This window comes from Gossypium hirsutum, chromosome A10, assembly GCF_007990345.1.
Source record: "Gossypium hirsutum isolate 1008001.06 chromosome A10, Gossypium_hirsutum_v2.1, whole genome shotgun sequence".
Lineage (NCBI taxonomy): Eukaryota > Viridiplantae > Streptophyta > Magnoliopsida > Malvales > Malvaceae > Gossypium > Gossypium hirsutum.
The window spans coordinates 13,499,768-13,571,856 of NC_053433.1; the positions used below are offsets into that span (position 1 = coordinate 13,499,768).

At 35.1% G+C, this 72,089-nt stretch overlaps 1 protein-coding gene across 6 annotated transcripts; it reads left to right on the top strand.

Annotated features, from left to right (window-relative positions):
• The first annotated feature begins 26,997 nt into the window (after positions 1-26,997).
• Positions 26,998-35,124, top strand: LOC107897178 (uncharacterized). Of its 6 annotated transcripts, XR_001684060.2 has the most exons (6): positions 27,006-27,298; positions 27,484-27,576; positions 27,672-27,736; positions 27,838-27,950; positions 28,442-28,553; positions 34,798-35,124. XR_001684060.2 is itself a non-coding variant. In XM_016822535.2 (4 exons), exons 1-4 carry the CDS (start codon positions 27,341-27,343, stop codon positions 27,943-27,945), a joined length of 306 nt encoding a protein of 101 aa, XP_016678024.1. In that variant the 5' UTR covers positions 26,998-27,340; the 3' UTR covers positions 27,946-28,216. The 6 variants fall into 6 exon arrangements, 1 of the variants encoding a protein (XP_016678024.1); XR_001684059.2 differs by lacking the exon at positions 34,798-35,124 and having other exon boundaries at positions 26,998-27,298; positions 28,442-28,746; XR_005903185.1 differs by lacking the exon at positions 34,798-35,124 and having other exon boundaries at positions 26,999-27,380; positions 28,442-28,746.
• Positions 35,125-72,089: the final 36,965 nt, after the last annotated feature.

Genomic DNA, 72,089 nt, shown 5'->3' on the forward strand with positions numbered 1-72,089 from the left:
TTTGACAGAATTTCAACGACATCTATGGTGATAAATGTATGACAATTATAAGGTACTTTATCTGAGCAATATGTTAGTTCAAAGATTAATTCATTATTTGACATAACTTATTGTCAATATTTTATTGCTACAACAATAGTATCGCTTACTGTTAATATTATTGTCCAAAGACTTGATACTTGTAACACTCCAAACCGGGCTTAGACGTTATGACCGAATCCGAGAGTGTTATATGGAAAGGTTTTGACAACAGTGATGTTTCGATAAATCATCCAAGTTTTATAACTATTACTGTAAACGTTATTTAATTAATTCCTTTGCCAAAACATAATTTATAGTGGAAGTCTTTAAAACCGTTATATTTTGGAAATCTAGTTCGTACTTTTGGAAAAACCTTTGATTTCGTAAATTGTAATTTTAGTCAAACGTCGCACTAAAAGTTAAAACATAACCAAAACCAAAATAAAATTTCAAATAGCCTAGATAATCCAATAATTACAAAACTCCCAGAAAGAATCCGTAATTAAATAAAAACCATTATTTAAAGTCAATTCACAAACTTGTGGTCACCGTGAGACTCCGTCGTACCGATCCGCCTAAGTATATGGATTACCTAACAAAACAGACAACAGATGCGAGTTTACGAAAACTCAGTGTATAACCTAGCAGAATTAAACATGCAAACATACAAAATTATATGCACAGTCAGAAACAAATACAGTTTCAGATTCAGAATTAGATCTAGAAGCAGATATGCATACCCCCATCCTCTACACACTATCTCCGACCATCCCATCACACCATGTGGGGTTAAAAACACCCACCCATCCCTACACACCACATTGTGCCATTAAGACACATATCAGAATATATGCAGCCAAGTTGCCAGAATATAGTCGATTAACGTCGAACAGAATACTTTCTCCTCATATACAAATCCCACCCCAAATCAGATACAGATTTATCAGATTAAACATGCTCGACATGTTTTTATATAGATAACAAATATACATATGTCAGTACAGTCAGACATACATATATCATCCTACTCATATCAGTCTATCAGAATATCATAGCATTCAAAATAGGATTTAAATAGCCCTTACCGATCCTACAGTAGGCCTACAGTCGATCGAACCTGGGGAAAATTTTAGAATTATGGGCCCGCATGCCCAGATTTGGCCTTACTCGTGTGGCCCACATGGCCTGGCCCAAAACTCACACACCTGTGTATCCCACACGCCCAACTTGGCCTAGCCCGTGTCGCCCACACGGCCACACTCACTTCACCACATGGCCGTGTGCTGCGCATAGCTATGCCTTCGTCGACCACACGGCTGTGTCTCGTACACGACCATCCACATTCCCGTGTTGTGTCGACAGAATAGTTTTTCAGCTTTTGCCGAAATTTATTTTTCTACATTTCGGGAACACACCTGGAATCAATTTGATGCAAAAACAATCCCGAGCCCTCCAGAAAATAAAAATAGAATACCCGCAATGAAATTAGCCAACAATTCGCAAACTCTTTGAAATTTAACCGAAAGGTGCGCACACACTTACCACCAACACACCCGTTCACTCACACATATTTGACCATTGAAAAGAAACTGATGTTTCCCCCACTTCTCCTATACAAAGATACGCAAAGTTTCAACCTACGAAAAAAATGCTAAAAAGAAACAATCCAAAGCCCACTTACCGATTACACGAAACTAAAGATTCGAAACGCCCAAAATAAGGATTAATGGCAGAACCAAAGATCAAAGAGAATAGTTTAACTCTGACAGTGAGTAGATAAAAACAAAAATAGGAATAATGGGGATTTTGTTTGAAGGAAGAAGAACGTCAAAACATAGAGAGAATTTTGGGGAAAAAGAAAAGAAAAGAAAATTAAAACTAATCAGATATCCCTTAACTTCCCACTAACACCTTAATCTCCACCACTTCAGAATCCCAACTCCACTGAAATACTTACCCACAACCGAGCCAAAAATAACACCCACACTCGCACGGAGATTCAAACTCAGGACCTCCAACATAATGACTTCTTTACCACTCGAAACAGCAGGCTCATTCTAATATGAATTTACAGATAATTTAATAAAAGCGCACTGAACAAAGATAATGCTTAGATCCAAAAAATAACCAAAATTGACAGAATTGAGACTTGAACCCAAGACCTCATACACACTCCTAGAACACTTAACCACTGAAGTAGATACTTATTTACGTCAGATATTCACAGAAATAGAATTAAATTAATTGGGATGTTATAATATTAATGTTGTGTTAGGTATCTTGAGATGAGATTAGCCATTATCCTAAATTTATTGTTTACTTATGAATATTGATATGAGCTTATTTTTATTTATTTTTTATTCTATATTCAACTAATTCATCTTCTACTGCCACAATATCTGCTAATATAAATTCTATACCCATGCTTAATGAGACTAATTTCAATGAATGGAAAAGACACTTACTTATAGTGTTTGGTTGTATGAACATAGATATTGCACTAAAGGGAGAACAATCCCCACCTCTCATGAAAAAAACCCTTATGTTAAAATGGATTTTGAGAGGTGGGATTGTTCAAATTGCATGAGTCTAATGATAATGAAGTACATCATTTCAGAAGCCTTTAGGGGCAAAGAATCTAAAAAGATTACTCAAGCCAAAGTTTCCTTCACGAAATTGAAAAACGTTTTGTTAAAAACGATAAGGTTGAAATGACATCACTTTTAACTTCTTTGATGTCTATAAAGTATAAGGGTCAAGGAAATTCTAAGTGATCTAAAGGCTATGAGTTTTATGATCCTACAATTAGGAATATTTTTCAGATGAAAATTGCAACATTCTTTTAGGATGTTAGAGGGAGAAATAAGGTTAGAGACATTGCTTTTAAGGATGAATTGAATTTTAACTCAGTTTCTACTATCACTTTTGGCGATGTTTAGGTTCTCATACCTATCATTGATTAAGAAGTGAATCCAGAGCCTCAATAACATAATGTTGAACAACTTCCTATTCAAGATGAAGTAATTGTTCCAGAAGAACAAACTCAACAACCTCAAGAATGAATGTCATTAAAAAGGTCCACTAGAGAAAATGTTATAATGGCTTTAGTGGAATATTTTGACCTTAAGCTACATCGGATGAATATTAAGTTAATGGTTTCTCAATGGTAACATTGATCATACATTTATATGGTGTAATTAGAAAACTTTGTGCCTGATGATGCAAAAGTAATGATTTGCAAATTAAATAACTTCATTTATTGGCTTAAGCAAACTTCTCATTAGTAATATTACAAATTTTACCAAATGATTATCTCATTCGGTTTAGAGATGAATTTTGTTGATAATCATATATACAATAAGTTTAGTGAGAGTAAGGTTCTATATTTGGTTTTATATATTAATGACATACTGTTTGTCAATATTAAGCATAGCCTCAATCAATTCCCTAAAAATGATTTTGATATTACAAAAATACATAAGATTTTTTTACATTTTAGTAGTGGAAAGTATAATGTACGTTTAAGTTTGTATACATTGGAATATTGTGTACACTATTGGGTTGTTAAGCAAATATTTTAAGCAACCCTGGTTTGGACCATTAGATAGTATCCAAGAGAGTTATAAGGTATTTTTAGAGAACAAAAGATTACATGTTCACATATCAGAGATCTAATTAGTTAGAGATCATCATGTATACAGATATCCGACTTTGATGGAATATTGAAACAATATTTTGTCACTAAGGTGCAAATTGTGAAAACAAATTACAGTTTTTTTATTCCAATAGCAACAGGAGTACATCAAAGTCAAAACACATAGACTTTAAGTTACTGGTTTTTAAAGTAAAATTTCAGAGTAGCTAGGTGCCTATAAAGTATATTAGGACAAACTCCATGATTGTGGATCCGCTTACTAGGGAACTACACCTAAGGTTTTATAATAGCACACTGCTCATATGGGTGTGTAATGTCATTTAAAGGATATTTGGTTTTAGTGGGAGTTTGTATTTTTAAATGTTTTTATATTATAAACATATTTTCAGTTATTTCAGTTTAAAGATATTAAGTTTATTTTCTACAGAAATAAAGTTTATTTTGGTTTATTCACACTTTAATTTTGGTAAGGTTTGATCTCACAAAGGTTTAAGAGGACAAGTTGGAAATAGACATGTTTAGATCATATTGCATTTAATTTCCATGCTACACATCCATACTTGATCCATGTCATCTTTTTTGTGTTAATATATGTGATCAGGGATGGACTTAGTTACGATATATGTAACGAAAGTTGCCTTGGTTCTATGTTAACATAATTAATGGACAAGATTGTTCAGAATACCTTTTGAATATGATAGTAAAATTTTTTAGCTCATAAGGTTATATAATGACATCTAATTATAGAATAATTAGTATATATATGGTCCAAGTGGGAGATTGTTAGAAAATACGAACATCACATATATAATAAGGGTAATTACATGTTATTATTTACTATAATGATAGGTTAACCCAAATTAAAAGTGATCTAATTTGGTTAAAATTTTATTGGGTTTTAATTATTAAATAAAGTATGGGTCAAATATGTGTAGGTACTCTAGTAATTGAGTTCTAATCAAATTCTAATTAATGATGGGCTAATTAGGAATTAGAACTAATATGTCAATGTTATAAATATTAGGGTTATGGTCCCCAAATTACACACAAGATATATTTTCTAATATCCTATCATTAGGAAAGAGAGAGTAAATATTATTTGAGTTTCTTGTGTACTAATTTGGAAGATCCAATTCCCAAAATCAGGAAAAACTTCAAGGAATTCATGGATTCAGATACACTTCCATTTTTTGTTTTATTCTTGATGATTTAACATGATAGATCTTGGTTTATTAAGTTTTATTTTTAGATTTATTTTACAAATCTAACAAAACACTCATCTAAAAACATTCTAAATATTATTGATTTCCTTAATTTTTTCTAATTTTATTATCCATTGTTCCAATGAATTGTCCAACAATAATATTGCATCATACTGTGTTTGACATAAAAAATTAAAAATTAATTAATTAATGTAATACTATTAAATTTAGACTCTCGCCAATTTTTTTAAAAAAAGACAATCAATGTTGTTATTAAAAGGAAAAAAAAATCAAAAGCGATAACTACATGCTATCTTAAATTTTTAATTGGTGTCTAGGTTCGAGTTGTGCTAATTATGTTTATATCGCATGTGAAATGATATGCGATTTTTGCAAGCAAACATGTCAGTTCAAGTAATAAAGTGATGAGTGAGTATCTTTCCCGCGAGGATCGGATTGAGACACAAAGTTGGTCAAGTTATTTTAGTAAAGTCGGGGCAATGCTATAGCAAAATGATTGAATGAAATGTTATGGAAAAACTAAGGTAAATATGCAATGATGAGTAATATATGGAATTAGTAAATAACTGAAAATGCTATGGCAAAGGTGATAGTAGGAATGTAATGGCAAATATGAGAGTGATTTACAAATATTTTATAAATAAACAATTACTAAATATGTTGTGGCAAAGATACTTAGGCAAAGAATAAAGATATAACGTCTACGAAATTTATGCAGTAGGTTGGGATTATTCAGAATCAACCTTCACTGTCGATAATGCCATGGAAAAATCTTGATTAACTTACTGTGCAGAAGAGTCCTAAAGTTGTAACGCCCCAATTTTCGCGAATTCTGTGAATGTTGGCATAGGTTTAATTATGTTAGTGGGCCTCTAGAAGGCCCAAGCTTAAGATAGAACCCGGTAATTTTAGTTAATTTTTGTTCCATAAGAAAAAAGGAGTGAAATTATGAAATAGGACCTATGTGAAAATGTTTGAAAATGCTATAGGCTAATTTGTAGTGGCCAAATAAATAGTAGTGCAAAATAGGAGGATTTGCATGTCAAATTCCGCACTTTTAATATAGTGGCCAGCCAAGGTGATGGATAGTTGATAATGTATGCATTTTAGCATTTTAATAGTTAATGGATGATGGGCATGGTAAGCATTATGGGCATATTTTTATTGGAATTATAGCATGAGTATGGCACAAATATTAGTATCTCATTTATGTGTCATAAAATGTTGAGTGATAAGAATAACAAAAGGAAGTAAATGAAGGTTTTTGTTCATTCTTTGTTCTTCATAGCCGAATTTGAGAGAGAGCAAATAGGGGAGGAAACCCTTGAATATTCGGTCACTAGGAGTGGGAAAAATTGAAGGTAAGTTCTTGATACTTTGCTTCTATCTTGATGTTCATGAGTTCTTCTTGATTCTACCCTAACTCATGAAGCATATTTTGGTTTTTGGTTGTTGTTTCATGTTCTTTTGATGAAAAATGGAAGATAGGTGAAGTTGAGCCAAACAAATGATCATGCATGTGCCTTAGATGCTAAAGGGAAAAATCGGGTAACATGTTGTGCTTTAAAATGATGAAATGGAGATTATGCTTAAGTAAAAATCATAGATATGTGATGATTGATTGGTGATATACATGTTTAAATAACATGCATGCAAGATAGGTGTATGAAAGAGTGATTTGGTAATAAATCTGCTTGGGACAGCAGCAGTAACGTGACTTTGGAAAATCACCATAAATTGTGGGAGATGAATTAGAAGCTGAATAAATTATGTAATTAAATATTAATGAGTCTAATTTCAAATGAAATAAACGAGAACATATTTTGAATTCTGTACAATGAGAAATTTGATTTGTAATGAAGAGTGGTCAGATTAGTCAAACAGTGAAACATGGGAAACTTTAAGAAAAATCTGGTATTGATTGGCCATACCAAAAATTCTGAAAATTTTATGGATAGAATATATATGAGTCTATTTTCAGGGAAAATTAAAGGCACTTGATTTGGAGTTTCATAGCTCCAGTTATAAATGATTTAGTGACTGTTGCTCAGGAAGACAACTTGCAGTGAAATTATGATTATGTGGTAAACATTGACAAAAATTTGTTAATGAGTTTTTTATTGATTTCTTATAAGCTTACTATGATCTGTAGTGTGGTTGGCCGAATATCCTAAGGGGTTAATACGTAGTTTGTATTTGAATAGTTAGATTAACGTGTTAGTAATCCAATTGTAGGCGGTTCATGTGTGGATCTCGTCAGCATATCGTCGCAAACAGGTGTGTAACTAACACCCTCTTTCTTAGTCTAGATCGGCAAAAGTCGAAAAGCCAAAATGCCGAAAACCGGTATTTTGTAGATTTGCGAGTGTGCGAATGCTCGTGAGGTAAATTGATTAATGTTTTTGGTAAGCTGTAATGTTTGGACTACAAAGTGCATGATTTCTGTGCCTCGATATTTTTGGGCTTAATGGGCCAAAATTGGAATGATGGGCCAACGGGCCCAATTCGATAAGAACCCTCGGTAGTGATTCTGGTAGTACGTGAAAGGTAGGAATATGCATGAAAAACCCTAAAATAGATAAATTACTGAAATACCTTTAAAAGTGGAAAATTTATAGTTTTACCTCTAGGAGATAAATTACCGAAATACCCCTAGGGTTAAATTGACCTAAATGCATGTTTGACTGTTGTTATTTACTGCATGCCATGTTGTTATTATCTGATGCATGGGACTGGGATATTGACGGAGGAAGTACTAAAAGTGGCTTGTACACGTACTGGAGGCTTTGCCTCAATTTACTGTTAACTGAGCAGCAAGGCTGCAACTGTGGAGTGTTGGGCTGGGTGGGTTGAGCTATTCCCCATATGGAGTGTATGGCTGGTACGGGTGGAGTGTAGTGGTTGGTGGGTTGAGTAGTCTCCTCAAATGGGCTTGCATATGTTTACTGATGTTGCATGTATTTTGAAATGGGCCTATGGGCCATACTGTTATCTGAATAAGGGGCTAAGGCCCAGTTTATTATAATCTGAAAAGGGCTCTGGCCCAGTACCACTGTTACCTGAATGGGCTTAGGCCCAATGGGCTTGAGCTGACTTGGGCTTTGAATGGGTTTTCCTTACACACTGAGTTTCCCCAAACTCACCCCTTCTTTAACCTTGCAGGTGAGCTTTGATGTGGGTGACTTGGAGCCGGAGGGGATTCAGAGTGGCCATGATGAATACTTTTGGGTTTGAAAAAAAAGAGACTGGTTTTCTTAAGTTATTTTTAATTACTATTTAATTTTTGAGTTGTAATAAGGCCATTTTAACTTTATTTTCTTATTTGATTTTTCTAGGATTATATTATTAAAAACAACTTTAAATTGATGGATACTAATTCAAATGGGCTAGACTTAGGGCGTGATTTCAAAACGATACTTGTTTTTTTTTAAATAACACGACGTCACGAATATTCGATTTACCAAAGAAATTTCAACTTGTTATAACCAAGTGTGGCAATGAATGTGGACATGTCTAGGATTGGGTCCAATCGGAGAGCTTGGTACTTAAGCAGCCTTCATGGCTCACCTCCTCTGTTATGGATACCTACCTGGTGCCCAGCTTCCATTCACTTTAACCTATAATGAAATTATCTTTTAAAACACTAAGTAGGTTTTTCTGGATCAACAATATAAAATGTTTTGAACGCTTCGATGTGGCATGTCGGATCCGGCCATAACGTCTGGGCCGGGTTTGGGGTACTACATTTAGTGGTATCAGAGCCCAGTTACAACAATTCGGTTGTAGATCAGGTTCAAAAAGGGTTTCCAAAACTTTATGCCAAAAAAAGAGAGGGTATTTTTGGAAAAATCTGACTTTTGTAATTTCCTGTTTAAAGGAGATAATCTACGAACTTGTTTTTTTTAACACAAATGTTTGGAAAATGGATTTCAAAAAGTCTAAATCTTTTGAGTTTATCTGAAAACTGATGAGGTGGCACACTGAATCCCCGGCACCAAGGCTGTAAGTACTATTCTATTTTATATACTGAACTGTACTGTAGTTAGTACTAAACCTTAGAGATAGTACTATAGATAATATAGCATAAAGGCTACGAAACTGAGACTGTAGGGTAAACTAAGCCCTAGGAAACTGAGACAGTAGCTAAACTGTGATTACGTGAGAACAACTCTGAAACCTTATCTGTTCATAAGATATTCTGTAATAAACAGTGGAAACTGTAAACTAACTGCATAAAATTCGTAATCAGATAAATCGATATGAATACGAGAGCTACTCGGGAAAGAGGCCGTGGTCGAGGCCGAGGTAGTACTCAAGCTGGATCTTCATCTTCTGAACACATACCCGCTGGAGTAGTACAACCACCACCGGTGGATGAGAATGGGCCGTATGATCGGGCCGCGGGGGATGACGCTCTGTCCCAGGCCATGCTAAGAGTTTTGGAAAGGGTGGTCGGAGCTAATATCAGGCCCATAAATAGGGGGTCCATTTCTGAGCGACTCTGGGCCAACGGAGCGGAAGTTTTTAGAGGTGTATCTGGAGTAGCCCAAAATGTGGCTGAGTACTGGCTGGAAGCCACGGAGCGGATTATGGATGACTTGGACTGCTCAGTAGAGCAAAAGTTAAAAGGAGCAGTATCCTTACTACGGGACGAGGCGTATCAGTGGTGGATCACTGTGAGAGAGGGTACCCAGATGAGAGGGTAACTTGGGAGTTGTTTAAGCAGTCCTTTAAGGCGAAGTATGTCGGAGCTAGCTATGTGGATGCGCGAAGGAAGGAATTCCTGAACCTGGCCCAGGGTGGTAAGACCGTTGCTGAATATGAGGCAGAGTTTCTGCGATTGAGCTGGTATGATAATGGTATTGTCTCTACCTAATACGAGCACAGTGTTCGCTTTGAGGATGGCCTCAGGGATGAGCTAAGGGTGCTCATAGCTCCGCAAAGAGAGCGCGATTTTGCTGCACTGGTAGAAAAGGCTAAGATAGCCGAAGAGGTGAAGCAAGATGGACGAAGGAACCGTGACAGGGATCAAAATCGGTTCAGTAGAGATGCTGGACCAACTGGTGCTGCAAACCGGAATGTTAAGAGAGCTAGGATGAAAGAACCAGTTCGAGCGGTTCCGGTGAATACTGTTAGACCACAAGCTTGTGGAGATTGTGGTAGAATGCACCTGGGGGAATGTTGGAAACGTTCTGGGGCTTGTCTTCGTTGTGGATCAAAGGAACATAAGATCAGGGATTATCCTAAGAGGCCAGCTCAGGCTCAAGTGGTTGAACAAGGGCTGTGCAACCCGTGCAAACAGCGCGAGGGGGAACGTCGCCGTCAAGAGGTCATGGCCGAGGTCGCGGTGGTAATGGCCATGGACGTGGGGCACCTGGCAAGGGTACTGTTAACACTGAGGCTCGTCAGCCAGCTTTGGTATATGCTGCTCGTCGTCGCGAGGAGGGTGACGCACCTGACGTCATAACTGGTACGTTTTTTATTTCTAGTATGCCGTATACTGCCTTGGTGGATATTGGATCTACTCATTCCTATGTTGCATGTGCCATATCTGGGTCGTTGGGTGTGCACTCTGAGGAGATTGTGAGTGGGGTATCTGTACTAAGTCCTTTGGGTCACTCGGTTAGGGTAGACAAACTGTATAGGGATGTACCCTTAGAAACTCAAGGTAAGATTTTTCCTGGAGATCTGATGGAGTTACCATTCAGAGAGTTTGATCTCATTTTGGGAATAGACTAGCTTGTCAACCATAAAGTGAATCTGGATTGTGCTACTAAACGAATGGTGTTAAAGACCACAAAGGATGAGGAGGTTATGGTGATAGGTGAGCGAAGGGATTATTTGTCCAATGTGGTGTCGGCATTAATAGCTGAAAAGTGGATTCGGAAAGGTTGTAAGGTCTATTTGGCATTTGTAAGTGAGTCAAAAGAGGAGGGACTGATAGTGGATAAGGTTAGGATCGTAAAGGAGTTCCAAGATGTTTTTCCGAAGGAGCTTCCAAGATTGCCTCCGAACTGAGAAGTTGAGTTTGGAATAGATTTGTTGCCTGGAACGGCGCCTGTGTCCATCGCACCATATAGGATGGCACCGAAGGAGTTAGTGGAGTTAAAGGCTCAAATTTAAGAGTTGTTGGATAGAGGCTTCATTAGGCCAAGCGTGTCTCCATGGGGAGCACCGGTGCTATTTGTGAAGAAAAAGGACGGGACAATGCACATGTGCATCGATTACCGTCAGTTGAACAAACTGACGATAAAGAACAAATACCCTCTACCAAGGATTGATGATTTATTTGACCAACTTAGAGGAGCTTCGATATTTTCCAAGATGACCTTAGATATGGATACCATCAGTTAAGGGTAAAGGAAGTGGATATTCATAAGACAGCATTCAGGACTCGATATGGTCATTACGAGTTCTTTGTTATGCCATTTGGGTTAACGAACGCACCTGTCGTTTTCATGGATCTGATGAATCGAGTGTTCCAACCTTACTTGGACCAATTCGTGGTAGTTTTCATTGATGATATTCTGGTATACTCGGAAATCGAGGAGAAACATGAGGAGCATCTACGTATTGTGCTGCAAGTGCTGAAAGAGAAGGAACTGTATGCAAAGTTTAGTAAGTGTGAATTTTGGTTGCGAGAAGTGGCTTTTCTAGGTCATGTGGTTTCTGCTAAAGGAATTAGAGTGGATCCTCGAAAAGTTGAGGCAGTTCTGGGATGGAAGCCACCAAAATCAGTATCGGAAATTCAGAGTTTTCTGGGTTTGGCAGGCTATTACCGAAGGTTCGTAGAAGGATTTTCTCTGATTGCTGCACCATTGACGAAACTGTTAAGGAAAGGGGTAGCATTTGTCTGGACTGAGAGTCAGCAAAAAGCTTTTGACCATTTGAAAAAGGTATTGACTGAAGCACCAGTGTTAATTCAACCGGAGTCTGGGAAGAACTTCACTGTGTACAACGATGCGTCACATGTGGGGTTAGGATGTGTACTGATGCAAGAGGGTAAGGTGGTCACTTATGTTTCGTGGCAGCTTAAGTCTCATGAAGCGAACTACCCTACGCACGACTTAGAGCTAGCAGCAGTGATCTTCGCGTTGAAAGTATGAAGACATTACTTATATGGAGAAAAGTGAATCATACACACGGACCATAAGAGCCTAAAGTATCTGTTAACTCAGAAGGAGTTAAACCTTAGGCAACGAAGATGGGTAGAGTTGCTTAAGGATTACGACTGTTCGATTGAGTACCACCCAAGTAAGGCTAACGTGGTGGCTGATGCGTTGAGTCGAAGGGTTGTTTCTGATTTGAGAGCCTTGTTTGCACATTTGAGTTTGTTTGATGATGGAAGTCTGTTAGTAGGATTGCAAGTGAGGCCTATTAGGACTGAACAGATTAAAGAAAAACAGTTGAAGGATAACTTGTTGGTTCTTCGGTTTCAGCAAGTTGAGAAGGGTGAGAATGAGGATTTTGGACTGAATACTGAATGAGTTTTATGCTTTCGAGGAAGAATTTGTGTTCCGAAGGACTCTGAGTTGAGACAATCAATATTGAAGGAAGCTCATGGGGGACTTTGTGCCATGCATCCTGGAGGGAATAAGTTGTATCATGACTTGCGAGAACTGTACTGGTGGCCCGGGCTTAAACGAGAAGTAACGGAGTTCGTGGGGAAATGTCTAACATGCTAGCAAGTGAAAGCTGAACATCAATTTCCTTCTGGATTACTGCAACCGGTGAAAATTCCATTGTGGAAGTGGGAGAAAGTCACTATGGACTTTGTGAGTGGGCTACCTTTGACACCCACCAAGAAAGATTCTGTGTGGGTAGTGGTGGATAGGTTAACAAAATCTGCTCATTTCATACCAATTCGTACTGATTACTCCCTGCAAAAGTTGGCTAGGTTGTATGTGGCACAGATAGTGCGACTACATGGAGTGCCAGTGTCGATTATTTCCGGCCGAGACCCTAGGTTTACATCTCGGTTCTGGAAGAAGTTGCAGGAGGCATTGGGTACACGTTTGTATTTCAGTACTGCCTTTCACCCACAGACAGATGGACAGTCGGAGAGGGTTATTTTGATTTTGGAGGATATGTTTAGGGGTTGTATCATCGATTTTCGTGGGAGTTTGGAGGACTACTTACCATTGGTAGAGTTTGCATACAATAACAGCTACCAAGCAAGTATTCAGATGGCTCCATATGAAGCACTTTATGGGCGAAGATTTCGTACGCCTACGTGTTAGACAGAGTTGGGTGAACGACAAGTGCTTGGACCGGAGTTGGTGGCAGATACTGAAAGTAAGGTTAAGTTGATAAGAGATTGATTAAAGGAGGCATCTGATAGACAGAAGTCGTATGCGGATCTAAAGCGCAAAGAGATAGAGTTCGCAGTTGGGGATATGGTTTTCTTAAAGGTTTCACCTTGGAAGAAGATCTTGAAATTCGGCAAAAAAGGCAAATTGAGTCCGCGATTTATAGGGCCTTATCGAGTTCTTAAGCGGGTAGGCCAGTAGCGTATCAGTTAGAATTACCACCAGAGTTAGACAGAATCCATGACGTTTTTCATGTGTCTATGTTAAGACGATATCAATCGGATCCCTCACATGTTGTGCAGTAAAGGAGATTGAAGTAAGGACTGATTTGACCTTTGAGGAAGAACCCATACAAATTTTGGATCGAGAGGTTAAAGTTCTAAGAAGGAAGTCGGTTCCGTTGGTAAAAGTACTGTGGCGTAATCATGGAAGGGAAGAAACTACTTGGGAATCAGAAAAGACTATGCGTCAACAATACCCCCAACTATTTGGATTAGGTAAATTTCGAGGCCGAAATTTCTTTAAGGAGGGTAGAGTTGTAACGCCCCAATTTTCACGAATTCTGTGAATGTTGGCATAGGTTTAATTATGTTAGTGGGCCTCTAGAAGGCCCAAGCTTAAGATAGAACCCGGTAATTTTAGTTAATTTTTGTTCCATAAGAAAAAGGGAGTGAAATTATGAAATAGGACCTATGTGAAAATGTTTGAAAATGCTATAGGCTAATTTGTAATGGCCAAATAAATAGTAGTGCAAAATAGGAGGATTTGCATGTCAAATTCCCCACTTTTAATGTAGTGGCCGGCCAAGGTGATGGATAGTTGATAATGTATGCATTTTAGCATTTTAATAGTTAATGGATGATGGGCATTAGCATTTTAATAGTTAATGGATGATGGGCATGGTAAGCATTATGGGCATATTTTTATTGGAATTATGGCATGAGTATGGCACAAATATTAGTATATCATTTATGTGTCATAAAATGTTGAGTGATAAGAATAACAAAAGGAAGTAAAGGAAGTTTTTTGTTCATTCTTTGTTCTTCATAGCCGAATTTGAGAGAGAGCAAATAGGGGAGGAAACTCTTGAATATTCGGTCACTAGGAGGGGGAAAAATTGAAGGTAAGTTCTTGGTACTTTGCTTTTATCTTGATGTTCATGAGTTCTTCTTGATTCTACCCTAACTCATGAAGCATATTTTGGTTTTTGGTTGTTGTTTCATGTTCTTTTGATGAAAAATGGAAGATAGGTGAAGTTGAGCCAAACAAATGATCATGCATGTGCCTTAGATGCTAAAAGGAAAAATCGGCTAACATGTTGTGCTTTAAAATGATGAAATGGAGATTATGCTTAAGTAAAAATCATAGATATATGATGATTGATTGGTGATATACATGTTTAAATAACATGCATGCAAGATAGGTGTATGAAAGAGTGATTTGGTAATAAATCTGCTTGGGACAGCAGCAGTAACGTGACTTTGGAAAATCACCATAAATTGTGGGAGATGAATTAGAAGCTGAATAAATTATGTAATTAAAGCTTAATGAGTCTAGTTTCAAATGAAATAAACGAGAACATATTTTGAATTCTGTACAATGAGAAATTTGATTTGTAATGAAGAGTGGTCAGATTAGTCAAACAGTGAAACATGGGAAACTTTAAGAAAAATCTGGTATTGATTGGTCATACCAAAAATTCTGAAAATTTTATGTATAGAATATATATGAGTCTATTTTCAGGGAAAATTAAAGGCACTTGATTTGGAGTTTCATAGCTCCAGTTATAAATGATTTAGTGACTGTTGCTCAGGAAGACAGCTTGCAGTGAAATTATGATTATGTGGTAAACATTGACAAAAATTTGTTAATAAGTTGTTTATTGATTTCTTATAAGCTTGCTATGATCTGTAGTGTGGTTGGCCGAATATCCTAAGGGGTTAATACGTAGTTTGTATTTGAATAGTTAGATTAACGTGTTAGTAATCCAATTGTAGGCGGTTCGTGTGTGGATCTCGTTAGCATATCGTCGCAAACAGGTGTGTAACTAACACCCTCTTTCTTAGTCTAGATCGGCAAAAGTCGAAAAGCCAAAATGCCGAAAATCGATATTTTGTAGATTTGCGAGTGTGCGAATGCTCGTGAGGTAAATTGATTAATATTTTTGGTAAGCTGCAATGTTTGGACTGCAAAGTGCATGATTTCTGTGCCTCGATATTTTTGGGCTTAATGGGCCAAAATTGGAATGATGGGCAACGGGCCCAATTCGATAAGAACCCTCGGTAGTGATTCTAGTAGTACGTGAAAGGTAGGAATATGCATGAAAAACCCTAAAATAGATAAATTACTGAAATACCTTTAAAAGTGGAAAATTTACAGTTTTACCTCTAGGAGATAAATTACCGAAATACCCCTAGGGTTAAATTGACCTAAATGCATGTTTGACTGTTGTTATTTACTGCATGCCATGTTGTTATTATCTGATGCATGGGACTGGGATATTGACGGAGGAAGTACTAAAAGTGGCTTGTACACGTACTGGAGGCTTTGCCTCAATTTACTGTTAACTGAGCAGCAAGGCTGCAACTGTGGAGTGTTGGGCTGGGTGGGTTGAGCTATTCCCCATATGGAGTGTATGGCTGGTACGGGTGGAGTGTAGTGGTTGGTGGGTTGAGTAGTCTCCTCAAATGGGCTTGCATATGTTTACTGATGTTGCATGTATTTTGAAATGGGCCTATGGGCCATACTGTTATCTGAATAAGGGGCTAAGGCCCAGTTTATTATAATCTGAAAAGGGCTCTGGCCCAGTACCACTGTTACCTGAATGGGCTTAGGCCCAATGGGCTTGAGCTGACTTGGGCTTTGAATGGGTTTTCCTTACACACTGAGTTTCCCCAAACTCACCCCTTCTTTAACCTTGCAAGTGAGCCTTGATGTGGGTGACTTGGAGCCGGAGGGGATTCAGAGTGGCCATGATGAATACTTTTGGGTTTGAAAAAAAAGAGACTGGTTTTCTTAAGTTATTTTTAATTACTATTTAATTTTGAGTTGTAATAAGGCCATTTTAACTTTATTTTCTTATTTGATTTTTCTGGGATTATATTATTAAAAACAACTTTAAATTGATGGATACTAATTCAAATGGGCTAGACTTAGGGCGTGATTTCAAAACGATACTTGTTTTTTTTAAATAACACGACGTCACAAATATTCGATTTACCAAAGAAATTTCAACTTGTTATAACCAAGTGTGGCAATGAATGTGGACATGTCTAGGATTGGATCCAATCGGAGAGCTTGGTACTTAAGCAGCCTTCATGGCTCACCTCCTCTGTTATGGATACCTACCTGGTGCCCAGCTTCCATTCACTTTAATCTATAATGAAATTATCTTTTAAAACACTAAGTAGGTTTTTCTGGATTAACAATATAAAATGTTTTGAACGCTTCGATGTGGCTTGTCGGATCCGGCCATAACGTCTGGGCCGGGTTTGTGGTGCTACAAAAGTGGTTTGTCTCTTTCGGGGGCAAAACCTCAAATTAATATCCCTGCTTATATAGGATCTTAGTATAGTGGCCGTGTAATTCTCTATGTATGACGCAAGCATCATTCGAATGCTTGCTCATGCCATGCAATATTAGTTAAATTAATTTAACTTTTTCATTATTAAATTAACTTAACAAGAATAATATGCCATCGGCTATTTCCAAGGATTGCTCTTAAACAATTGAATGAGCAGCAAGATAATAAGATTTATACCATGAAAATTAAAAATTGTTAAGTGTCATCAAAATAATTCCAACTCGATGAGATTTAACTCATTGGTTGGAAAATAAAATTCCAAACCATCATAATCGTTTATAACCAAATCAATTCACAAGAGCACATAATGGAAATAATGGAAGGAAGTCGAGAGAGCAACTTCCACTGGTCTACACTTTAGCAGTACAGTACCTTATGTTAGTCGAGAGGATGACTTCCTCTTTTAATCGAACCTTCTTACTCTTGCCTTAGGATCTTCCCGTCTTGTTGTTCTTTGTTTGTTGTGTTTTTGTTCTCTTAAGGTCTCATTCATTGGCCTTTTATAAGCAAGTGTACTAGGGTTTAGCCAACAGTCGAAGATTATCTTTTCTCTTTTTAAATTTTTTTTCGTTTAAAAATCCCTTCCTTTTGGGTAAGTGGTTATCAGCTTATTATATCATAGTCTTTTTCCTCTTTTTAAATTCTTTTTCTCTAAGATAAAACCAACAGCCCAAGATTTATCTCCTCCTCTTTTTAGGTAGATTTATCTGGTACAAGTAGAGTTGGCTGAAACTGGTATGCGTTGACTGTTGACTTGGTCATCTTCCCGGAATCGCGAATTGCCACAGCATACAAGTTGGCAATCTGTCTATTGTTTTGCCTCGGCAAACCTTCACTCCTTTATTCTCATTCCTCATCCTGCACCTGCAAATCCATCAAACATAACCCTTCCACAAGCAATTAAAAAGTAGCAAATAACATTTAAACACAGTCCAACTCATAATTGGCGAATTCGTAGGTTCAATTCCTACTGGATGCACGCCAATGGGACCCTCCAATAAGTCTATTGGAATTGGCTCTGTATCAATGGAATCTCATCATCTATACATAACGAATTGGTGTGGTATATTCATATCATAACATATGAACAGTAAGAACTAGCATTCTTATTGAGACTCGAACTCATAGGGAAGAAAATAGATTTATGGATGGAATCAAATATGTAGTAGTTACAGACAAAAGTATTCGGTTATTGGTGAAAAATCAATATACTTCTAATGTCGAATCAGGATCAACTAGGACAGAAATAAAGCATTGGGTCGAACTCTTCTTTGGTGTCAAGGTAATAGCTATGAATAGTCATCGACTCCCTGGAAAGGGTAGAAGAATGGGACCTATTATGGGACATACAATGCATTACAAACGTATGATCATTACGCTTCAACCGGGTTATTCTATTCCACCTCTTAGAACGAAAAGAAATTAAATCAAAATACTTAGTAGCATGGCGATACATTTATACAAAACTTCTACCCCGGGCACACGCAATGGTCTTGTATGTGTTCCTAAGAAAAGAAAAGAAATTTGTCAAAATTTCGGGGTCAAGAAAAATACTACTGAAATATCCTAAAGTGCAACTAAATGTACTCAAGTACCAGCAATTAGCTAGGTCTAAAGGCATGAAATATAACTCTTTTCAAGACTTATTAGTTGGTTGTTTGGGCTTTGTCTTGTTATTGTAATTCACCAAAAAAATTGTCAATTGATAATTTTGTTAAAAAGTCAAATAATGTAATTATATCTTTTATATATATACTAGAAATATAATCTCTCCATGCAACATCAAAATTTTAATAGATTAATAAAAAAAAGTTTATATATTTTTGGAATATTACATTAAGGATATCTCTATGATAAAAAATTGATAAAATTATTTAATTGCAAAAAATAATCTTGTTATATCGTGATATCTATAGACAATATATACTTAGTATGTTATTTCTTTGTTTTAAATAGTTTATGTAAAATTATTGAATTCATGTTAGATCACTATCCTTTGCTCCTTAATTCAAAAGTGGATAGTATGAACACAAGAGTGTATCATTTTTGTTTTGAGGCGGCTTGGCTGTTGGAGGAGACTTATGAAATGGAGGTTAAGAACTTGTTGGCCGTTAGTTCGAGATCTATTCCAAAAAGGATACATAAGGTTGGTGAGGGTCTTGAAAAGTGGTTCAAAAAAGTTAAATGAGAAAAAGCCCTAAAAAAGAAGGACCTTGAGAAACAACTCCAAAGATTAAATACTTTAACTCCAACTGATAAGGTATTAGGGGACATTATCGATACAAAACTAGCTCTTAGTATGGAAGCTAACAAAAAAGAGCTCTATTGGGAACAAAAACCTAGAGCAAATTGGCTGAAGAATGGTGATCGAAACATAATTTTTTTTTCCACAAAGCAGCATCAAAGAGAATGAGAAAAAACACAGTGGAAAAGCTGATAGACTCAAATAGGGATGGGGATGTTCATGATGGCAATGAAGGTTTTTTGTCGCTTGCCACCAGGTACTTTGAATCCTTATTTTCATCAAATGGTATTGCTAATGCCGAAGCCATTCTTGAAGGAGTTGAATCGTGCATTACTGCATCAATGAATGGTGATCTCACAAGGGTATTTTATTATGAGAAGACATGTCTGGCCCTTAAAAATATGATCCCATTGAAGGCTTCGGGTGAGGATGGTTTGGTGTGGTGTTTTATCAAAGATTCTATCACAATGTAGATAAAGAGGTAGTGGAATTTTGAATAGATTTGTTAAATGGAGACCACAATATCTCAAAAATTAATCAGACATGAATCGTCCTAATTCTAAAGGTCAGTGATCCTAGCTCTTTGTCTCAATTTAGACTTATTAGCCTTTGAAATATTTTGTACAAAATTGCTGCAAAAACGTTAATAAACAGATTTCAGAATGTACTCCATTTTTACATCGATAAACGTAAAGAGCTTTTGTGCCGAGAAGACTCGTCTCTGATAATATCTTGGCTGCATATGAAATTCTTCATTCGATGACAAAAAGAAGACTGGGAAACTGGGTTCTTTCACTTTGAAACTTAACATGAGCAAAACATATGATAGAGTGGAATAATCTCTTTTTAAGATCATTCTTAGACGAATGGTTTTTTCTGAGGAGTGGATTCAAAAAATTATAAGATGTGTTCAAACAATCTATTATTTCATGGTTCTGAATGGGTAGATAGGAGAAAGTTTCTTTCCAACTCGTGGGTTTAGACAAGGAGATCCATTTAGTCCCTACTTGTTTCTCATATGTAGTGAAGGACTTTCGGCTCTGTTTCGATTGGCCTTCAAAATGGGTGCACTCAAGGGAGTCCGTGTGAATAAACATGCCCTACTCATCATTTATTTACTTTTTGTGGATGAAAGTTTGATCTTCAGTGAGGCCAAGATGTAAGGGGCTAAGGCTTTTAAAGACATATTGAAGATTTATGCCAATACTTCGAGGCAATTAATAAATTTCAACAAATCAATCTTTTTTTAGTTCAAACGTGAGTATAGAAATCAGGGTGAGTGTTTGTCAAATATTGGGAGTTACTTCATTCAATAATCCTGGGAGGTACCTTGGGCTTCCTTCGATTATGGGCAAAACAAAAGATTGACGTTCAAAAAAATTAAAGAGAAAATGAGTAAAAAAGGTGGCTAGCTGGAGTGCGAAGATGTTGTCCATTTGGGGTAAAGAAGTCCTTATTAAATTTGTTCTTCAAGCAATCCTATTGTATGCAATACCATGCTTCCTTTTACCCAGCTTCTTGTGTAAAGAACTGGAAGCTATGATCGCAAAGTTTTGGTAGCAAAAAAAAGCCAAAAAGACTGGGTTATATTGGTGCTCTTGGAAATCACTATGTGTTTCAAAACTTGGTAGGGGTATGGGTTTTGGGGATTTATCAAAATTCAACATTACATTGTTAGCTAAGCGAGGGTAAAGGTTAATGGAGAGTCCTACTTCTTTAACAACACGTATCATTCAGGCTAGTACTATCATGACTCAAATTTTATAAAGGTATCATTGGGTTTAAATCCATCTCTTATATCGCAGAGTATTTGGTGTTGTAAAGATTTACTAAAATTTGGGCTCAGATAGAAGGTTAGATCGGGACACTCTATCTCGATTTGGAATGATTTTTAGCTACCAAGACATAACCAAGTGAGAATCACTACAAGCCTAGTTCCTGGCCTGGACTGAGTTAGTGACTTAAGATTACTCGATTCAAGTGGATGGAATCATGCTCTAATCTCTAGAACTTTCTCTGATGAAGAAGCAAGGAAAATTGTAAGTATTCTTATTCCACTAACTAATGAATCTAATAGGTTAGTTTGGTTTGGGGAAAATCTAGTATATATTCTGTAAAAAGTGGGTATAAAGCACTTATAGAGACTTCAAACGCAAACGATATGGAGCGAAACTTATGCAAGTGGATTTGAAGCCTAAACTACCCAACAAAAATAAAAATTTTGGTTTGGAAATTTGTCTGAAATTACATTACCACATCCAGAATTTACATTTTTGATGAATTATGATGGAGAATCATTGCTTGCATTATTGTAATTATAATGAGTCAAATGTTCATGTTGCTTGTGATTGTTTGTTTGCAAAACAAGTGTGGTCAAAACTTAATAACCAGTGGTTAGTTTTACTTGCAAATTTAAGTTTTATAGAGTGGTTATTTTGGACTTTTGAAAATATAAAAATGAAAAGAGAGGAAATTGTTATTACAATTTGGGCCCTTTGGTTTGCCCGAAACAAATTACTACATGATAAACAACAGTAGACTGTAAAAGAAGTTATTACCTTCATCAGAGGTTTTGGGAGTGAATACCACAATTTATTAGTGACTTTGAAACACCCTGGGCCAAGAGAGATGATCCGATGGAACCCCGATCCATCGAGATGGGTTAAAGTTAATGCGGATGCTGGGTCTCAACTACAAAATAATTAGCAATTTCAGGGTTTATCATAAGAATTAAAGAGGGGCACATATTAGGTTCTGGTTTTCAAGTACATAACTTTGTCACAACAATTGCAATGATAGAAGTGGCTACAATGCTTCATGGAATTCAGTTCGCCTCAGAGATGGGTGTAACGTGTGAATATGATATGCGAATTGTACAAGTATACATGTCAAATCAAGTAATAAAGTGTTAAGTGAAATCGTCTCTACATGGATCGGATTAGGTATAGAAATGGTCAAGTTATAATAATGATTAATGTTATGGCAAAACCAAGTCAAGTATGTAGTGGTAAATTAAAATAATAAGGATAAGTGCAAAATGTATACTGACTAATATTAGAAAATGTTAAGGCAAAGAAAGAGTAAAAATGCAATGGCATTTACAAGAATAATTACGTGAATAAAATGCGAGTGAATAAATAAATAATTAAGAATGTTATGGTAAAGATACTACGACAAATGATAGAAGGTCTACGATATTGATTGGAAGGTTGGGATTACTAAGAATCTGTCATTACTTTCAATAATGCCTAAGCAAAATCGTACTTAACTTACTGCTCAAAAGAGACCTAAAGTGACCTGCTTCTTTCGAGAGCAACATTTCAAGTTACCTGGCATACGTCTATAGGCCTTAGCATGGTACCCTGCATTATTTTTTCTTCATTCTATACAAACGTTGCTCTATGTCTAGAGTCTATTGCAGGTATTCGGTCGAATACCTACTTATATCATTCAATTTCAGTCCAACTAATCCAACATTTTCAAAATTAGATTCAGTTTATAGGCATACTGTACACTTATCTATATCTAGAGAATGTACACATACAATTAGGAAATAAAAGCAATTGAATGAGATAGTAGATTAAATCAAATTATGCTTCAACCATTAAAGAACATAAAAGTTTTGTTATGTAATCCCAACCCTATGTGATTTAATTCATGGGTTGGTGATTAAAATTCAAGTTCAAAATAACATCCAACATCGTTTCGATCAAATCAATTTATGGGAGAACAAAATAAGAAATAATGGAAGAAATTAGGAAAATGGTTGTCGCCAAACGAATCCACAATCTAGCAGCATTGTGTTCTGTGGTGGCTGAAAAGGATTGCCTTCAGCTTCCTCTTTCCGTCTCTACTCAGCCGCTACCCTCTATTGTTGCCTCCTGATCTCCACACTTAGATCTTCCTCCATCAACTTTTTATAAGCATTTCTTCCTAGAGTAACTCCAACAACCCACGGTATCTTTTTCTCTTATTTAGGTAATTTTTTTTAGGACAAGTAGAGTTAGGCTGAGACTGGTATTCACTAAATGTTGACTCGGTCATCTTTTTGAAATTGCCACAGCATATAAAGTGGCAAACTGTTTATCCTTTTTGCCCCAGTAAACCTTCACTCCTTTATTTCTTTCTGCATATCCTACACCTGGCAAAGTACCAAACACAACCCTTCCACATGCAATTAAAAGTATCTAACATGTAAACACAGTCCAAGCTCCTAATACAAATGATAAAAATACTAATAAAATGTCCTAAAATGCCACTAAATGTACCCAAGTACCAGCAATTAGCTAAGTCTAAAGAAATAAAATATAACTCTTTTCAAGAGCTATTAATGGGGTTCATGCAAGTAATTCTAGAAAGCGATTCAAAGATGACAATAAAAAATATTACATCCCCAGGTGAGGACTATTCAGAGAAGAGACCAATTACCTGAGATGTAAAGGCATGGGCAAGAAACTTCTCTGATTGTCGATTTGAGTACACCGTGAGGTAAGGAAACTCCCTCGCACATGCATTGGTGGAGGAAGGTATAAGGAGGCTTGAGGATTGTTTCTAGGTTGAAGACGCGCAATGAAAACAAAGGAGATGGAAGATTCTAACCCCCGATTTTTTCATCCACCGTAGCCATCCAACTCTCTTTTCTGTGGTGGGTTGGGGACATTTTTTATCTAAAGCAATGTAAACTTAATCCCTTCCAATTGTTTCTTAGTTCACCAAAAACAAGGGGAGGTTTTGCTACCATTTAGGGTATATGGTATCTGAAGGGGCTTATTTTGAAGCTTTTAGACTTTCGCTTTATCTTTTATTTCATTTTTTTTGTTTTTTCCATGCTTCTTTTTTTTTTGGACTTGTAGATGTGCTTGTTGGGTTTCTCCTAGTTTTAGTTCTTTTTGGACTTTCTGTATGTTGTTTTTTCAGGCCCATATATTAATACTAAATGGTATACTATTAAAAAAAACTATTGAATTTCTTAAATAAAAAAATCATGTAAATAAATATATATGAGTAATTATTAATAATAAAGCATTAGTTGCGTATTATAATGAAATGCTATAATATATATGTTTACGTTGTATACATTTAAAAATATTATTAAAAGTATTAGGCGTAAAAATTGGATTAAGACATTTGCTATTTCACACATTGCTTAAAATAAATAACCATGGCAGTTAGATGATATGGTAAGGGTCTCTCCTACCATAATTAGTGGTTAAGGGTTCGATCAATACCCTAGGTATGGAACAATTTTAGATCTCGTGGCCAGCATCTACCCTTTAATAGGCCTACAGGTAAGCTCAAGCAATCGATCCTTGCATTGTAAGGCAAACCAAGCTCGATTTTCGTAAATTTTATATTTTAAAGATCGTTGTAACTCAATTTAGCTAAATCGTGTTTTATTTTCCAAAATTGTTAAAGATTCAAAATGTTACCATGAATGATTTTTGAAGCTTTTGATGTTAATAGGTTAGCTTTGAAGCTTAGAAATGAAAAAGGGACTAATTTGTAAAGTGAAATACTAGTTTTTTTAGTACAAGGACTAAAATGAATAAATTGTGAAAATGTCATGAGATTTGATAGAAATTGATAGCAGAGGGTTATAGAATGATGTAATTGAAATGGGGATGAAAAATGATGCTCCAATATGAAAGTTATAGTTGTTTTGATTTTAGCGACTAAATTGAATAAAATAAAAAATTAGGGAACTTTTGTAAAATGAAATTGAATTGTCATATGCACCTAATAGGTTGTTAAAAGATGTTTAAAATTGATAAATTGTAATGAATTATTATATATCGATATTTGAATTAATTGGAAGATAATCGATGAAAAGGGAAAACTGTAAATTAGTCCTTGATGTTTTGTTAATTGTTGTTTTCTCAAGTAAGTTCATATAGAACTTACTTTATTAATTCAAGTTATGTTTTTAGTATATCGTTCTGCTTTTTTGTTTGAATTGTTTTATAAATATTGTCTTTTGGCAACAAATGGACTGAATCGTAAATATGTAACAAAAGAATGATATGTATAGATACATGATTTTGATTGAATGTGGAATTGATATGTGATTTTATCGTATGTATACGATGATGTTACAAGGTATAAATGTTTATAGATTGCTATCCAAAATATATAAAAAAAAGTGTGTGCATAATTATTGGGTTTGAAACAATATAAAAATGGATATAATGTATTAGATGATATGAATATGATGATATTACACGATTTAAATGTATATAGATTGCTATTTGAAATATGATAAGTATGTACATGGATACAGAGATTGAATTGGTACGAATTCGATAATAGGCTTGTGTAAACTCAGTAAACGATTTAAATACGAATGACATGCCATTAGAAAGGTTGGGTGTTGCTCAAGGATTTCTTTATCGATAGTTGAGATCTAGCGTGTGTTGTGAATTCTCGATGGCTTGAGTGAGCCGTATCGAATTAAGTTATCATAACAATCCCAACCTACAGCTTGTGAGAACAGACCCAAATGATATAAATCGGGTATTGGTCAGGGATTTGTTTATTAATGGTTGAGATCCGACAGTTGTTGTAAATTCTCGATGGCTTGAGTGAGCAGCATCAAATAACACTTATATGAACAATCTTGACCTACTGCTCATGTAAGCAATCCAATCCTGAGTATCTGAAATTAATTTACTATAGTTCTTTGGTCAAGGATGTTGACAAATTGATAAAGGAATGGTTGGAAAGACTAATAAGGAACACAATTGACATGTTTGTATCATTGTATATGTTGGGATGGTATAGTACTATTAGGTATATGTAAGTGATCTAAACACTTTGATGTATGGTACTAATATTCTAACTTGATGATGGCTTTCTAAATTGTATAAATAGGCTTAAGGATGCCAAAGTATTACCATGTTGTGCAACTTTGAGTTTCTATTGAATAACTGATACAAAACTTAGGTAAATTAAGTTAAATTTCGTATGGATTTACTAAGTATTTGTTATACTTACTATTGACTTAGCTTGTAGATTGTTGACAGCGGAGTGTGATAATCGAACCCCTTTGAAGCTCACACTATCGATATTTTGTTTTGGTAGCCTTTAAATCGTTTCGAGTTCGATTATATATGACATGTACTTAAGAGTGTCATAATATTTTATAATGTTTATTTTGTTTGGAACTTCACTTGAATTCAACTTATGTTATTAATGGTAATGATATATGTATGCATACTAGAGAACATAATGTGTTATGTTTATTTGGTTCCTAATGTTGGATATATTAAGTATAGATTGACTTGAGAAAGTGAATGTTGAATAGCTTGAATTGTTATAAATAGTTTTGATGTAAATTGGTGCCAAATGTGGCATATTGGTTCATATGATGGAAAGGTTCAAAAAAATTTAAAAATTTTACAATTTGGTCCTAATTTGAGTGCAGACTAGTGTAAGAGTATTCACAAGCCCATGTAAGTGTCGGAATTGATTATGTATCATATCATGTGCATGCTTTGCTTGGATATAAATGAATAATGACATGAATTGAATATTTACTTGATTGTTATTGCTGTGATAGTTAATGTAGCATTCTATAGCTTAAACTTGACGTCTGGGTCAGGCAAAGAGTGTTATACTAAACTACCGCAATTTACTTCTAATGGGTCTCCAAGAAACTGATTTTATTATAGATATAGATATATTATAGCTAATGTTTACTTGATACACGTCCCCATTTAAATAATTTTAAATCAATTTAATTTAATTACCATATTACAAATTTTGCTGGAATACTTTCATTCAAATGATTTTTAATTTTAATAACTAAACATTTAAATTTTACAAAAAAATAAAAATTTATAATCATTGTTTTTTTATTTAATTAATATTTTTAAATTATTAAATACACAAGTTTCTTTTTCATGAATAGTGGCTGGATTACTATTAAATAAAGTCCAAACAGTGGCTCAAAGCCCAAATAGAAAGAAACGACTAAAACAAAAAAGTCGAATGACAACCAAATAAATGAACTAAAAAAACAAAAAAAAATCATAAATGAAACTCTAATCAGACATGGAATCTAGCCACATGAATCGACACTCTTCTTGTCCAAGGATCTGAAGCAGCAAGTTCTCAAGAATCCCGGTTTTCCAGTTTGATAGCTTTGTGTGTCTTTCCAGAAACTCCTTCGAACCACGTCATTGATCATCTACTTGCTGAAAGCCCTAACCTTCGTTTGTCAAATACCACATATTGTTCTACATAATCAGTAACTGCATTTCTCAGGTAAAATTCTTCTTGCCGTTTGAGGCCTTCTATAGCCATAACATGAGTTGCTTTGTTCTCCTGTCTCAATGCATGTTTAAAGGTACATTTTTGGAATCTTTTGCTCATAGATCTGATATAAAAAATGTAAGCCCTGATTTTTATCCATCGTTTGTCTTTTCGCGTCTTCCTGATCACTGTTAAAGCGTCACCTTCAACCTCCACCACTGAAAGACCCACGGACAATCCCAATTCCACTGCCTTCATACACTCCACAGCTTTGGCCGCAAAGGAAGTCGGTATGTTTACATGCAATGGAACTTTTGAATGTAGAACTTCACCATTTGCGTCTCTGATGATAATGCCTAAACTTGATTTATTCTCTTTCTGATAGTAAGCTACATCACAATTAATCTTTGTAGTCTGCGCATCGAAGCCTTCCACTTTGTATCTTCTATGGTATTTATGCCTTCTCTCTTGTTCATTCCATCCAGTTCTTGACTATAAGAACTAATGAAATTAACTATTTCTGATGTTGGCCACTATTTATCTTCATGTAGGAATTGGTTCCTGTCAGTCCAAATTGCGCAAAGTGCACATCCAAAAACTCTGCCAAGCTGATTGGAATGGTTGTAAAAGAATTGGGCCATCCAATCCTTGATGTTTGAATTAGGTAACATCGTTGGCCATCTAAAATTCATTAACATCCAAATTTCAATTGATTTTTTTACAGTATTTGAAAATATGTTCCACCGTTTCCGCACCACCTGCACATCGCGGACATCCAGGATTTCCAGTTAATCTTTTGTAATGTAGATTAGCAAAAGTGGGTAGGAAATTTTTAATAATTCTCCAGATTGTGATTTTAATTTTGTTGGGAAAATCCAGCAACCAAAATTTTTTATAAAGTAATGGGTCATTAGAAGTTGCCCCTGTTCATCTTGTAATAGCATTCTATTGGCACTTCTCACTGAATACTCGCCAAAGGCCTCCCCTTTCCAAACAAGAAAGCCTTCAATTCCAAGTATCCTTTTCGCATCATTCATAATAAAAGTACCATTAACCAGGTTTACTTTCCAATTTCTAGTGTCATGATCAATCAAACCACATTATGTAATATTTGATTGTCCACAGGATACTGATTTGCAATTTTGCCCCTCCCAGGTATCCAATAATCATTTCAAATCGAAATGCCTGTTCCATTTCCTACCTGCCATCGTAGCCCCGAAGCCAACAGACCCTTTGTAGCCCATATACTTTGTCACGTATACAAAAGGTAGACTTCCTAAAATTGAGTTTAGAAAATTCATGTTATGGAAATATTTTGCTTTCAATGATCTAGCAAGTAAAGAATTTGGATAGTTAAGCAATCTCTACCCTTGTTTTGCTAACAAGGCTAAATTGAACTTTGACAACTTGCGAAAGCCTATTCCCCCTGCCCTTTTAATTCACACATATGCTTCCATTCACACCAGTGAATTCCCCTCTTAGTATTATTTTTTTGCCACCAGAAATTCGCAATGATACTCTCTAACTCAGCACATAATGAACTTGGTAACAGAAAAACATAACATAGAGTATGTAGGGATTGCTTGTAAAATAGATTTGATGAATACCTCTTTTCCTCCTTGTGAAAGGTACCTGTTACTCCACCCACTTAACTTTTTGCGCATCTTGTCCTTCAAAGATTGAAAAGACTATTTTTTGCCCCTTCCCACCATATTTGGTAGACCCAAATATTTTTCTGGATACTCTTAATACTTTGAATTTTAGGATTTGCAAAATTTCCCACTTGTCCCTAGTAGAAACATTAGAACTGAAAAACGCAGTAGACTTATCAAAGTTTATGCATTGCCCAGAATTTTCTTCATATTCCTGCAAAATATTCTTTATAACATTAGCCCCTCTAGAAGTTGCTTCTCCAAACAATATATAGTCATCTGCGAACATCAAATGAGTTATCTACGGACCCCTCCTACACACCTTCACTCCCCTAACATGACCTACATGTAAGGCCCTTCTTATCAAGGTCGAAAGGCCTTCACTACAAAAAATAAATAAGTATGGGCTCAATGGGTCACCCTATCTCAGTCCTCTGTTTGGCCTAAAGATATCACCAGATTCACCGTTAATGATGATAGAATATGAAACAGAGTTAATACAGTACATTACAAACTGTACCCAAGATCTCGCAAAGCCCATTTTCAGCATCATTTTTTCAATAAAGTTCCACTCCACACGATCGTAGGCCGTTCTCATATCCAATTTTAGAGCCGAGCATCCTTTCCTCCCTGTCCTTTTTTTTCTAAAAGCATGTAAAACTTCGTAAGCCAGGAGTACATTATCTATGATTAGTTTTACATTCGTAAGCCAGGAGTACATTATCTATGATTAGTCTATCGGGCACAAAAGCACTCTGAGCCTCATCAATGCATCTTTCTAGAGCCTTTTGTAATCTATTTGCAACTTTCTTCGCAATAATTTTATAAAGCACCATACATAAGCTATTTGGTCTGATCTTTTTTAGGTTAGTAGGGTGATTTCCTTTTGGGATTAAAACAATATTTGTTCTATACAAAGGTTCCAAAGATTTACCTTTGTTCAAAATATTGAGGCAGAATTGGAAAATATCCCTTCCCACAATGTGTCAGTACTTTTAAAAGAACAAAGCTGGGAATCAATCCTCTTCCGATGCTTTAGTTGGGCCCCATCGTCTTCAAAGCTTCGAAAATTTCCTCTCTGTAGTCAGTTGTCAATTCTCTATTTGTATCATCAGTAATACAAGTTTGAACTTCTACTAAAAGTTTATCAGAATTGCTTTCTCCTCTACTCGCAAAAATTTCAGAAAAGTAATCTCGAGCAACCCTTTCCATATCCCCCCGTTCAGTGACTAGAATTCCACCCTCATTTTGCAACCAATTAATCTGATTTTGTCGACACCTTTGTATGGCAAAATTATGGAAAAAAGAGGTATTTCTTTCACTCAATTTTAACCAAATTTCTCTCGCTCATTGCTCCCGATAACTTTCTTCTTGATCATCCTCCATATTAAGATGCAATTTAACATCGATTATTTCTGACATCACATCATCCGTTCTTACTTGACAGTCCAATTCCTCCAGTTTTTTCCTCAGCCCCGTTGTTACCTCCCTTTTTTTAGTTTTTACTCCTTTGGACCACACCCTTCAAATCTGCCCTTATACACCCCAATTTATCAATTAGCTCTCTAGAGCTAGATTCCCATAACTTCCTAATTTTTGTCTCACATGAGTCGTCCATGCACCACCATGCTTCGAATCTAAATTGATTTTTTGCTCTTCTGTTTTCCTCTTGATCCATTTGAATGAATAAAGGGCAATAATAAAAAAATGAATGAGTAAGATGCCTCAGAAAAAAATTTCAAATAATTCTGAATCCACTCATCATTTGCAACATCCCCATAAAGTCTTTTTCTGGTATTGGTTTCTAGTAAGTTTCCACGTTCCCAGGTAAACCATGGGCCTGTATAACCAATATCCTCCGAACCACACTCAAACAACACCTTCTTGAACTCTTTCATTCTCCTTTCGTCTTTAGGAATACCCTCTTTCTTCTCATAATCAAACAGAATTTTGTTAAAATCACCACTAACGAGCCTTGGGAAATTTTAAGTCCTCAATTTTTTTTAAAAGAGTCCATGTTTCCACCCTATTTCTATTATTTGGTGCACCACACAAGCCCAAAAAATGCCACTCCTGACTAATTGGGGCTTCTTGTCTAACAACATTAATGTGGTTTTTTGAGAAACTTTGAAGGGAAATCAAACAACCTCTCTTTATCTGAAACATAAGCCACCTCTCGTGCCCTTAGCCGACGCGTCAATTCCGCAGAAAAAGCCACAATGTTTTCTTACTTTTTTTCATCCTCTTTGAATCAAGTTTTGTCTCCATAAAGAAAGACAAGTTGGGGATTATAAATTTTCAGCAAATGCTAAAATCTTCAAATCGCCTGCGGATTCCCCAAACCGCGAACATTCCAACCTAACAATTTCATGGCGTCCGATAGGCCTGCCAGCTGGCAGCCGCTAATATCAGTTAAGATTTGTCGTTGCCAATTATATTGGACTCCCCAATCTGGGCTGGAACATTCGGCCCATTTGAACACCCTACCTCAGAGTTAGGCCTTTTTTTTCTTCCATAAACTCTAATGGATTTTCTTCTTCTTGATCCATTGCCTTTTGGGCCTCTATGTTTGAGAGTCCTTCATTCGGATTATGCCTGAAAGATTTGCCTTCCTGATTAAATCCTAAAATAAGATTAATTTGATTCCGAAAATTATGCAGCGAATCATCACCCAGATTTTGCCCACTTAAATTATTTCCCAAAAATTTGAACTCACCTTTTTCCCTTAGCTAGATATTGTTTGTGCTCATCGCACTCTTTGGTTGTGCCCTCAATGATAGATCCCATCCTATTTCAATTTCCTTCCCTGTATGATGAAGATGTACTGAACAAAAACTATCACCATGCCCCAAGCAAAATAGAGTTAAATTTTCATACCTGAAATTGGCATAAATGGACTTTAAAGATGAAATCATCAATTTCTCTCTCCTTTTCAATGGCTTTCACACATCCAACTGGACTCGAATTCTTAAGAAATTCCTCATTCCCTTGTTCAGTTGTTTAGTATCGTAATCGACAAATTTGCCAATAAAATTTCTGAACTGTTTTGCTACTAATTCTGAAAAAAGACCTGGAGGTAGATCATGCACGTGGACCCAAAAATTGTCATGTATCATTGGGATCAACATCGGATTGTCCTCTTCCTTCAGCCGATGATTAATTAATAGATTATTGTTGAACGTCCATGGTGCTCCATTCTCCACTCTTGCAATAACTATCTCATTGAAAAACTGAAATAAGAATCTCTTTTCTCCCAGATCTGAGATCTGCATCCCACCAAGAGGATGTCAATAGATTTGCCATAGTGTTTCTTATTGCTGGAAAATGCACTACACTAGCCGTCAAAAAGCATCCCACAAGATAGAATTCACAGATAAGTTTTTGAGCATCTTCCTCCCAAGCAACCACCCACACTTCGTCTTCCCCGTCATCAATACTCAAATTCTTCGAACTCATTTCCATTAACAAACGTCAAAAAGTAACCAACTCTCTCAAAACTTAAAAATCATAAACAGAAACAAGATTTTGTTTGACTAGAATATTAGGGAAAAAAGCATAACAGAGAAACAAAAGAGAAAAGGAAACGTGCTAGAAAGCAGACGAAGACGTGCTAAAAGGCAGTCTCAATACAAGTTATTTAGTTAATAATGCTCTAAATAAGTGTTAATTACAAGGTATATTTTAATTAATTCGATTCATTATATTTGGAAAATAATACATTTTTATTCTTTTGAATATATTTTTATATAGACTTTAATTATATTTGAAAAGAGTAAATATGCCAATAAAATCAACATATTTGAATTAATTATATTTAAATGATAATTGTTTTAAAATGTTAAAATTTTTATTTAATTTCATAAATCACTCATTACTTGGGATTTTAAATCTTAATCCTAAAAATCTTCAACTTGTATATAAATAAGACAATTTGAATATAGATAATTTGATTCTTTACTGATCTTATTTACTCTTTCAAAACGACCTTCTTTACTTTCTCAACAATGGCTTCGAATCCCAAAGTCTTTGGTCATATTTTGATGGTCCCGTATGCATCAGTGTGATTATTTTATTTATTATGAGTTGTTTTTGGTTTTTATTTTATTTTATTTTCTTTCACATTTTTTGGTAAAACATCATCCAATTATAATCTTATTTTGTATGATAAGTAAGAGAATTTTTTATATGAAAACTTATATATGTTGTACTTAATTCATATTATTAATTTCTTTTCTATTGATGTTATTTTTTATTAGTGATGAACTAAAAATTAACTAAATACTTATATATTTGCATAATTTTTTTAATATAAAATTACTTTTACCGTAAGCTATTAGAGTTTTGAAAACAATTATTTTAAAATATTTGTTTATTTTTGGAAGAAAACTTAATTAATATTACTAGTTTATTTACTACTCAAAATTCTTAATTATAATTTAATAGTAGAAAAGTGATAATTGTTTGTATTCTTAATAAAACCGAAGTTCATGCACAACTAATTAATATTCATATTTCAATATCCTAAAATCAAATTAATTGTTATGCACGCCAAAAGAAAACAAATCTTAAGTCTCATGTCCTAGCTCAAAATAAAATAAAAACAATCTCTAAATAATTAAAAGATCAATTAATAATTCTAAAATATTTTATTACTAAAAACCTAGCCGAGACCCTCCGGTTGTTGCCTACGCATCCTAACCTGGTGGGTTATCTATAAGGATGGAACTAAATGGGAGAGTGGCCTATGACATTCAAGGTGAACTCAATTACAAATAATTAGTACAAATGATTAAGCATACGAAAATATACCGCATAGAAATGATTTACGATTGCAATATCATAATATCGATGTTTCAGATCATTCAACAATATACACATATACATGTCATATTAGAAATTTCAAATTTGTATGCACATGTTTTTGTGGATGTCATACAGTTTTGGTTTTAATAGAAAACATCCTACCTCACCGCTACACACCACAATGGTAGTTCTTTTGAGCTCCAACCACCAACACACTAAATTGTGGTTTAACCACCAATGGTTTATAGAATAACTGTCAATGGCTGTGGACACATCAAAGCATCGCAAATGGAATCTGCCTATGGCTGTGGATACACAACAAAATAATGCAAGTAAAATTTGTCACTGGCTATGGATGCGCAACATGTTTGCAGGCAATAACTGTCACTAGGTTGTGTATGAACAACAAAAACATCATAGATAGGATCTACCTATGGTTGTGGGTACACAACAAGACCGTCGTAGATGAAATATGCCTATGGCTATGGGTACTGTAACAGCCCGATTTTGGGCTTAGTCGGAACAATAGTTTTGGGACTACAAATTCGATGGTTGAGAAATTATTTTTAATATTATTTTGGTGTTATAGTATGATTATATGGGTACATGAAAATTTTGGTGAATTAATTTTAGTGTTTGTATGCTTAATTGAGAAAAATTACTAAATCGCATAAAGGACAAAAGTTTTGTTTTGCTAGCTAAATGTGTTAAATAGCTAGAAAACCATAATTATAGGTCTTTAAAGAGTAAATAGACCTTTAAGAAAGTCTTGGCCAGCTATAGAGACAAAGAGATAAAAAATTTCAATGGTTAGGTGAGTTTGGTGACTTATTTTGACTAGTAAAATAATAAAATAAAGAAAAAAGGTATCATCTTTCATCTTTCTCCTTCCCCATCGAAAATACCAACAAAGAGGAGGTTTTGAAAGCTCAAAAATATCAGCAACTTATATCCCTTACAAATCAAGAAAATTGAGATTCAGGCTTAAATTGAGAAAGTACGTGGTTTAGGACAAAAAGGGAATAATTAGCCATTTTTGCATTTGAGTGTTGACAGGTTAGCTCAGAGTTGGATATCGTCGTAGGCAGCACCATACTATCAAACCATCGCCTTTGGAATATTGGTACATATGTTAAGCGTCTTCAAGTGAGTGGCATGTATATGGACTTAGTTTTTTTTTTTATGATATGTGTTAACATGACTAGCCAAATGTAATGGCCTATATTGAGTTATTTGTATATGGTCATGAAGGGTGGTTCATATTAATTATGGTTTGTGAACTTATCTATCTATGCAATGTTCTAATGCTTGTGATGTGATATTACTTGTTGGCCATATATGGTTGGTGTTATGAAATATGTGCATGATGAATGTTTTATGACCAATCTAAATGGTCATGGCCATGAATTAAATGTGTAATATGAAAATAAATATGTGAAGGATTAAGGGTAACTTAAAGGCTTGGAAAATAGCCTAAGTGTTGGGCTGAGACACGGCTATGTGTCTCAACCGTGTAGGGGACACGGTCTTAGCACACGAGCATGTGGCTTGGCCGTGTGGTTCAAATTATTTGCTGACGTCATAAACAGAGAGTTACACGACCTGAGGACATGGACGTGTTAAAGACACACGGGCTTGTCCTTGTGTCCACACGGGCATGTGATATTGTTTCATGAGAAAAATTTTCTAAATTTTTCCTAAAACTTTCCAAAGTTCTTGGTTTAGTTTCGGACCTCTCCCAATGTATGTTTTGGGCTTCGTAGACCCAAATAAGGGACGATATGCATGCATATAATTAATTTTTTTATTTAAATGAAATTTTATGGCCCGATTTTACATGATTGTTTGTGTTTAAGTTCGGTAATACCTTGTATCCTGTCCCAGCATAAGACACGAGTAAGGGATGTTACGGGTACACAGCAAAATAATGCAGATAAATTGACAACACTTCCTCTGTTCATAACGTCCCATCCCATACAATGCAATATGGCATACTCAAAACATATCAATACTGTAGCATTTAATGGGCTTTTAACAGAACAATAATGTAGCAGCCATTATGCCTATAACAGTACTATACAGCGACAAATATTAGGCTTATAATAGTTCGATATAGTAGCCAAAAGCATGCTTATCATGTGTTCTGTTTCACAGTAATATAAGGTATATTGAACTTAGAATCTCAAATACAGATAAACATACATATTAATCACTATTCAATCAAATATATATAATATTAATTCAGTCAATCAGATCATGGATTCTAATATTATTCATATCATTAAGGACTTAATTGAATAATTTAAGACACTAAAATAGTTCAATAATGATCCAAGGACTAAACTGAACAAAACATAAAATTATGGGGAAAAAATTGTAAAATTTGAAGAGAAAACAGGGGCACATGGCCATATGGGATTTTATAGATTGTGTGAAGGGGTTACACGATCGTATAATAGACTGAGGTTGATTGGAAATTGCAAAATCAACCTATAGGGGAGATATGATCGTGTGGTAGGCTGTGTCAATGGTTCTTGGCCATGTGAGATTTGAACTATCTTAGGGTTTCAAAGGGACATGGTTGCGTGAGGGGCCATGTGGTCCACATGCCCGTGTGGCAAACCGTGTGGACCTTCCTAGGAACGATTTTGCCTTGATTCACTTGTAAAAAACACACACCTTTTACCGGGATCTCGATTGACATTTTTTACGCTTAAATCTGGTCTGATGCACCTAAAACGAGTCCTTCAAACGATAATTTCACACAATTAACGTTTGATTTCCAAGATTTATCAAGACTTAATGGTTTTAGCGAAAGATTTGTCAAGAACCGTAAAAGATTTATTACTTGATTTGAAAGATTAGTATAGGATAGAAATTCTACGAAATTTGGGGTCCTAACTTTAGAATGAGATGTACTTACCAAACTTGATGGAATTATGGAGGCTATCAATGATGAATTCAACAATCACTAGAGAATCGATTTATCGGGGATTGTTTTGACATGGAAAGCAAAATAATTTCAGTAATAGGAAGAAAATTTGATAAAAAGAAGAGGATGGAAAAGAAGTATGAGAAGAAATATGGAGAGAGAAGAGAAATTCTAATTAGGATTTGAAGAGAAATCATAATATAAGTCTAATTGGGAAATTTTGGACTAAATAGTTAGGGTTTTTAGACCTTAAGGAGTTGTATGGTAAATTCCCCTAGTTTGTCAAAAAATTGAAATGGAAATGGGTAAGGGGTGGCTCAAACACAATTTGCGAAAGTGGAAAGAAGTGAATGCCTAACCATTTGGACTATTGCCCATTCTTGATAAGTTTTTACTTCCAAAAATATTTGTTTTAAGGTGGTGTTCATCCTAGTTTGCTGAAATTAAAATGAAAAAAAATGGAAGAGAAATGGCTTGAAAAAACGATCTCTAAAGAGTGTAATAACTACCTAATTATCAAGCCTAATCATTTTCTTGGTTAATTATTTCAATTAGCCCCCTATATATTGGGGGCGTGACAATTAAACAATATATATAAAGTAAATAACATGTAAGAAATTATTAATAATATTATTTAAATCAAAATATATTAATAATAATATTCAAACCATGATATTTTTTATTATTTTAATATTAAATATTTTAAAATTAAATAATATTATTATAATTGATTTTAAAGTAGTTAAATATTTCTAAAAGTATTTTATAATTATGTGCCTTTTTCAATTTATTAATGAGTTTATAAGGAAATTTATTAAAAATTTAAAAAAAACTAATATTATAAAAATATTATGAATTTAATATACACAATTGACTTGTGCATCACACGAGAATAAAAACTAATATATATAATGAAGTGTCTCATTAATTTTTTTATGTAAAATAAACAGAAGAAATTAACAAAATTATCTAGAAATATTTAGCGGACATGCTGTAAACAACTGTAGTCTTGCATTCCTGTCAAAAGCTAGTTTAGTGATACCATCTACTTCTATGTTCTCTTTTCTAGGAATATGTTCGAACTCTCAAAGACCTGTTTCCAATAGAAGTTGATGAATGCGTCTTACTAGAATTGAATGTGATGTCTTTGAAGATGCTGCTTGAATTTCCTAAATAGCCGAATCAAAACTTTACCGTTGTAATAACCCGATTTTGGGCCTAGTTGGAATGGTGGTTTCGGAACCACTAACCTGAGGTTGGAGAAATTATTTTTAATATTATTTCATATGTGATGGCATGTTTATAAAGGTGCATGAAAATTTTGGTGATTTAATTTTAGCGTTTGTGAACTTAATTGCGAAAAAGGACTAAATCGCATAAAGTAAAAAAGTCCTATTTTGATAGCTAAGGGTGTCAAACAGCTAGAGAACCTAAATTAGGAGTCTTTAAAGGGTAGTTAGACTCTTTAAAGAAGCATGGCCGGCCATAGGAGACAAAGATGGTCAAAAAGTCAAAATTTGGTAGGTTTGATGACTAAATTGACTAAAATAAAAATAAAATAAAGAGAAAAGATATCATATTTTTCCCTTTCTTCTTCTCCATCGAAAATGGCAGCAAACAAGAGGGTTTTAAGAGCTTAAGCTTTCAGCCACTTAGTTCTCTTGCAAGTAAGAGCTTTTGATGACTTTTCTTGATGATTTTTACACTTTTGGGACCCTTATATCATGAACTAGCTAATGGGGGCACTATTTTACAAAATGGTTGAAAGTCTAGGGTTTTGCCATGAGAGAATTTATGTTTTTTGCTGAATTTTTATGGAAAAAAATGAGTTTTGGTTGTGTAATAAACAACTTTTGTGAAAGAAGTTTGCATGAAAACACTTAAAAAAGGCTATTTTATAAAGTTGTAAATTAAGTTGTAAATGTGTGAAATAATTGAAATTGTGAGCTGCTATAGTTATAAAAAGAATTCGGCTAGGCTTGGTAAAGGAGGAAATTTGATAAAAATCGATTTACAAGCCTAAAGGCAAAATCGTAATTTTTGTAAAGTATAAGGGCAAAACAGTCATTTTTCCAAATTGTGAATTATAGGATGTTTTAATTAATGTAATGATTAAATGAGTGAATTTAATCATGGTAGATCAAGGAAATTGAGATTTGGGCTTAAATAAAAAAGTACGAGGTTATGGACTAAAATGGAGTAATTGGCCAAAATTTACATTCGAGGTAAGTTCGTATGATAATAATAGTGCAATGTTATGTTTGAATTATAATTCTTTACATTATTTCATATATTGTATGATTTAATAAATAGATTGGAAAATTTGATGAAATGGTGTATATGATGTGGAAATATGACATGGAAGAATATTACATGAAACGCAAGAAAATGATGATCCATGACAAGTGATATATACAATAAGTGATATATGTCATGTAAATTCTTAAAGGATTATTTGCTATTTGAGTTATGCCTTATTATGCTATGAAAGGGCAATTGATACTATGGATAGTGAGATCGACACTTCGAGTAAGTTCGACAAAGATAGAGTATCGAAAAATCCCGTCTGAACCTTAGGAATAGTCTAGAGTACAAGGGACATGTCACTAGGAATTAAAAAATCCAAACTTGTTGAGTTAGTCCAAGTTCGTGATATATATAAGGCATCTGAGCTCGTTGAGTTGGTCCGAGTTCATTATGGATGCGAGCATCTAAACTCGTTGAATTGGTCCAAGTTCATAATGGATGTGATACATGTAATTGGGTTTCGGGCAATGGTCTTGTGTGTCCTGTCGGTGGCTAGGTAATCCTTGAGTTGGTCGGATACTTGACAACTTGTGTTGGCAGCCCGTGTAGCTACACCTTGACCGATAGCTTTTATGAGCAAACCCGTGAGTAGCTCCATTGTGAGCGTTACATGTTATGAGGTAGCTTTGGCTACGTATGTATATGTGGCACTTATGTGCAACTTTTTCGTGTATCCAATAGTATTCCGAGGGTTCAACGGATAATGCAATAGATGTGATGAAAGTCTCGAGGAGGGCATGTTAAAGAGGTATAGTTATATGATATATTACAATGAGTATAGGTTTGTACACTAAGCTTATGATTATTGAGACTTTGAAATGTTGAGATATCGGTGAGCTAAGATGTATGAATTATGATTATAAATATTTTTGCAATATCATGTTAACTTATATTGTGCATTTGAACATGGAATTCATGAAATGGTGAGTTCATGATTCTTCAAAGGTGAACTTATGATAGTTATCATTATATTACACCAAAACAGTGTTGGACAGCAGCAGTTGTATGACTTTGAAAATCCACCAAAAATTGTGGAAATTGAGTTAGAGGCTTAATAAAATATGAAATTAAAGCATAATGAGTCTAGTTTTACATAGAAGAAACAGTGTAAGAAAAAGAGTTTCATATTATGAAATATATAAATTTTGTGAGACAGAGTTAGAATGATTTCAAAATACCCTATTTTGATTTGAGAAAATCATTGGAAATTGTAAAAAATATTTATGGGTTATAATTTATATGCTTATAATTCTCAATGAGTCTATTTTCAAGAAAAATAGGCAAGAACATCATCCGAGTCCCGTATTATAAGATAATTAATTTTTAGTAAAGAGGGGTCGGAACTATCAGACAAAAAAAAGGGTAATTTTAAGAAATAAATTGTACTTATTGGCTGGACCAAAAATTCTTAAAATTTTATGGTAAGAATATATGTGAGTCTAGTTTTAGGGAAAATTTGTGGATCTTAATTTGAAATTTCGTAGCTCCATATATAAATAATTTAGTAACTATGACTTGAGAAAACAGCTTGACTAGAACATAAGTAAAAATGCAAATGGGGTTGTATTACCTTGAGAAGGAAGTTGATAAATTGCTTACTATTTTCATACGGGCTTACTAAAGTATAAAGCTTACCCTCTCCTTTTTATTTCTTTAGTGTTGCAGGTTAGCTCAGGGTTGGAGATCGTCGGAGGCAGCATCACGCTATCAAGCCATCACCTTTGGAGTAATGACATATGTGTATTAAGCACCTTCAAGTGAGTGGCATGTATAGGGACTTAGTTTTTATGATAGATGTTGTTATGATTAGACAAATGTATTGGCTTATATTGATTCATTGTATATAGCCATGAGATGTGGCTTATAATGATTGTGGTTTGTAAGCGAAGTTATTCATGATAAGTTCTACTGCTTGTGATGCGATGATGTTTTTATGCTTGTGGGACATGCATGATTGGTGTTAAGACATGTGTGCATGATAAATGCTTTATGACCAATCAAAATGGTTATAGCCATGAAGTAACTGTATGGTATATAAATAAGACGATGATGATTGAACATGAATGCTTAATGTTTAAATAAGGTCACTTGACAAGGTCAATGAATATGGCTTAATGTGTCTAGGCTTGATATTATATGAGTATGTGAAACTTGTGAATGATAGCATGTTAAAGCTAAGAATACACCTTAGTGAAGTCTGCTAAATCATTAAAATGGTGCCATGATGTATAACTTTGATATGTTAAGGATGTGAGAGATTTATGGTAACAAAAGGCTTGGAAAATAGCCTAAGTGTTAGCCATACGGGCAGAAACACGGCCGTGTGTCTCAGCCGTGTGATCGTACACAGGTGTGTGGCTTGGCCATGTGGTTAAATTTTGGTTGTTGACATCATAGTCAGTGAGTTAACACGGCCTGAGGACACGGGCGTGTCCTAGGCACACGGGTGTGTTTCTGTGCTCACACGGGCGTGTGACCCTGTTTCATGGAAAGAAATTTTCTAAGTTTTCTCAAAACTTTCTAAGGTTCTCAGTTTAGTCCCTGATTACTTTCAATGCATGTTTAGGGCATCGTAGGCCCGCGTATAGGACATTATGCATGTGTATGAAAAGTTTTGAATTAAAAAGAAATTTTATGCCCCAGTTTTTGCATGTATGTGTATGTTTAAGTCCAGTAATGCCTCGTACCTTGTCCCGGTGTCGGACACGGGTAAGGGGTGTTACAATCGTACTTTCTACACGGGTAAGGGGTGTTACAATCGTACTTTCTACTCTGAAGAAGAGACATGCTATCTAAAATAACCCAAAGGTCAGCATTAAAGATCGAACATTGTCCCAGTCGTGTATTGAAACCAAGAATCCAATTCCCTTTATGATCTCTAATAATACCCCCTGCGGCAGCATCATTAGAGTCAACTTTAATAGCTCCATATGAGTATAAACAGATCAGTTATCAGTTCTACTTGAATTTGTGGGTGACTTCGTCTTTCTGGTATGATATTCCTTGCGCATGGATTTGCACTGTAAAGCCGAACTATGCAAGTATTTAATAATATCTACACTCCACGACGATCCTTGAAAAATGAAAATATTTATGTTTTTCTAGAATGTCCAAGCTACTATCCTATAGAAGCACGGCCAGTCGATCTCCCTCATAAAAATACTTTGATGATTTCTCAAATTAGATTCAAGTCAATCTTATAAATCCCCTGAAAAGAACTGTTTTTGTTTGTCAATAGGAATGACCTGTGACCAAACACCTTTATCCATAGAACAATCCCTAATAGCATATAAAACATCTTCTGGGCAAAGCCCACAAACCGTACAACACTCCTCGACTCTGATATCTTATTTTTATTTACTAATTTTTTATGCTCAGATATAAATCAAAATAAGTGTTTACATAAATGTTAACGATCATAAAGGCATAATAACTTGTTTGCCCTCAAATTTTATTAAAAAAATCATTTTAGTTTTTTATTTTTCCTTTTTTTTAGCTCTTAAACTTGTGTTTTTTATTAAATCACCTCAAAATAGATGAAAAAATTAACCTTTTTTTATTTTGCTGACGTATACACGTAAATTGCCATGTGGATGACATGTAAATATTTAATTATTTTTAAAATTTTAAAATTATATTTTTTAAAAAATTAAAAAAATCAAAATTATTTAAAATATATAAAATTATAAAAATATTTTTAATATTTTTAAATTTAAAAAATTAATTAAATATATATATTTTTTGAATTCATAATTTATAATAGTTTCTTATCATAGAGGTTGATTCAATTTAATATTTTCATACTTATTGTTTTTTTATTAATCGAATCATATATAGAGCAATACGATGTTACAATATGCATTTTTATATTATAATTTTTTGACACATGGTACTCTATATTTAAGACACTTATTTATAAGTTGGATAAATTGCTCTCTTATTCTTTGCCTTTTAACTTTTTTAAGTTATTCCATGCTTTTTGTCTAAATTTTCTTTATAACTTTTTTATATGTTAAATATTAATTCAATTTTAAATAAATTATTTTTTTTATTTTAATATTTTTCTTTATAATTTTTTATATGTTAAATATTAACTCGATTTTAAATAAATTATCTTTTTATTTTAATATTTTACTTACTTGAATTAAATTTTAATTTTATAATATTAAAATTAATAAATATTAAATTGTTAATCTTAAAATATAATTTAAGAAAAAGATACATATTAATAACTTTTGTCAAATTATATTTATATTTTTGAAATATAATAAGAGTTAATTACATTCATTAATTAAAGAAGAGCAAAGATAAATATAGAATTACAAAAAAATAGAATTTTAACAATTTTAACATTAAAATAAATTAATTACAAAATATTTATAAAATAAATAACATGTAAATTTTTTTAATAATATTATTTAAAATTATAATGTATTAATATTAATATTCAAATCATGATTTTTTGTATTATTTTAATATTAAATATTTTTAAAATTAAATAACATTAATATAACTGATTTTAAATTAGTTAAATATTTTTAAAAGTATTTTTGTAATTCGATGACCTTTTCAATTTATTAATGATTTTTTAAAGAAATTCATTAAAAATTTAAACAAAAATTATTATTATAAATTTAATATACATTATTAATCAATGCATCGCACGAAAATCCAAACTAGTATATATATATTTTGACGAAGTGTCTCATTAATGTTAGGTTGACAACTACAATGTATGACTTTTCAACCATGTGCCTATTAATACTTTTATTCAAGGGATGGTATGAAAGAGAGGTTACCTGAGAATATTGTGAGGGGAAAATGCTCATTCTTTTAGAGAGCTCTCTCTAAAGTATGGTCCATGATAAGTGATAATGTAGTTTAGTCTGTGGGGGATGGCAATAGTATTCAATGTTGAAAGATTCATGGATTCCAAGTGTGGGGCCATTGAATAATATTATCCCTTCTTATGCTAATCTTGTTTCAGACTGCTTGCTTAGTGGAATGGTGACAGAGAGAGACATGTGGAATCTAGATCTATTTCATTTTTGGGTTCCAGAAGAGGCTGTTAGAAGGATTGTGAGCATACCCCTCCTCATCCAAATGCAGGGACAAATATAATTAATTGGGCTTGTACTTTAACGGGGGTCTTCTTGGTTAAAAGTGCATATAGGTTAATAAGGGAAAGTTCTTGAAGTCTTAGAGATCTGATTTGGAAGATACTATGTAACGCCCTGAATGTTTGAACTGTTGTTTGTTAATTTTTATGAATAATTAAGTCTCTGTATCTGTGGTTAAGTGTTCTATTTATGTGTTTGAGATCGGGGGTTCGTGTCTCCCTCTTGAAATTTTTTTGTTTATTTTGGTTTAACCTTATCCTTGGATCCTCAACTTAAGTTTAATTCTATGTAAATTTGCGCCAAGAATGGGTCTACTGGTTTGGTGATTAAGCTTCTGTCTACTTTCTGGTCCTGTGTTCGAATCTCTATCTGTGCGTCAAGGAAATATTTATGCTATTTGTAAAAGCCTATTAGTTTTTGGTTATTTCAAAAGTTTTTTTTCTATCATTTTCTTTCTTTTTCTTCTTTTCTTCTTCCTTTCTATTTCTCATTTCAAATCTTTTTCTTTTTGCTCGTTTTCGTAAACTGTTACCAGGTTTAATTGGGGATTTTTGAGTTGTTCATTGCATTTTGAAGGGTTATTGCGTAAGTTGTTGTATAGTTTTTGTTAAACATTTGTTTCCATTCGTTTCTATTGAAGTTGGTTTCAGCTTGATTTGTTTGAATGATTTGTTAAGCGATCGCTTGGTTTTCATTTTTAGGCATAGATATCGAAGGTAGCGATTCCCAACGCGATAATTTTAGAAATTGTCATTTATTCGTCGATAAGTGTTAGTTTCGTCCAAAGGTTTTGTGTAGAAAATTTTGACATAGTTAGTTCTGAGTGATTTGTATGATTTTTGTCGATTAAGTTGTTTAATTGGTTATTGGATGGTCGTTTTAGGTCCTGAAATTCTTCTGTATCATTCTTACTTTGAAACTATATCAGGTGTGTAACGGAAACCCAATTTTTTTGCAAGTTTCAAACACCGAAAAACATGGTTGCTAATGCCACACGGCCATGTGCCAGGCCGTGTGGTAGGCTATGTGCGCCACACAACTATGTGACAGTTCGTGTAACTTACTGTTTGTGATTTAGGGTCACACGAGCTAGGGACACGAGCATGTGTCTAGGTCGTGTAATTTACTGTTTGTGAATTAGTGTCACACGGGCCATAAACACAGGCGTGTCCCTAGGCCACGTGAGCATTATTCTGAGATTGGAGTCACATGGGCGTGCGTTTAGCCATGTGATAGACTGTGTAATTCACTGCTTTAAACCACACAGCCGTGTGCTAGGCCATACAACAAGTCGTGTGTGGTATTAAGAGGGTCACACAGGCGTGTCTTAGGCCCTGTAGGCTACACAAGCCAAATGTCTAGGCCGTGTGAATCCACACGGGCATGTGGGCCAAAATATTAAAATTTTCCCTAGGGCCGTAAGTGTTTTTCGCATCAAATGTAGACCTTTCGTAGGATCCATATGATCTGAATTAGACTGTATAATTTCATACCAATATTTTAAGGTTGAGTAATCGATTATCTGTACGTATTATTGATGTGATAATTGTTGAATGATCTGTATTATCTGATTATGAATTGTATTTGGATAACTATATGTACATCCTTAATATCTGACATCTGTAATATGTATCTACATTGGGTGGGAATGATATAAAGAAGGAAGTGCTAGTAGTTTAATGATCTACCGAATTGAGTGGCTGAGCCACAAATCCGTATTTGATTCTACCAATTTATCGTGTACTAATTTGACAGCTAGTCTGTATTCATTCTGAAACATGTTATACTCACACTATATGGTATGTAGGGCTGGATGAGTATTTAATACCATATGGTGTGTTGGGATGGTCGGAGATGGTATGTACCAGATGGGGTAGGAAACTGCATATGTATTTGATCTGTTCTACATCTATATCTACTATGTTCTATAACTGTAGCAAATATCCTCAATTCTGACTTCGTATTCAAAACTGAGAAATGTCTGAATAAAGAGAAAATGAACACCTATATATTTTATACATACTTATGATTTGAATATGTACGTTGGTTACACACTAAGTTATACTCATTTCGTTTGTTGACTCAAGTAACCCATTGACTTAAGAGCATGTCAGGAGCTCGGTCATCTCTCCTTTTTTTATTATCTTTATTGTTTATATAAACTTAGACTATCGATTTTTTTTTAGATTACAGTGGTTAAGTTTGAATTATCTTAATGAATTAATTGTTTAAATGTTCTCCATTAACGAATTTTAATATTTAAGGTTGGATTTTTCTTAAACATTTTGATGTAGCTCTCCTAACTCGGTCTTAACATCTATACTGGGTATGGTGTGTTACATTTAGTAGTATTAGAGCCAGGTTTACAAAACTTGAGTTGTGTTTCTGGGATCCAATTTTTGTTAAAATGTGTTTTAATAGAAAATTTTATTCAAATAACTCTGAAAATTGATTTTATAAATCATCGAGTCTCTAGCGCCAAACCTTTAAGTACTTCTGCTTTAGTTATGCTATTTAGCTAGAAAAAGATACTATAATGATTGAACTTGTAGTTTTAGTTAGAAATTGTGATATGACTTGTGAAATAAGATATCTGATGAGAACTCTGAACTGATCTATAAACTTTTTGCATTGTAGATAAGTGGTTATAATGAGTTCGAGTGGTAGTCGTGGACGTGGTTCCAATAGGCGTCGTGGACGCCAAGGAGAAGCTTGAAGAGAGTCATTCTCTATGGGCAGTATGCCTAATCTAAAGACCAACGAGACCATTGGTACTCCTACAGTTGAGAATGGGTTTTAGGTTCCAACGGTCGGGGATGACGTATTGTCCTAGGCTATACTGCCTGTGTTGGAGAGGGTTGTTGGAACCCATTCTGTATTCGGATGCTGAGGGTCAATTGCAGAACGACTCCAGTTGAACAGTGCTGAATTGTTTAAGGGTGTCACTAGAGTCGCTCCTATTGTGGCCGAGTACTGGCTGGAGTCCATCGAGCATATTATGAACGATATTTACTACACTCCTGCACAAAAATTGAGGGGTGTTCTATCTCTTCTCTGAGACGAGGCCTACTAATGGTGGTTAACAGTTGAGCAGAGCAGACTACCGGAACAGGTTTCATGGGATTTCCTCAAGAGTGCCTTCTAGAGCAAGTATGTGGGGACGAGTTATGTGGAGGCTTGTAGACGTGAGTTTACAAGCTTAGTTCAAGATGAGAGGTCTGTGGCTGAGTTTCTGAAATTGAGTAGGTATACTTGCAGTTTGGTTCTGAACGATTATGATAGGAATATTCGGTTTGAGGAGGGACTGAGGTACGACTTGAGAGTTCTAATAGCTCTTCAGAGGGAGTGGGTTTTTGTAGTCTTGGTTGACAAGGAAAAGTTAACGGAAGAAGCGAAGTGCACTGAGTGCTAGAGGAGACATCGGGAGAGAAGTCAAAGTAAGGCTAAGAAGAAGTTGGTTCCCTCTCATTCTATTCAACTCCATAAGAAATAGGAGAGGTTTGATGGGTCTCCGAGGACCGAGGCACCAGCTGTATCAACGGAGATTTGGGTCTGTAGTGACTGTGGGAGACGCCATCCAGGCGGGTGCTGGAGGAAGTTGGGGGCTTGTTTTTAGTACAGATTGATGGAGCACCGTGTTCGGGATTTCCCCCAACAATCTGATCAGGTGCAAGCTTTTGCACAAGTTCCAGATCCGGTCCTATTCCACCACTGAAGGCCGCTCAGCAACCACCTATAGGTCGTGGTATGACCAGGGGTGGTAACAGTTCTGGAAGAGGTCAGAGAGCATCGGGCAGAGGTGTGGCTTATACTAAGGCACGATAGCCTGCTCTGGTATACGCGACGAGGCGCTGCAAGGATAGAGACGACCCTGACGTTATAGCGAGTGCGTTCTTTATCCATATTGTTTTATATTTTGCTCTGATTGATATTATGTCTACACATTCATATGTATCTAGTACTGTATATGTGAACTTGTGTGACACCCCAAACCTGACTAGGACAGACCAACCCGAATTCGAAGTGTTACATTAGCCACCGAAGCCACTCTCCAGCTAACGACCATTCGATACATACCCCAACCTTAAAACTCCTCATTTATGGCTAACTAACTATCATTTATTAATGCGGAAGCAATTTGTAAACCATTTTAAAACTTTTTCTAAATATTTAAACTTAAGGGTATTTTGGTCATTTTACCACCTAAGGTTAAACTATCCAGATTTTATTTCTTAATAATTACCAACCTTCTTTTTGTCAAATTAAGCAAGACCTAAAAATTTCAGGTTAATTCAAGTTCATTTCTATGTCTAATTCAAGTTTGATTATTAGGGACTAAATCGTAACTTTTACAAAATTTTAGTACATTTTCCAAATTAAAAATTAAGAGTGTTTCTACCAAATATTAATAGTTAAAAGTGTAATCCTAAAATATTACCAAGTTTCCCTATCATTAAAGATTTCAATTAATCTAATCAAGTTTTAGGACTAAATTATAAATTAAGCAAATTAGACTACTAGATTACAAAAATAAAAAATTAAACCCCTAAAATCTCACATGTCTGTGTGAAAAGACACACTCCCATGTGCAAACCTCTGCATCTATTTTTTCACATATTCGTTTTAATTACCCGATTTTACATATTTTACTTACCTACTGAACTTGAAATAGCTACAATTATTTACCATAAACATCCACACATCTCCAATTTAATTTATTTACAACAAATATGAGAGAATTAACTAAAATTTAAAACCCAATTACACGCTTATCAAACACCAATTAATTCACATAAGATACATACCTTAGTTGCAAGCAATCCACTCCATGGTAAGCTTCAATTAAACATTGTTAATATAAAATAAATGCTTCATACATTGTGTTATCAACCACCGTATGAACACTCATCCACATACCATAAATCAAACATCAATTATTTTGAATTGATTATTTTAATCCCTAAATGATTCCTGAACTGTCTTAGTGTTTTATTTCATTTAATTAAGTCACTGATAATATGAATAATGTTGGAATCCATTATCTGATTGACTAAATTATTATTGTACATGCTTGATATGAGAACATTACTTGTTTACTACAACTATAATTTTGATGAACTGATAATGTTTTCCATACCACTATGTTACTGATTGCATGAAATACATACCTATTGTTACAATTAAACCAAAAACACATTAAGCAAATTTATTGCTACTGTTATGATCGGTTATGAGCATGGTAATTGCTATGTATATACTTATTATGGAATGCCCCAAAATTTTGGACTGTTGTTTGTTAAATTATGTCAATAGACATGAATTTGCTTTAATGGCTAAGTGTTTTATTTATGTGTGTTTGGGATCAGGGGTTCAAGTTCTGCATTTAGAAATTTTTGTTATTATTTTGATTCAACCCTTACTCTGGACTTTCTAACTTAAATTAAATTTCATGTAAATTTGTGTCAAGAATGAGCCTGATGGTTTGATGGTTAAGCTTCTATATTGCCTTTGGTCATGTGTTCAAGTCTCTACGTAAGCAATGAGATATATTTTGTGCAGTGTGGTGGTTAGTTAGTTTTGGTTAAACTCGTATGTTAGTTAATTCTTTTTCTTTTCTTTTTACGTTTTATTTCCTTCTTCCCCTGTTTCTTTTTATTGTTTTCTTTTTCTTTGCATTTTTCTTTTCACCTACATTCGTGTAATCATCTTTTGCTCTTATGCATTGTTCATTATCGGATTATATCATTATAAGGTTGATTGTAATTGTCAGATGTATGGTTCGAATGTTAGTTTGTTCATTTGAAATTGAGTTTAATTTTTTTTTTGTTGTGGTTACTTTCGTACATTGTAGGAGAAGGCCAAGAGACATTTAACATTCCTCCAACTATCTAGCACGAGGGGTTGTTGTGATTCATCGATAAGCATTGGTTCGCTCTAGGGGTTTTGCGTCGAAGTTTTCGACATAAATGGTTAATAGTGTTTTGGTGTAAATTGTTTCGTTTAAGTCGTTTAATTGGTTATTGGATGGTCATTTTATGTTCCAAGATTCTTCTGCATTGTTCCTACATTGAAACTACACCGGGTGTGTAACAAAAACCCAATTTTCTGCAAATTTTGAACATCAAAAACCATGGCTCTCAACGCAACACGACTATGTCGTAGGCCGTGTGAGCCACATGACGGTGTGACAGGTTGTGTAACTGACTGTTTTGGATTTAAGGTCACACGAGTGTGTGTCTAGGCCGTTTAAGGGGTTGTGAATCACATGGGCATATGCCAGGCCGTGTAGATCACACACGCTAGACACCCAAGCTATGTGAATCCACACGGGCGTGTAGGCCAAAATACTGAAATTTCTCGTAAGGTCATAAGTGTTGTTCGAATTGAACATAGGCCTACTATAGGGACCGTATGATCTGAATTAGATTGTATAACTTGATATCCAATATTCTAAGGCTGTATAATCAATTATTTGTACATATAATTAATATGATAACTATTAAACGATAATAATCTACATTATCTGATTATGAATTGTATTTAGATAACTATATGTACATCATTGATATATGATATCTGTATCTGCATCTGCATTGGGTGGGAATGGTATAAAGAAGGAAATGATGACAGTTTAATGATCTGCCGAGTTGAGTGGCTAAGCCACAAATCTGTATATGATTCTGGCGATTTATCGCATACTGATCTGACAATTAGTCTGTAATCCTTCTGAAATGTGTCATATCGACACTAATTAGTGTGTAGGGCTAGATGGGTACTTGATCCCCTACATAATGTGTTGGGATAGTTAGAGATGGTGTGTAGCAGATGGAGGTAGGAAACTGCATTTGATTCTAATCTATTTTGCATCTATAACTGATTTGTTCTACATCTTATTTGAACTGTTACCATAATATTGAGTATCATCTGTTTTTTATTCTGTATTTGAATTTGGGAAATTACTGTTATAATTATATTGTTTTCTTTCATTTATATTAGTTACATACATTGAGTTATAAACTCATCCTATTTGTTAACTGAATTGCAGGTAACCCACAAACTAAAGTGGGTCAAGCAGGTAGGCATGGCAGCAGCTCGGTCATCTTTTTACTGCTTACTTAATGTTTTATCTGAACTTACCCTTTTAGGTTTTTATTTCAAATTTCCGTTTATAATTTGGATTTGTACATTGGTTTGATTATATAAATAGTTTTGACTGTTAAACTTTAAACAGTTAAGCCTGCTTTTCGGTTGATTGTTTGATGCAGCCTCCTGACTTGGTCTTAACATCTAGGCTTGGAATGGGGTGTTACATGTTGTAAGCATGTTAATGCTACCATACTAATCTGTTATAGCATGTCATGTTGCATTGTATGGGGTGGGACGATATGATCGAAGGAAGTGTTAGCAGCTTGTCTGCACCATTTAGTGGTTAATACACATCGTATTAGTAGCTTTTATCTGCACTGATTAGTGGTTTATCCACACTGTACTACCAGCTCATTTGCAACATTTAGTGGTTCATCCACACTGTGGTGTAAAGGTAAAGGAGTTTTGAGAAATTTCTACTGTGGAGTGTAGCGGAGTTGGATAATGTAACACCCCTAACTCATCTCCATTGCCGAATTAGGGTTACAGAGCATTACTGTACAATCGAAAACATCTAAACATCACAACATTCAATAATTTAAATATATCATAAATCATTCATTCTCAAACATTCCGTCCCTAAATCGAGTCTTCAAGGCCCTAGAAATAGCTTAGAAGCAATTCGGGACTAATTTGAAACAGTTTGGAAAGTTTAAGAAAAAGATGCAAAAATTAAAAAATAAGGGTTACACTACCGTGTGGTCAGGCCGTGTAACTTTCGAACAAGGGACACATGGTCATGTCCTAGCCAGTGTCCTCACCTGTGTAACTCACTAAGTAGGGTCACACGACAGCGTCACACGCTCGTGTGCCATGCCGTGTGTTAGGCCGTGTAACTGATTGACTTGAACCCTAATAAATCCTTAGATGACACAAAGTCATGTCGTTAGGCCTTGTGTCTTATACGGCTGTGTCGCACGCCCATGTCCCAAGCTGAGTGAACCCAAAATTTTGCCTAAAATCAAGTCATTTCATACCTAATTCATACATAACTATTCCAACCATTTAAACACACATTTATAGGTTTTAAACACCATTCAAACATGCATAAATAAGTCATTTCAAACAACCTAAATTATCTAATCAACATGCCATTCAATGGCACCACAAATATACCAAAATAAAACAAGCCAAAACAAGTCAACATTACCTTATTTCAAGCATCATAACCTAATTCAATTACTTATCAAAACATTCCACAAATTGACCATTATAAAACCATTCTAAACATACCATAAAGAGCCTTATTTACAAGCCTTAGCAAGTGACCAGAAATAACTAAGTTTAGTAAACACTCAAGTACACCAACCAAACATAATCTTTAAGTCATAAACATATTAAGGCACCATTATAAACATCCTATACATGCCATTCTAAACCTTGGCCAAATATGCTTAAAAACTACTGAATTGACTTTTGGATAGTGTGATAGATCTTCGACGAGTTTCCAAACCGATCGAGCTTCCGATGATTTATAAAACAAAGGAAAGAAACTACGTAAGCAACAAGAGCTTAGTAAGCTCGTATAAACTTAAAACGTAACTTACTATTTCAATAATACAATTCATATGACAAATATAAACCATTACCAATGCCAAAAGCTTAGTAAAAGCCTATACAACATCATCAAACTCACAAGTTAGTGTACTTGTTCATGATACATATGTGATCAACCATAACATATGAAGTTTACCATATAGAAACATAACACTTAATTCATCAACATTTCCATAAGATCATGATTCATTCCAAATACACACTTACCATTTCCTTTTCATTTTCTTACCCGTTGAACCATCTAGAATTACATCGGATACTCGAGAGAGCTCACACATAGTGTGCCTTTACATATAACTGTAATATTTCCTTTACATTAATGCTCACATGAGCTGTGAAATGAGCCTGCTCACATGAGTTGTGGAGAATCCACAAAAAATGCAGAACCTTAGCCATCGGTAGGACATTCAAAACCAGCACCTAAAACATGAAATCCCTAATGACATTCATTTGTATCCTACGAATTCTTAAGGTTCAACTGAGACTCGATATCCATCAATTCATCATAGAATTGATACATTTGCATTTTGATTCATTTACATTAAAAATACCATAGTAAACATTCAATTTAAATAACATTAACACGATTATTGTTCATACGAACTTACCTCGATGACTAGGGCGTAGTAGTTAGATCAAACTAATCCAAAGCTTTAACTTTTCCTCGATCTAAATCTAAACGTGGTTTATCTTGATTTAAATCGGTAATTTCAATCAACTAAATAATTATTGTATTCAATTTAATCCACATTTCATATTTATGAAAAATTACCTATTTGCCCTAACATTTTAACTTTTCACAATTTAGTCCTTAAGCTCATAACTTAAAATCTAACCATTTTAACCTAAATCTATGTTAACCGTAGATTCAAGGGACCTTGATACAAACCATATTTACCATCATTTCACAATAAAACCTATAGATTTACACCTTTAACAATTTAATCCCTAATTCTAAAATTCATCAAAAAATTACTTAACAAAACTTATTTATTTTTCAACAGAGATTCATATTCTATCAATTAACATAAAAAATCATTCAAAATCATTCATGGTAAGTCCCTCAACCTTTAAAAATTTTGCAAATTAACCCCCGGGCTAGCTAAATTAAGCTATAACGAACTAAAAAATATAAAAATCATTAGAAATAGGACTCAAAAGCATACCATGCAAGGTAGAAGAAGAAACCAAATGCTCCCCCTTTCAAAAATGGTGATTTCAATCAAGAAAAGAGAAATGGGGAAGATGATAGCATTTTAATAGGTTATTTTAGTTTTATTTATCAATTTAGCTTTTTACCCTTTAAAACTATCAAAATTTCATTAAAACCATGTCCATGAACACTAAAACCACGTCCATGAACACACACTATCTCATTAATTAGTATAATTACCATTCAAGTCCTTTAGTTTATGATTTCATGGCCATTAGACTCCTTTAGCTATTAGAACTCAACTTTTACACTTTTTACAATTTAATCCTTATCACTTAATTAACCATTTAAACATCAAAGTTTCTTAACAAAATTTTAATACGACCCTACTATAATTTCGTAGACCTTAAATAAATAATAAAATAATAAATCAGTCTTTGGAATTGTGGTCCCAAAACCACTGTTTCCAATATCATTAAAATTGGGCTCAAATAAGACCTATTTTGATAAATTGAAATAATAAGCAATTACATAGCTATGAACACTGAGATATTATGTTGATTAGTTTATCTGAATTACTGAAATTCTGTATTACTAATTAATTGTGATTTATTCTATGATTTGATATTCTGCATGATTTGACCACTGTTTGTACTGGTTTTATTGTGATTGAACTCACACTAAGCTTCATAGTTCACTCCCTATTATTTTCATCTTTACAGATAACTCACCAGAATAGGACGCAGACTTAGCATTCGGAGGGCTCGGCTCAGACTAATTTTTATTAAGAAGTATTTTAGATTTTCTACTTGAAATTTCTGTTAATTTGGGAACTCTATTGCTTTATTTGAATTGTGGCATAGGACTTCGATTTTGGATTTATTTAGCATGGATGCCTTTTAAATTGTTTTTAAAATAATGGATTATGGATTATAATAAAATATGCACGAAATATGAATTTTATTAAATCTAAGAAAAAATTACTTTTCTATTTCCAAATTATAAATAAATTTAGAGTAATGGATAAATAGGAAATTAACTAAGTTTTAAAAGAAAAGTAGACATCGTTACATAACTGATCGAAATTGGTTTCTTTTTACAAGCGAGCTTTTATGAAAATAGTCTAAATTTTCTCCTAAAATAAACAAATGTTTTAAAATGATTGTTTTATGAACTTCGATAGCTTGCTGGGTCATTTCGGTGGCCAATGTAACCTCCCGAATTTAAACCTAATGTCTAGGCCGAATTGAAGTGGTTAAAAGTTACATATATAATTTTTTTTATTTTTAATAGTATTTTAAAAATATTATTACATAACATTCTCATCATATTTATTAAATTGCACATTAATTTCATAATTTTTTATACTATTTATATTTCATTTTTTAAGTTATTCACTAATCTAAGTGTAACAACCTAGACCCAGCCAGTTCTAATATCATCAATTTCCATTATTTATACATTAAAGAAGCCAATATTAGTGTTAGATAACATTTTCGCCGTCGAAAACAGGTTCTAAGCTACAATCACATACCACATGGCCTAGTCACATACCCGTGTGTCTTTCCCTTGTGGTTCTAAAGCATAAACAGTGAGTTACACGACCTGGGCACACACTTGGGTCCCTGCCCATGTGGCTCACACGGCTTGGGTACACACGTGTTGTAAAGACTATGGGATGGGGTTAAGGGGTGTAACATGTGTCCTTGCCCGTGTGCCTTTTATACCCTAAACTGTGAGTTGTACAACCTAAGCACACGCTCATGTCCTTTTCCCGTGTGAACCCTGCTCTAACATGGCTACACATGGCCTAGACATACGCCCGTGTGCCCACTCGTGTGGCCCCAAATCAACAAACAATGAGTTACACAACCGATCGCACAGCCTGAAAAATGCCAGTGTGGCTCACACGGCCTAGCCACACGCCCGTGTGCCTGGTCGTGTGTCGTCGACAGCCACCACTTTCGGCGATCGAAACTTGCAAAACTAAGGTTTTTGATACGCACCTGGAAAGATTTCGAAGTGAAAACAGCCCTAAAGATCCTCGAAGCCTAAAACAAGCATTCAGTAAAGCAATTTAGCCAATTAATCAACAAAATTCCCGATTACTCACTTAATACCTATGTTGAAAGTTTCGACACGAAACCTTTAAATATCCCAAACTTACCGAAACTTCAACAACAATCACAAAGATTGTCTTGTTGCTATTCCTTGTTGTTAATATCCCTGTCTGCTAAGTAAATACACACCCGTTCAGAAAAGATTCTCGAAACTCACAAAAATCCTCCGTCCCAAATAATTTACAAAATGAAGAAAAATTTGCGGAGATGCTCGCATTGACAGTTAGTTACCGACAGCCATCTGACCAATGACTAATAATAGAACTTCCGTTAATCCCGTATCCCCCTTACCACTTCCGGTTAACAACAAAAATATAAAAATGAAAAGAAGAACAAAAATAAAAAAATAATGAGAAGGAAGAAGAAGAAACTATCGTTAAAATTAATTCCTTAACTTCCAAGCAGATTTCAGGCATATGACAAAAAGATTTTCCTAACGTATACGATGGGATTCGAACTTAGAACTAGGCAGAATACAGACAGATGCCTAACTAGTGAACCTACAGGTCATTCTTGTCACAATTTCATACTAAATCGAACATAAGTGGTTAGCGTGTGCTTATGGATTGAATTCAAAAACAACAAAACTTTTAAAAGATGCAACTCGAACTCCAAACCTTAAACACAATATTAGAGCACAGAACCACAGATACAAAAATTAATTACAGTAGAGTCTCACAATTAAATTCTTAAAATTTTGGGGCATTACAACTCTCTCCCCCTAAAAGAAATTTTAGCCTATAAATTTTACCTGAGTCGAACAGATACGGGTACAGACAGCAGATTGATTCTTCTAGTTCCCATGTGGCTTCCTTGGTACTGTGGTTTTGCCACAGCACCTTTAGTAAAGGAACAGTTTTCTTTCTCAGAAACTTAACATCTCACTCCAAGATTTGAACAGGCTTTTCTTCGAATTTTAAATCTGGTTGCAACTCAATCTCATCGACAGTAATTATATGCAACGGATCCGACTGATACCGTCTCAGCATTGAGACATGAAATACGTCATGAATTCGATCAAATTCCAATGGTAATTCTAATTGGTATGCATCGGGTCCGACACACTTTAAGAGTTGGTAAGGCCCAATGAATCTCAGGCTTAGTTTGCCCTTGCGTCCAAATCGGAGGACCTTTTTCCTCAGTGACACCCTCAAGAAAACACGATCACCAATAGAAAACTCAATATCTTTCCCTTTTAAATCAGCATAAGAATTTTGTCAATCAGACAGGGCTTTCAATTGGTCCCTAATTACTCTAATATTATACTCAATTTCAGAAACCAGTTCAGGATCCAGTATCCGGCGTTCACCTAATTCAGTCCAGCATAACGGAGTACGACACTTACGACCATATAAGGCCTCATAGGGTGCCATCTGAATACTAAACTAGAAACTGTTATTGTATGAAAATTCTGCCAACGGCAGATACTCCTCCCAACTACCCCCTGAAGTTTATACACAACCCTGAAGCATATCTTCTAGGATCTGAATAATCAGTTTTGCCTGTCCATCAGTCTAAGGATGATATGCAGTGTTGAAATTAAGTCGGGTGCCTACTGTAACACCCCTAACCCGTATCCGTCGTCAGAATAGGGCTACGAGCCATTACCGATCAATTACAGCATACAACATATATTTCTCATACATGAATCCATTATCTCATAAACATTAATCAAAGATAATCCTATTGTCCCTTATAAGGCTCTACGAGACCTTAAAACATGCTTGGAAGAGGCTCGGGACTAAACCGATAACATTTGAAAATTTTGAGAAATTTAGAAAATTTTTATGCATACAGGTTCAGATGCCCGTGTGAACAAGCCGTGTGCCTCACACGGCCACCAAACGCGCCAGTGTCATAGGTCGTGTGGAAACTGGGCATATTTACTGACTTGCATCACACGACCGGAGATATGCCTGTGTGTCATGGCCATGTGAAAACTTGAGGGTATACTAACTTGGCCACACGGCCGGCCACACGCCTATGTGCTAGCTCCTGTGCCACACACGGCCAATAGACACACCTGTGTGTCTAAGCCGTGTAACTCACTAACTTGTTTAACTAAGATTCAGGGTCAGACGGTTGAGCACACAGGCGCCGTGTAACTCACTAACTTGTTTAACTAAGATTCAGGGTCACACGGTCGAGTCACACGCCTGTGTGCTCAACCATGTGGCACGAAAATAGGTTTGATTTAAGCCATTAATCTCACCTATCATTCATTTACCTAAAAGCATTCATTTGGCATCATTTTCACATACAATAGGCAACCAAAAATGACCATTTCATGTACATTTCATGCCATTTAAATTCCATCCACTGCACTACTCAAATCCATAACGAAAATCATGCCAAAATAATATGCCATAACCTTAACTTCCATATGCATTTTCTCACCATCTTATTAACTATTTCATGTCTCAAAACATATCAATTCATCATCTTAAAACCAATTTACAACATGCCATTTCTCAACCATGACACATCATTGATAATTAGCCAAATCAATTAACCATCTAGCAAACACATGAATCCATACTAAACTTGTGAAAACATAAGATATTATATGCATCATATATCACTTATCAAACTTATGAATTAAGCCAACTTATATGGCCAAATATACACCAACATTTACAAGCCAAATCTCATGGCTAATATCATAACTTAAAACTTATCATCAACTCACTAGCCTATACATGCCATATACCATATTTACATAGCATCAAAAGTACCAACAAGTAGTCGATAGTGTGATGACAATTCCCGATGATCCCCGATGTTTGAGCTAGCTTCGATTATCTATAAAATAGGGAAAGGACACATAAAGTAAGCTTTAAAAGCTTAGTAAGCCATATACAAATAAAATTACACATGAATCAACATCATTTCCATCAATATGAGTAAACACATATAAGCTTACAAACCTTCCCAAATGTATGCATATTCTATTTCATAAGTGAATTCATCAAATACGTCACTTTTCAATACTTGTATAAATCTCATACGTACCTGAGTTACTTAACTCATTTACACATTGTATAAATCTCATACGTACCTGAGTTGCTTAACTCATTTACACATTCTTCCTCTACTTGACTTTTCCAGTTGAACCTTTCGAAATTGTTAAGGATACTCAGAAATCATATATAGCTCATACAATGCCATATCCCAGATATAGTCTTATATGTTATTACATATCGATGCCAACGGCCCAGACATGGTCTTACACGAAATCATATAACGATGCCAATGTCCCAGACATGGTCTTACATATAATCACAATACAATGTCAATGTCCCAGATATGGTCTTAATTGTAATCACATCTCGATAATCCTAATGTCATGACATTTATATCCAATACTATTCCTAGGGTTCGTATGGGACTTTCGGATATCATAACTTCGACGATTCTTGCTTGTATTTACTCGTTCAACATCCACAGCAATTCAAAGACAAATAAACATTTATAACTCAATTTAAAGGTATTTATTTGCATATGATCTTACCTTGTACTCGGGATAAACAAACTGGATCGACTATTCGATAACCTTTGATTTTCCCCGATCTAAATCCGATTTCTTTCTTTCTTGATCTATACGCATTCAAAATTGACTCATTTATTCATCAAATCATTCAATTTAGTCCACAAATATATATTTGGGTATTTTTACACTTTAGCCCCTAAAGTTCCACATTTTTACAATTTAGTCCCTATTTCACAAATACACAAAATTCACACAATTCAACAAGACCCATGCTTGGCCGAATTACCATAGTGCCCCTAAAAGCTCATATTTTTCATTTATTTCACAATTTAACCCCGCAATTTAATCCTATTTAGGCTTTTTCATCAAAAATCACTTTACAAAACATGAAAATCTATCAACAAATATTCATTTTTCATCGTCAAATATTCAAAGCTCAAGCATTCATCAATTACATTTCACAAAATCATCAAAAATTCAAAATTAAGGCACGAGCTATCTAGAACACGAAGCAACGATTACAAAAACATAAAAATCATCAAACCGAGCTCGAAACATACCTCAATCAAGAACAATAAGGGCCGAACCCTAGGAAGCTTCAATGGCTTCTTTTCTCCCCTTAAGATTCGGCTAGAAGATGATAATGAAGCCAAATATTTGTTTGTTTTATTAATGTTAAGAGTAATTACCAAATTACAAATTTAACCTTAATGGCACATTATCAAAATCATCATATTAATGGCCATTTATGTCAAATTCCACTATCAATGGTATAATATCAACATAAGGACCTCACATTTAATCAACCATAGCAATTAAACACATTGAACATATAGAATGCCACTTTTGCATTTTATGCTATTTAGTCCTTTTTCTCAAATTAAGCATTCAAACGCTAAAATTATTTCACGAAACTTTCACACATACATATTCACATGCTGTAAACACAAAAATAATATTAAAATAATTTTTTGACCTTGAATTTATGGTTCTAAAACCATTGTTTTGATTTAAGCTAAAATCAGGCTATTACACCTAAGGCCTCATGGAGTTTCTTTCAGAATCGAGACGTAAATCGTGGATCTCTGTCAGAAATAATCGAGATCGGAATCCCGTGCAGTCTCACAATTTCAGCGATGTACAGTTTAGCTAACTTTTGTAAGGAGTAATCTGTTCGGATAGGAATGAAATGGGCTGACTTGGTCGACCGATCAACGACAACCCAAACTGAATCTTTCTGTAACACCCCTTACCCGTATCCAATGCTAGGACAGGGTTCGAGGCGTTACTAGACTTAAACGTACACCATTTCATAAAATCGGGCCATAAAATTTCATTCGTATCAGAACTTTTCATACACATGCATAATGTCCCTTACACAAGCTACCGAGGCTCTAAACATGCATTAAAGGCAGTTTGGGACTAAACTGAGAACTTTTGAAAGTTTTGGAAAAACTTAAAAAAATTTTCAGGAATCAGGGTCAGACGCCTGTGTGGACACAAGGACACGCCTGTGTCCTCAGGCCGTGTAACTCTCTATTTATGACATCAGCAAAATAATTTGAACCGAACGGCCAGGCCACACGCCCGTGTGCTAGGCCGTGTCCTCCATATGGCTAGGACACATGTCCGTGTCCCTACCCTTGTGGCTAGCACTTAGGCTATTTTCCAAGCCTTTTTGTTTTGTTGCCTTAATCATTCACAAACTTAACCACTTTAAAGACACATATCATAGCATCATTTTAATGATTAAACACTCTTTATTAAGACATATTCACCACATTAACATGTCCTTTTATATACATCTACTCATGCAATACCAAGTCTAGATTCCTTAATTCACATTTATAAGACTTGTCATTTTGATGATCACTTTTACCATTATGCTATGGTTACCGACTAATCATGCAATTTCTAGATGGCTATGACCACCTCAATTGGTCATATAGCATACATCCAACACACATGTCATATTACCCACCAAGCATGACAAACAAACATAACCACATCATAAACATTAGACATGACATGAATAGCTAGGTTTACAAGCCATAATCAATCTGAGCCACATCTCATGGCCATATACATATAAACCAATACATATGACTAAAGCATAATAACACATGCCAATAACTAGATCCCTATACATGCCACTCACTTGAAATTTCTAATATATGCTTCATTATTCCAACGGTAGGGACTTGATAGTATGATGCTGCCTCTGACGATCTCTAACGCCGAGCTCACCTGACAACACTAAAGAAAAGGAAAGGAAGGGAGTAAGCTTCACGCTTAGTAAGTCCATATGAAAAATAATAAGCAATTTATCAATATGCTTTCACAAATTCTTACAACATGTTCTTAAGGTAAAACCATTATAATTGCCTTTTTACCTATGTTCATGTCAAGTTGTTTTCTCGATTCACAGTCACTAGATTATTTATATATGGAGTTACAAAACTCCAAATTTAGCTCAGCTAATTTTTCTAGAAACTAGACTCACATAAATTCTTACCATAAAATTTTCAGAATTTTTGGTTTAGCCAATTAGTGCAGTTTATTCTTCAAAGTCACCCATTTTTTGCTGTCTGATAGTTCCGACCCTTCCTCACTATAAATTAATTTTCTCATAATACAAAACTCGGATGATGTTCCTGTCTATTTCTCTTGAAACTAGACTCATTAGGAATTCTAAGCATATAAATTATAACCATAACTATTTATCTTATAATTTTCAATGATTTTCTCAAATTAGAACAGGGGATTTCGAAATTTATTCTGACTCAGTCTCACAACAATTTTAATATCTCGTAGTATGAAATTCTTTTGCTCACATTGTTTCCTTTATAAGAAACTAGACTCGATAAGTTTCAATTCCATATTTAATTCAATCTCTAACTCACTTTTTACTATTTTTGGTGGATTTTCAAAGTTGGACTATTGGCGCTGTCCAAAACTGTTTTAATGCAATATAATGATCACTAAGTTAATAACACATTTACAAATCATTTCTACCATCATGTTAAAAATACATATTTATACATAAGCATGAATCCATAATCTCAAGGTCATCATAACATGACATAATAAAAATGAATTTACATATCATTCAAACCTCCTTAACTTACTCATCACATATTCTCATTCTTGCCAAAAACATGTGTCAAGGCCATTACATATGAGTTTAGTGTACATACCTGTACGACATGAAACGTAACTTACAACTATTCTAACTATTGACTTACCTCAATGGGATCATCGTCAAATCATACCTCGAATTACCCCTTGAACACTCGGAATACGATTGGATACACGGAAACATTAAACATAAGTGTCATATACGCAGCTAGAATCAACTCATAGCGCGCCAAGTATGTAGCCAAAGCTACCACATATTATGTAATGCTTGCATTTGAGCTACTCACAGGTCTGTACACAGAGTCAGCACCCAGACCCCAAAGCATTATCATGCAATGCCCGCTCATTGAGCTACTCACGGGTCTAATCACAAAATTAGTACCCGGACCCACATTACATATATCACTTATCTCATGAACTCAGACCACAACTCATGAGTTCAGATCACATTGTTTCACATGACATATCACGTGTATCCTAGACTATTCCTAAGGTTCAAACGGGATTTCTTGCTTAACACCATTACCATCGCACTAACTCATAATGTCATTTACACTACCAACATACATTTCATACTTTCATAATAATCAAATAAGCATATATGTATACTCTTGATAACAATAAAACATCTCAATACTCATATTATCAAAACATTAACGTTCGATATCACATTCTCATACACAATATCACCAACATATAACTCGATTCAAGCTTAGAAAGATAAGTTTCAAATATAATAGCAATAATATGGATAACATGCTTAAATTTGTCACACGGGCTTACCTCGAATGCAATTTCGGCTAATTACGTCATTTTAGTCCATAACCTTATACTTTCTAATTTAAGCCCAAATCTCAATTTTCTTGATCTATCATGATGAAATTCACTCATTTAATCATTAAATTAATTAAAACATTCTAAAATTCACAATTTGGCAAAATGACCATTTTGCCCTTAGAATTATAAAAATTACAATTTTGCCCTTAGGCTCATAAATCGATTTTTATCGATTTCCTCCTTTACCAAGCCTAGCTGAATTCTTTTTATAACTATAGAAACTCATAATTTCAATTATTTCACACATTTACTCTCTATTTTACAACCTTTATAAAATGGTACTTTTAGGTGTTTTCATGCTAACACCTTTCACAAAAGTTGTTTAGTTCACAACTAAGATTCATTTTCTTCCATAAAAATGCAGAAAACAACATGAATATTCTCATGGTAAAACCCTAGACTTTCAACCATTTTGCAAAATAATCCCCCCATTAGTTAAATTAAGCTACAAGGGTTCCAGAAATATAAAAATTATCAAAAATAAGCATCTAAATCACTTACTTGCAAGGGATAATAATGGCTGATATTTTTTAGTCTTCAAAACCTCTTCTTTGCTGGTAATTTCGATGGGGAGAAGATGAGAAAAAAGATGCTATCTTTTTCTCTCTCTTTTATTTCTATTTTATTCAATTTTAAGTCACCAACCCACCCAACATTGACAACTTGGTCAAATCTTGTCCCTATGGCCGACCAAGCTTCTTTTAAGGGCTTATTTGCACTTTAAACACCTCCAATTTCGGTTCTCTAGCAATTTAACACCTTTGGCTAGTAAAACAAAACTTTTTCCTTTTATGCAATTTAGTCCTTTTTTCGAAATTAAGCTCATAAATGCTAAAATTAATTCACCAAAATTTTCATGCACTCATATAATCATGCTATAACACATAAAATAATATTAAAAATAATTTATCCCACCTTGAAATAGTGATTTCGAAACCACTATTCTAATTAGGCCCAAAGTCGGGATGTTACACTTTCTTAGTCGGAGTTAAAGGCAACCTCGTAACAAAATCCATTATTACCCGCTCCCATTTCCACTGTGGAATCTTAACTGGTTGAAGCAGTCCACAGGGCAACTGATGTTGGCAACTGATGTTTGGCCTTAACATTCTGACACATCAAACAGTGGGATACAAAAGTGACCACCTCTCATTTCAGACCAGACCACCAATAAAGCTTTCAGAGATCCCAATACATCTTGTTCCCACCAGATGCATAGCATAAGACTATTATGTGCCTCCTGCAGAATCGAATGCCTTAATTCTTTGTCGTTGGGTACACAAATCTAGCCTTTAAAGCATAACACATTATCGCTGTTCTAACTAAAATCAGAATTCTTGTTCGGGTCAATATGTTGCATACGCTGAACTAATAACTCGTCGTTCCACCCAAATCGGCCTTACTTGTAATTCAGGCAACAGTCCTCCATTCTCAACCAAACTCAGACAAGCTAACATTGTTCTCAGATCAGTCATCGCTCTACGATTAAGAGCATCAACTACCACATTATCCTTACCCGAATGGTTCTTTATCGCGCAATCATAATCTTTGAGTAACTCAACCCATTGGCGTTGCCGAAGATTTAACTCTTTCTGGGATAGCAAATACTTGAGATTCTTGTGATTAGTGTAAATAAAACACCTTTCACCATACAAATAGTGTCTCCAGATCTCTAGAGTAAATACAACAGCAGCTAGTTCAAGATAGTGCGTGGGGTAATTACCCTCGTGTGTCCTCAGCTGTTGCAATGCATAAGCAACCACCTTACCATCTTGCACAAGCACACATCCGAGCCCGGCATGTGAAGCATCACTATATACCACAAACTCCCAACCCGATTCTGGTTGAATTAAAACAAGAGCCTCTATCAGAATGGACTTAAGCTTATCGAAACTAGACTATTGTGCCTCAATCCACACGAACAGGGTGTTCTTACGCAACAGATTCGTTAAAGGTGACGCAATCAGAGAAAACATTTCGACGGACCTTCGGTCGTAACCAGCTAAACCCAAAAACCTATAAAGATCAAACACATTTTTCGACTGTTTCCACTCAACAACAGCTTCGATTTTTGTTGGGATCAACTCGAATCCCCTCCGTCATCACTATATGACCCAAAAAGGTGACTTTCTACAAAAAAACTCACACTTACTGAACTTGGTATACAACTATTCTTCTCGTAGTATCTGAAGTACAACGCAAAGATGACCATCGTGCTCAGTTTCAGTTTTAGAGCAGATCAGGATATCATTGATGAAAACCACTACAAATTGATCCAAATATGATTGAAACACCTAATTCATTAAGTCCATAAATGATGTCGGGGTATTCGTTAAACCAAAAGGCATTACTAGAAACTCATAATGTCCGTAACGAGTCCTGAAGGTAGTTTTGTACACATCAGTCTCTCTGACTTTGAGCTGATGGTAACCAGAGTGTAGGTCGATCTTGGAAAAGACGGACACTCCTCGAAACTGGTCGAACAAGTTGTCAATCCTAGGTAACGGGTACTTGTTCTTGATTGTCAACTTGTTTAGCTGTCTATAATCAATGCACATTCTCATCGACCCTTTCTTCTTAACAAACAATACCAGTGCTCCTCATAGAGACACCTTTGGTCGAATGAATCATCTATCAAGGAGTTCCTGAAGTTGCCCTTTTAATTCGGTCAATTCTTTCGGTTCCATGCGATAGGGCGCAATAGACACTAGGGCAGTACAATGTAACAGGTCAATTCCAAACTCTACCTTTCTATCTGGGGGTACTCTAGGCAATTCCTCGGAAAAGACATCTAAGAATTCCTTCACGATGCGGATATCTCCCACTAAAAGCTTTTCGAGAATAGAGCCAAATACGTAAGCAAGGTATGCCTCGCACCCCTTCCAAACTAACTTATCTGCCACAAGAGCGGAGATTACATTAGAAAGGTAATTTCGATGCTCACTAATCATAATCACCTCATCATTCTCAATCAATCTCAGAGTAACCCTCTTGGTCTCACAATCCAGAGTAACCTGATACTCAACGAGCCAATCCATTCCTAGAATTAAATCAAACCCATTAAAGGGTAATTCCATTAAATAAGCTGGAAACTCTCTAGTAGCATTATCAGCAGTTAAACCTAGAGTTACAAAAACAACACTAGTTATGTACGAGTGAGTAGAACCAATATCAATAAAAGAATTATATGGAACAGAGAGAATAAAGAAGGTACCTGCAATGACATCAACATCATCGCTCTCCTAGTGACGTCTCGTCGCATAAACCAGTGCCGAATAACGAGCCTCAGCATGACCAGCACCTCTACCCAGTGTTCGTTGTCCTCTCTCAACTCCATTACCACCACCCTTACTAGTACTACGACCTCTGAATAGTAGCTGAGACTCTCTCGCAGGCTGAACAGAATTTGGACCTGGAGTCTGTGCCATAGCTAGCACTGAATCTGGTCGATGAGGGAAATCTCTAACTTGATGCTCTATCGACCCACAATGGAGACATGCCCCTAGCTTCCTCCAGCACTCGACCAGATGGCGTTTCCCACACTCACCACACAGCTGAACTTTAGTCACTATCGATGGTGCCTCAGCCTTTGGAGGCCTATCAAACCTCGCGCACTTCTTAGGGCGTTGACTAGAACCAGAAAGACCCGAATCCCTCTTGTAAGACCCAAATTTTGCCCGGGCCCAGACCATAAAACCCAAATAGACCAAGACCAATAAAGAATTAACAGACCATTACAACAAAATTAACCCAAAAACAGACCCAATCCAAATGCCCAATAATGATAAAAACCTTAGAGGCCCGAATGGCCCAAAACTATACTAGTTTTTAGCCAAACAAAAAACCCTAGCCTCATGCTCTGTAGCTGCCGCCGCTTCACCTCCCCTCACGCATGCACGCCTCTGACCGGTCGCCACTCGCACGCCTCAGCCTTGGCCACTTGCCCACTAACCTTCTGACACCAGCTCTCCATGCCACCATGTCGGCCACCTGCTCTTCTGTACCATCATGCCTCTGCCACCGCCGTTTGCCCATTCCCTGCAAGACCAGAAAGAAGATGGACAACAATATTTTTAAAGGCTATAAAAGCCCGAAGAAAAACAGATGCATCAGGGAGGAGGGGGTTCTTCTTTTTTGATATAAAAAAAAGGATTTTGTAACACAGATATTAGAGATCGAAACAAACATAAACAAAGGGTAGCAAGAAATCAAAAAAGGTTGATTTTCACTTTCGTTCTAAGATCTGAGTTCACTTATTTTGTTTTTTATTTTTCTTTTTTATATACGAAAATAGACAAAAGTAAAAGAAAAGAAATAAGGAAACCTCACCTGAAACCACGGACGCGTCACCGGAGAACCTCCTCCATAGTGGCGATTGGGTTCGAAGGAGAGGGCCACGGGTTTCTCTCTTGGCTCCCAAAGGACGTCGAGGTGCTTGGCCTTCGAAGGGCTCCCAAGCGGGGTTTAAATACCCATGGTCGCGCGTCGCCGGGCCCCGAAAATAGTGGCGATACGGTGGACGGCGAGATAGCCCGATCAGCTGAAGCAAAGAGAGAGGGAGAGAGGGCAAAAGGCCTTCAGTTTTTTTAAGAGAAACTGAAATGAAGAAAAGAAACTAACTTAAAGACTAGAGGCAAACGGCACCGTTTGGGAGTGGGGGGTCCAGGTGCCAAAACGACACAGTTTTGGACCTCCCACACGGGACCCGCCCTACGCCCACGGAGGATCCGCGCATTTTGACCGAATGGTCTATTTGCGCATGGGATCCCTCTACTTTCTTGGCGCATTTCAATGTGTCCTCCCTTCCTTTTTTATCTCGAATTCGCCCCAAATTTGTGTTCCAAAATTCAATATAGTCTTTTTTTAATTAATCAACTTTATTTTTATTATTAATTCTATTATTGCTACTTATTATTATTGCCATTATTCTATTATTTCTTATATTTTATCATTATTGTTGTTACTATTTATATCACTGTTTTACATAATAGTTATAATCATTATTATTCTTTATTTGTTATTGTTGTTATTCTATTATTGTCGTTATTGTTAATATTGGAGCTATTTTTGTCCTTATTATTTTATTGATATCATTGTTTTCTATGTCATTATTATTGTGTTATCATTAGTATCACCACTATGTCATCAAATCAATCAATTTTATATTAAATTTGTCATATTATATTATTTTATTTTCTTGTTTCTTATCTACATTATTATTACTATTATTATTGGCATTATTTTGAATATATCATATATTCTAAATCATTATCAATTTTAAAAATTTTGCATATATGTTATTTCTTCTGAATCATCATACATAATATTCATTTTAAATTTTTATATGTATCTTTATACTCTAAATTATTATGTATATATATACGTACTTATACATACTTAAATATATTTTTCACATTTCATAATTCTTATATACTTACATGTATTTATGCATATTTTACATCATATACATACTTATATATATTCTTTATATTCTTAAAAATGCTTTTTGTATATTTCACATATTTTATGATTCACATACATATACTTTATATTATCACAATTTGCAAATATATATAAACACATATTTACATTTTTATTTTATAATACTTACCGATTTTTTATATATGTATATATTTATCTATGTTTCCACATTCTATAATTTATACGCATTTCTTATTTTATGGCTTAAAATTATACATGCATATACATTTTTACATAATTGTATTTATTGTCATCATTGTTATTTGGTGTTTGTTTGTTTATTCATGTACACTTGTGCTTTTTCTAAAATGTTAGTTCTATTTATTTATTTGTATGCTTTGTTTATGTAATCGCCTCGTCATTTCATTTTGCCTATTGTATTATTGTTACTCACTTTGCCTTGCTCACCTTGTCGTATTCGTTATTGTTTTGTCAAGCATTAATACCAAGCATCAAAAGGAAAATTTTTCTAAATAAGGCAATATTTCGCGTTTGGAAAATCGAGAAAACGTGCCCTAACGTGCTGGGTTTCGATTTCTCGTTCGACTAAATAGCCAAATATCCTCTTAAAGCTTCAAAGTGTGGTTTCATTAAACTATAAGGTGATCTTGGTTTCGATGGTTTAGAGTATCGTGTCCTAACGTGCTGGATGTGATATTCCATCGGAATAAGAGAATCTTATATTCCAATTCACGTCATCAGAGTTTCTTTCAAGGATCATTTTTTTTTTAAAAAACTCTTCAAATTTCCAATTTTCGACACTAAGACACTAATTAATCAACTAGGTACCAATTTTGGGCGTATCGAGGGTGCTAATCCTTCCTCGTGCGTAACCGACTCCCGAACTCATTTTTCTGAATTTCGTAGACCAAAATCGTTGTTTTAATAAAATTAAATCATTTATTAAAAAACAACCACTTTTTGAGGTGACCCGATCACACCTCATCAAAAAGGATTGGTGGCGACTCCCGTTTTCATCCAAAAACAATGGTGTCAACACCTCTTAACCTTATTCTAATCCTTCTCACGGTTACGCCGCTCGCGTTCAGTGCGCTTCCCCTCTTTTATTATCTTTGTCTTGTCAACTAGAACCACAAAAACCCGCTCCTTCTAAGGAGCTATCAGAACTCGCAGATCATACATCAATCCTTCCTCGAACCTCACACACTTATCATAGTCAGACGCTACCAGGGTCAGTGCATTCGTACTCAATCGTAAAAACTCGGCCTCATACTCAGCCACAGATTGGTCAACCTAAACTAGGCTCATAAACTCACGTCGGCAAGCCTTAACATAACTCGCCCTTACATACTTACCTTGGAAGGCTTTCTTGAAATATTCTCAATTCACTTGTTCAGGCTGAGCACATTGCTCAACAGTTAGCCACTAGTGATAGGCTTCAACCCAGAGTAGGGACACAGCACCCCTCAAATTTTGAGTAGGAGTACAATCAAGGTCTGTCATAATACGTTCGGTAGCCTCGAGATAAAATTCAGCAATGGTGGGAGTGACTCCTATGACGCCCTTGAATAATTTAGCCCCATTCGATCAGAGTCATTTAGTAACTAACCTGTGGCCTCCCGATCCCAAATAGGTCCCAACGACCCTCTCCAATGCTCGTATCATAGCCTGGGATAGTGTGTCGTCCCCAGCCATCGGAGTCTGGAACTCTATCTCAACAGTGGGAGTACCAACAATCTCGCTGGTCTCCAAATTGGGCATGCTACCCATAGAGGATGACTCTGCTCGAGCTCTTCCTTCTTGACGTCCTCAACGCCCCTACATACCACGCCCACGACTACTACGCGAACTCATTTTTAGCAATCTAGCTACAATGTTATAGTACACAAATCAGTTCAAACATCCAATAAGATGAGTTCACCAGTTCACATCAAATAGTTTACCTATAACAGTTTAAGTATAATAATCTTTATAACATAACAGAACTACTCACAGGGTCAGCGTCGGAGGTTCGGTCGTTCACTAAGGTTTCAGTGTTTTTATATTAGTTCAGATACTAATTATCACTAAACTATTTTTCTCACCCATTTTGAGCCCAAACACAATCCAAATGTTGGCAAACCTGGATCTGATACATTAAATATAACACCCTAGACCCAACCTAGATGTCCAGCCCGAATTTAGAGAATCATATGCACAAAAGTACCACTCAAAACACCATAATACCAAACCTTGATTTACATAAGTTTAACCCAAACATTAATTAAGTATATACCCTGTTACTGTCATCCTACTACAATTTAGCAAGGCTCCTACTGAAATAGTTAATAGGAAGTTAATAGTTCGACGAGCTCCCACGGCACCGATCCGTTCAAGTCTGCGAACAACCAGAAATCTAAGTAATAAAAAAATGAGTTGTGAACTCAGTGCATAAACTTAATATTCAATTAACAATCATTACAGAGTAGGCCCAAATACAGAGATTCAATTTAATATAGGAGTAAATTCAGTCCAGATTTAGAACAGACCAATTAATGTGTACTAATCTGATTCAGATGCAATATTCCTATTCTTGCCTGCTACACACCGTTTCGGCAATCCCAATACACCATTAAGGATATTCAATGCTCAACCAACCCTACATACCACATAGAGTTTGTTGACACTTTTACAGAAATATAGCTTAGCTGCTAATTCAGTATACGACTAGTGTCAGAATCAGATGAATATTCCTGGTGGCATAGCCATGATTTCAGAACAGATTTCTTCCTCCTCACAGTATCCCAACCCGTGCTAATACAGAATACAGGTACTAGTATCATGTATACATCCATTCCTAATCATTTCACAATCAATAAGATAGATCAATAACAGAATAAGCATTACAATGTATTATATACAAGTTATTCACAGATCAATCTCAAAGTATCGGACAGTTCTAATATCATTAATTTCCATTATTTATATATTCAAGAAGCCAATATCAGTGTTAGATAACATTTTCGCCCTCGAAAATAAGTTTCGGGCTACAATCACATACCACGCGACCTAGTTCCACGCCCTTCTATCTTTCTCGTGTGGCTCCAAAGCATAAACAGTGAGTTAC

Excerpts from the sequence above, each read along its gene's own strand:
- LOC107897178 (XM_016822535.2), top strand. The coding sequence starts at position 27,341 with ATGAGTTGCTTTGTTCTCCTGTCTCAATGCATGTTTAAAG. Across the intron at positions 27,577-27,671 it reads TTTGGCCGCAAAGGAAGTCG|TAAGCTACATCACAATTAAT; the intron begins GTATGTTTACAT and ends TCTTTCTGATAG. Across the intron at positions 27,737-27,837 it reads TCCACTTTGTATCTTCTATG|GAATTGGTTCCTGTCAGTCC; the intron begins GTATTTATGCCT and ends ATCTTCATGTAG.